General features: G+C 42.1%; 1 protein-coding gene across 1 annotated transcript in view; it reads left to right on the forward strand.

Annotated features, from left to right (window-relative positions):
• Positions 1 to 1,004, forward strand: part of LOC311327922 (uncharacterized protein) — a 3,642-nt gene extending 2,638 nt beyond the window's left edge. Inside the window, exons 9-12 of the mRNA XM_084461032.1 lie at positions 1 to 208; positions 301 to 460; positions 549 to 643; positions 746 to 1,004. The exon at positions 1 to 208 is cut by the window's left edge and continues 19 nt beyond it. Of these exons, the coding sequence (XP_084317158.1) occupies positions 1 to 208; positions 301 to 460; positions 549 to 643; positions 746 to 871 (589 nt within the window). The 3' untranslated portion in view covers positions 872 to 1,004. The remainder of the gene's footprint in view (positions 209 to 300; positions 461 to 548; positions 644 to 745) is intronic.
• The last annotated feature ends 71,085 nt before the right edge of the window (positions 1,005 to 72,089 follow it).

Raw genomic sequence — 72,089 nt, forward strand, 5'->3', positions numbered from 1 at the left:
TCAGCAGTTCTCCAGCATCATGCAGAGTCTGAGGGAGATGGCACAGACAATGATGAGGCTGGAGCAGAGACTGGAGCAGAGACTGTCCGGCGAGTCTGCAGACAGCTATCGGGGAGCAGTACTGGATGACCTGCACCCTGCTAAAACGGAGGAGGAGCTGCTGGTCTTGGAGGAGCAGCTGAAGGACAAGGATCATCAAAGGAAGATGGTGAGTAACTTCAAGGCAGAACTTTGTTCCTTATTTTTGCAGAGAAGTGTTAAGGAAATGTAAAAGTAAAGGATTGTCTTTATGTTTTACAGACACGATATCTGAGTTCCATTGGCGGCAAAGATCTGCCAGATGTGGTCTGGCGGGTGCTGTCAGCCATTGCCATACACAGAGTGTGGTGTGTCTACAGCGTCCATGGGAAGAGGGGGAAGAAGCCTCTGAAGAATATGACCCTCTACAATGTCATATTACGTAAGGGATTGTTCATATTTTCGCAAAATAATACATTGTCTTTGCTTCATGCCATGTGCATTGAAACCATTCCCTTTTTGGTTAAAAGGTGCAGTTATGGCCTGTAAGCCAAGCACCACTGTGACGGAGGTGTCTGCCCAGCTGCAGGAGATGCTGAAACATGCCCCTGCTCGATGCAAAAAGGTATGTGATGTCAGGCAGTTAATTTTCTCGTATCCAGTGACATGGCACGCTTCCAATGAACGTATGCGACTTGCTTTTACAGCCATTTCATTATGTCCTTAGGCATCTGCTCCAGCCCAGCTGACCTCCCCAGCCCAGCCCCTGACCGCAGCTCCAGCCCTGACCACAGTGGAGTATTCAGATGAGGATGACCTCTTCTGCCCAGACCCTCGATTCAGATGTGGGTGACCCCCAGCCCGTCTCCCTAAACCTGCCTTTCCAGCCTGCCAGGATGGATGCCTTTTTTGTAAATAGTTTTTGTAAATTTTAACCTTTTTTGTGTGGGATACAACGGTCTGTTCCCGGTCTGCCTGCCACAGAATGCGCACTGTTTCATTTTTGTTTTTAGAACTTTTGCAATTGTCAGATAATGGGTTGCTAGCCAGAGCTTGTACATGCTTTTTTTTGCTTTTCTGGCTATGCGTAATGTGACAGACCGTAAACCTCATCCTTGTAAATATGTATAGACTACTTATAATTTGTAATGTACTTTGTGTAATAAAATGTTCTAAACTGTTCAGTCTTATATTGGTTTGTATCATAATGCTTGCTGCTATATCCCCATATAGCATTAATTCGTTTTTGTACTGGTAAATGCTAAATATAGCCAGTGGTACTGCAAGTGCTAATATAGCCAGTGGTCAGGGTTTAGTAAGTAAGTGACCATATTTGCACCGTGCGAAAAAGACGTGCAGACCAAGTCATATAAATACCTGTAAATCTAGTGTCAGCCAGGTGAGTTTATGACGGAGGTTCCTGCCCACGTTTTTTGCACGCGGCCGCACCGTATTTGCACCGTGCGAAAAAGACGTGCAGGTCAAGTCATATAAATACCTGTAAATCTAGTGTCAGCCAAGTGAGTTTATGACGGAGGTTCCTGCCCACGTGATCACGTGCGTTCTTTGCACGCGGCCGCAACTTCGGAATGACGTGTCGTTCTTACGTAGCGTCTACTAAACGGCAGATCTCGCGTTTCCGTAAATGGCCGCGTAATTTCCGCACGCGGCGCAGACGAATCGTCACCTATAGCGGCCGTATGTCGAACGTTTGCGCAACCTGCGTGTGTTAGTAGGGATATTACTGAACCTACAATGGTCCATAAAGGCATGGTTGGGTGAGGTTGGTGTGGAAGAACTTGACTGGCCCGCACAGAGCCCTGACCTCAACCCCAGCGAAGCGTACACTTTTGGGATGAACTACATGAAGAACGGAGATTGTCAGCTAGGCCCTCTAGTCCAACAGCAGTGTGACCTCACAAATGCTCTTCTGGATGAATGGGCAAAAATTCCCACAGACACACTCCAACATCTTATAGAAAGGCCTCCTAGAAGAGTGGGAGCTGTTATAGCTGCAAACGGGGACCAACTCCATATTAATGCCTATGAATTTAGAATGGGATGTCATAAAACCTCCTGTAGGTGTAATGTCCCAATTCTTTTGTCCATACAGTGTATATACAATACTGTACAGTGAAATTAAAAATGATAGGCTACCCACTCTAACATTGTTTGCATTAAAGTAAAATTAAACATTTCTAATAGTTGTGACATCCCTAGTGGGAGTGTAGTCCAGCTAGGACCTTAGCTTGGCAGCAGCACATAGAGACCAGGAGATGGTTTTCACTTTGGGGATTTTATTAAGGATAAATATATAAAGGATTTGAAAAAAAACAAAACAACAACATTCAAACAAAACAAGTCCCGCTTAAATTAGCTTTTTTGGGGGGGGGGGGGGGGGGTGACTTCCCCCCAATGATTTGACATTGATTGGGACAGCTACGTCCAACATGGAGAGGAGAGAGACCAGAACACCACGGGGTGGTAAGGCTGGGGAGGAAGAGTGGAGGGGGAGGAGGGACGGGAGGAAGAGTGGAAGGGGAGGAGGGAAGGGGGCCAAGGGAGGAGAAGTTAATGAGGGAAAGGAAAGAGGAAGAACAGTAAAATGAGTGAACAGTGTGATGACCATATACATTTGAAAATGACAACAGGAAGTGTATCATCACATAAAGAATAACGCTCTGGTTTGTTAATGACAGTTTTCTGCAGGAAAAATATATTTGAAGTTACAATCCAGAGTTGGAGAAGGCCATACTTGGACTGAACACTGCAATCACCATCACAAGTTGGCAGCTTCACCCACTCTGGATTGTAGCTTCAAGGGACTGCGAGATGCTATTTAAAAAAATGTCATTTCCCAAAGTGGTGAAATGAACTCCATCCGTCAGAAATAAACCAGGGCAGTTAAACCGTATGCGAGGATGCCCAACACTGTTGCCACCCAAACGCCGAACAAATGTGGTCATCACACTGTTCACCCATTTTCTGGCTCTGTTAATGCCCCCCGGATTTGCAGCCCTCCACTGGCGTCTCTCAGTGATGCAGGAGAAGATTATCTTCATCCTGGGGAAGCGGCGGTGGAGGTGCTGCAGGTCCTGCTTCATCGCGGCGACAAGGTCCACTCCCGTGATGTTGCCGAGGTCATTGCCGCCACAGTTGATGAGCAGGACATCCGGGGCTGTTCTTCCTCTCAGGGACTGGTGGAAGAAAGGGACAAGGTTCCTCCATCTCAGGCCACCCCAGCCAAACCACCAGACCCGCGCATCGAGTCCGAGGTTCCCTCTCCGTTCGTGCCTGGCTCTCTCCTCAGCACGTCGGACGTAGCTGTCCCCAATGATCCACACTGTTTTGCCTAAGGGTTCAAATAAATAAAATACATTCTATGTAATACACAGTGTGAGTAGAACTTTATTTGTGTTGTTCTACAGACATATTGACTTATACAGGTTCTTATCACCACTTCAACTCACCACAGTCACTATCCTAAAGACAACATTCTATAGAAGTGATATTGACATTCATTTCTGCTAGTTTTGATGGCAATAATTAGAAAACTAAAGATACATATCACATTGCTACTTCATGAATAGTATGTGTAGGCCTATTCTCTTTGATATGAAGGGGCACATAAACAATACAATACAATTATTTACTTTGGACATATTGTGATTAATTCAGTTCGACCATGGAGGTATTATATACTGTACACTACACTCACTCTGTCCAGGTACTGCTGCCAGCCCGGCCATAGTCCTCGCTGCAATCTCACTGTAAAATATGATTAAAAAGAAATGAAGACAATGGGAGTGGACAATACTGTTTTCCTTTCTACCATATTCTAATCAACAATGCTAGCTACAGCAATACTTCTTTGCAGTCTAGAATTAGTCAAATATTCTATTGACTATATGTATTGTTCGCAGATAATTATTCCACATAGGCAGCACGTGTAATAAGTAAAAGGGTCTTTGAGACATTTTGACTAGCACGGTTATCTATAATCATAGAACATTAAAAAGTAAAAATCAAGTAAACTAGCTAGCTAGCTAACATTAGCATGGTCAGCATCCACGACACCGGCATGACATTAAATCAATAGTACCATAATTTAGCTCTCAATCAAAAGCTTTTACGTGTGCATGTCTATTAATAAAGGAAAGTAAACTATGTTATAGAGTGATTACTTTGAACTTTACCTTTTAAGCGCCCAAACTGTAGATATTGGTCGAGCAGCAGGTGATGGCCAGATGTGAACGTGGAAGACGCACGTGGTGGGGGATGGGCGAAACACCGTTATAAATTCAAGATTGATCCCAGTCGCCCGTCTCAGCAACAAGAACACCGATAGTTTTGCAAGTCTTATGTGATAGAAAACATTGAGAAAATGCCTTCTTGTGTTGCCTACAACTGCGTGAACCGATCAGGATCAGATGTACCTATGTACTGGTATGTGAACGATTATAGCCAAAGTTGAATAAAGTCTGTCAATTTTAAATGATGTTACCTAGCTGGTTAGCTAGTTACCTAGCTAGTTAGCTACCATTTAAACTTAAGGATAGCTAACTGTAACACGATTATGCTGTTCTTAGGTAAGTTACATTTATCTTAACCAATCTATTATTGTAGTCTACAGTCCATATCTATCTAATTTGTGTAGAAGTCATCCAAACAAATGAATAACTAACTGGTGTAATTCAGAAAAGTCATAGGCCTAATTAACATCAGTCTGTGGTGAGCAAAATGTAGCTCGAGTTGATAAGGAATAATATGCAATGTGGCATTCCATCAAAAAGTTCTATGACGATTAAGTAAATACTTTATGTATGTGGTTTGGTAAGGGCAGATATTGGGGGGGGGGGGGGGGGGGGGCTTAGGTTTAAGAAAGGAAGGGAAACAATACTTTTGGTTGGGAAGAAAGAGTAGCCTACATTAACACATGCCACACACTGTTTGTTCTCTGCATGATAGTGTGCCATTATAACTCAACACAACTTCTCCACAGCTTTCCATCCAATGACCGGGCACGGCTGTGTCAGTGGGTCCATAATGTAAGACGCAAGAATTGGATGCCAAACAGAAATTCCCGGATATGTGCCCAACATTTTGCAGAGGAGTGCTTCGACAACAGCAGTGGGAGAAAAAAAACTAATTTCAACAGCTGTCCCCACAATTTTCAACTTCTCTGTAGACACCACAGCATCCCCGGAACCTAAGGTAAGTGCAGAGGTAAGTGTCACTGTACAAAATGACCACAGTTACTGCACTGTGTTTGTTAGTGCTAACGAGGACGCAAATGTCACAGAAAAATTGGATTGTAGTGACATCCTTGTGATGGAGGAACTGCATGATGACACAGTGTCAATTGTAGTCCCACAGCACAATGATACAGCTGTGGAATTGGAAGTTGAGGAATTACAGGTACAGGACTGTGCGGTACATGATCACGTGTCTGAAGCCACAAAATCAAACAGTGATGACCACAACTATGCAGTGATGGAATCTCCCAGATCCTTGAAGCGTCAAGCCGAGGACATACTGGAAACCTCTAGAAAAAAACTGAAATTGGAGCAGCAGAAGACTAGAAGACTGCAGAAAAGAGTGTCCAGTTTATCTGAGGTCATCAATGAGCTCAAGCAGAAAATGCTGATTTCTACAGGCTGTGCAGAGATGCTGGAGAACTCCTTCAGTGGAGTGTCAAAGGAGCTACTCACCAGAGTGGCGGAAGGAAAAAAGTCAAAAGTGTCAGAGGAATTGCGTTCATTTGCGATGACTCTGCACTTCTATTCCGCCAAGGCTTATGCTTTTGTGCGTGAAAGTTTTGACCTTTTTTTGCCCCATCCCGACACCATCCGGACCTGGTACAGCAACATCTCAGCAGACCCTGGATTCACAAAACCTGCCTTTTCTGCTATTGAGACACATGTGAAGGACAGGAAGAAGGATGGAAAAGAGACCCTGTGTGCCCTCATGATGGATGAAGTTGCCATACGGAAGCACGTGGAATATGCTGCTGGAAAATTCCATGGATATGTGGACCTTGGCTGTGGCACTGTTGATGATAGCCTACCACCAGCCAAAGATGCCCTGGTCCTCATGGTTGTTGCAATCGACGAATCCTGGAAAATCCCAGTAGCCTATTTCCTTATTGATGGACTGACTGGAGTAGAGCGTTCAAATATCATCAACGAATGCCTTCAGCGACTCCATGGCATCGGAGTTCGTACAGTCTCCTTGACGTGCGATGGACCATCATGCCACTTCGCCATGTTGAGAGCCCTCGGAGCCGACTTGGATGTCCATAACATGAGATCATCTTTCCCACATCCTGCAGATCCATCACAAGTGGTTAATGTGGTACTGGATGTGTGCCACATGCTGAAGCTACTGAGAAACGCGTTGGCTGAAGGAGGTACACTGCAAACTCCAAGAGGAAAAATTAGCTGGCAGTACATACAGGAGCTAAACAAACTTCAAGAGAAAGAGGGACTGCGACTTGGAAACAAGTTAAAAATGGCTCATATACGGTGGGAGAAACAGAAGATGAAGGTCAAGCTTGCAGCTCAGGTTTTCAGCAGCAGTGTGGCAGATGCTCTGGAATATTGCAATACACAGCTGCATCTGCCACAGTTCAGAGGGTGTGAGGAGACAGTGGAGTTCCTGAGAACCATTGATGCTGCCTTCGATGTCCTCAACAGCAGGAACCCTTTAGGAAAAGGATACAAAGCACCCATGAGGACATCTAACAAAGACCGGGTCCAACAAATCCTGCAGAAGGCCCAAAGGTCTCTCTTGGAACTGAAGAATGACAAAGGCATCCCAATGCATTCTGGCAGAAGAAAAACATGTATAGTTGGCTTCATTGCCAGTTGTGCAAGTGTGTGGAATATTTTCCAAGAGGTAGTCTGTCAGCCAGATGCCCAATGCCGTTACCTCCTCACTTACAAGCTGAGCCAAGATCACCTGGAACTGTTCTTCTCCTCTATCAGAGCTCGTGGTGGATTCAACAACAATCCCACAGCAAGACAGTTCACAACTGCCTACAAGCGTCTTCTGGTGAAGTTGCAAGTTAAGACAGGAACAGGCAATTGCATACTCCGTGACGATACCAGCATCATGGAGGCCACACCTGCGTCAGCAAACACCGCGCGTAGGTTTGACCTGAAGCCTGTGGAGCATGCAGAGGTCGACCATGATTACCAGCTCTGCCCAGATGTTGATGCAGTGTCCGAATACAAGGATGCTGCTATCAACTACATCGCTGGCTTCGTGGTGAAGAAGATCAAAGAAAAACACAACTGCATGCCTTGCGCTGAAGCTCTCACTTGTGAGTCCATTGAGCATCCCTTCATCCTCTTGAAGAATCGTGGAGGTTTGCAAAAACCATCTCCAGGGATAGTTGCCGTGTGCACAGAGTCAGAGCGTTGCTTTCAAAGGATTTTGAGAACAACCTCCGGCAAGCTCCCCCAGGGACGTGGCTTAGCATCAGCCATCGTCGCTCAAGTCCTGGATTACAGTGCTGAGAAGACATTGTTCCCAGAGCTGCACAACCACATGTTTGAAACCACGGTTGAAGACAATCATGTACATCTCCTGGTGAAAATGGCATCCTCCATATACTGCACAATAAGGATGCACCATTTGGCGAGACGAGAAACGGAGAGGATGACAAAGGACATTGTGAGGAATAAATTAACAAAGCTGGTCCATTTTCATCACCAGCAGTGTACATCACTGAGAGGGTTGTTTCTAGTCATGCGTCCCATTTTAAGTGTGTGTTTGTGTGTATTTCCTTGTGCGTCTTGTATTGTTTATGTTTCTTTTGTCGATATATATTTGTGTGTCTTTATTTAAATGTGTCTTTTATTTGTGTGATGCCATGACTGTAGTTTACACTTGAGCAACCATAATCTTCAACTGTGGAAAACTGTTAATGAACATGGAGAGCAACATCCCAAACCACCTTCCAGCCAATATACTCAGTATCTGTACCTGAATGAAGTTGTTGGAGTTTGCATAACGGAACCCAACTTTTTTGGAAGAACAGAAAAACAGTGTTCATTGTAATACTTGGAGCTCGCATTACGGAGCACAAGTTTTTACACAGCACTTGCAACTGCAAAAAATCTCAACAAGAGACTGTTAATTTGTAGTCTTGGAGCTCGCATAACGGAGCACAAGGCTTAGTTGAACATGAATCTCCTTAGGAATATCCAAACAGCGTATCCGACCCGTGACCTCTGCAAGAACGGTCCCTTTAATAGAGTGCCCTTATGTTGCTGTTTAAAATTGTTTATGTATATGTTTAATGAAATGCCAACAATTAAAAACATAAAACCCCAAAAAAAATATTCTTTAATTATATATATGTTTAACAAAATACTAAAAAAAAAAAAAAAATGCTTGTGGTTTGTTATTGCCCCAAAGTTCTATTTCTATATGCATATCTATTTCTATATGTATAGTCTATATGTTTTTACGTGTTTCTTTACATGTCTTTACATGTGTATTTGTCAGGGTTTGTCTGTTAGTGATTGTCGTGTCCCCACTCTTGGCCTGCACCTTGACGTGGTGAGTGGGCTTTAAACCAAGCCAGGCCTTTTATAGTTGTGTTTTGTGTTTTTCTGTTTGCTTAAGTGTCTAATATTGAAGGTACAAAACCTTTAAAAAAGAAAAAGAAAAAAGAAGCCCCTTCCTTCCCATAAAATTCCTGCGATTGTAACAGGTGTATTGATTCCACCACACTTGCCCACACTGGGTTCAAACCCGGGTCCTCTGACTTAGGAACGCACATGACCACCTTTCTAGAACACTGCCACCAGCTATCCCAATGAAAAGCTAGCGAATCAATTGTGCACATGGGCAGCACTAATACTGAGGACAGAGTTTAAACCAGTTCAACCAGATATTCACTGAGCCTGATGGGCACCTGCCAGCTAAAAAACCTAGTACTGTCACCCTCCACTTCTGCTGCGCCTGTATCCAGCCATAGGGGCTGATTATTTATAATGATGTTGGTGAAGTTTAAAACCTTATTTACACATAGTGTTTGCTGTTTTAAAAGATAAATGCAGTGATATGAGGCGCCACCTATTGGTGAGGACAAAATCATTTTTTGACTGACTAGATGAGATAATGAATTCCTGATGTGCATAATGATGTCACTAAATCCCACTGTGATTGCTTTTTCAGTCAGTGAACAGGAAGCAGAGCAACCCCTCTGTGTTCGATCACCTGATAGAAGAACCTCCTAGGTGAGACCACACTACAGTACGTTGCTCCAGTAAACATATGAAGACCCAGCCGTATTTAAGCTGTCTTGTCTAATTTGAGCTGTCTTGTGAAGTCCCTGTTTTTCACATACTCCCCCCAACCCCCCCCCACCTACAGATGTGTAGTGCTCTGATCTACAGTCCCCCAAGTACAGGCAAGACCCCAGTGGCGCGGGTGCAGACTAACGAGTGTAGGCAGGGAAACACAAAGGTGTCTATAAGGAAAGGAGCTGACTGCCTTAGCAAGTGGGTTGGTGAATCAGAACACATAATCAGCTCTGCCTTCTCTTTGACCAGGTTAGCCAATGGGGCAACTGTGGCGGTTGGGGGAGGGGGGTATAATTATTGGACAGGACACCTGACCATCATCCTCAGTGTTGACTGAGAGCTTGTTATGGCTGTTTGTTGGTCTCTCCACAGGTCAACCTAATGAGACCCTCCTTCATCTTCTTCCACAAGATAGACCGGCTGGCCCCAGTATGCTCCAGCAGACAGGACCAGATACACAGGTGAGGCCTGTCTGTCACGGAGCCACCGCCTCGCTCCGCCTCTGATGTAACTCGGTTCTTCAGCTTGGCTGCGTACTTGATTGATGTTGCACATGGGCGATTGGAACTAAACTAACCTTGCGTTGCATTTGTCTCTCTCTCTCTGGCTCTATCGTGTCCACTCTGCTGGCGCTGATGGATGGGTTGGACAGTCAAGGGGAGCCAGTGGTCCAGTTCCTGTTCATGCTTGGTTGTTGCCTACTCACCTTCCCATCTCCTGCATCACCTGCCACCTGTCTCCACTCTGCCCAGCTGCACCTCATCCCTCATTACTCTTAGCATTAATACCAGTCAATTTCCCTTGGTTCTCTGTAAGATCATCCAGTCATCTACCAAGTCTGCTCAGCTCTTCTGTCTGCCATATTTTGAAGTTGTTAATTGAAATTGAGTTAAAGTAGTTTGTATGGGTCAAGCATCCTCCAGTTTGTATGACTCAAGATCTGTTTACTGCCATGTATATGGTTCACACATACTAGAAATTTGACTAGGGTTAAGGCATACACTGGTGACATGTTTTTAATTGTTTTGTGATCACTGTCTTTGTGATATTTTCTGATGACCAAGCCTTTGATCTAAGCAGAGCCTTAGCACATTATGGAGGAACCATGTCCCTTTCTTTTACCGATCCCTGAGAGCAAGACCTGTGAATGTCCTGAACAGTGTGGTGGCCACATTTGTTGGGAATTTGGGTGGAAACAGTGTGGAACATCATTGCATAGTTTGACTGCCATTTCATACCAACATTAAGAGAAAGTGGAGAAGTAGGCTATACCTAGAAAATACTATAGGTGTGCAATTCGTTTGTACAGTCTGGTAGTTAAATGGTTAAAAATGGGCAAGCAATAACATTGGAGGGAAATGTATACTGACACTGATGATTGTTTCAGAAATGGTCTGAGACAAAATAATGAAATGTTATACATCAGTATTGTGAAACACTGAACATATTTTAATGACTGACAAGGAGAGAGGAAACAGTCCAAGTTAATCAATAATAACTAGGCTCACTATGAACAGTGTGTATTATTGGCTCTGTTCTGACATCAGTGCACAGTTCATTCCACCACTGTGAGGCCAGGACAGAAAAAAGCCATGGCCAGGCCAATCTGCCGTAGGGGGGCTTGGAGCAACTGGGGAACCAATCACCTCAAGGCAGCAGAGCTTGACCACAGCCTGGAGGTCGGAGGGAGCTGTTCATTTGCCCTGTAGGCTTGCATCACAGTCCTAAACTGGATGGGACAGCGCAGGGAGCCAGTGCAGAGAACGGAGTAGGGAAGTTGTGTGGAAGAGCATGGGGCCGTTGAACACGGGATTAGCAGCAGCTTTCTCCAGGAGTCTGATGGCCAACGCTGCAGGATGGCAGCAAGTAGGGAGTTGCAGGAGTCCAGGCGGGAGATGACAACAGCCTGGATGAGCACTAGTGACGAATCACAGCCAGATTTATTTCCTAGCACAAAGTTTGATAAAAGAGATGAGTATTAGCAAAGGCAAGGAGAATGATTATATCAGTGTACAATGAGCTATGATGGGGAATAATTACACTATTAATTTGATTTCCAGGCATGGCATATACATGGCATGCTTACTTGCAATGGTAATAATGCCTTCAGGTAATAACACTTACTATGCTTGATTAATTTGATGTATAATGTGGCAAATGCTATAGTAGCAGCAGCAAGCATCAGCCCACTATAGCTAAATAATGCCAGACAAGATTACAGACTGTAATCAATGTATGAACAATGTCACATTGATCATGCTCAACATTGTTAAAATTGAAATACATCTGAGACCTCCGAACGTAACGTTAGCATTAACTAACGTTAACCCTAAGCCGTTAGCATTAGCTACCGTTAGCATAGCTCCCTAGCCTATCAATATAGTTGATGTTAATATAAAGAAATGTAACATTAGATAATGTTAGCTAAGTTATTCAACATTGACCCACTTACCCTCTAGATCTTTTCCAACGATGTCCTAAAGTAACCACATGTCATGATCATTTGCATCATAGACATACGTTCATATCTATGATTAGCATGATCATAAGCTTCATTGCTAAAGCATAGCAAATGTTAGCCGACGTCATTACATGACTTCCTATCCAATCAGAGGCAGAGTAGGGCGGGTCTTCCTATGGTGACGTGTTTTCCGCCGAGTTCGCAGGACTCACGAACGCGCGACCAGCGCGTCCCCGAGGCTCGTGCACAGCACATGTTTAAATGGCTCGATACAGGTATTGGTGGCTTCAAAAACCCCAAAACCCCATTGAATTAAAAGTTTATATTGATAAGATTGGTCTCTGATGCTGAATGATACCCAGAAACATTTTGTTTTCCTTTTCTAGCCCTATCTATCATCATCCACTAACATGGGAAATAAGGTTCTTGGGCCGCATGCCGTGACGTGACTTGCAATACCGGGCTTGGCCTGAAAGCCCATGGTGGCTTCAATGCGCCAAGCTGATCCTGGGGGCTTGGTGTGGGCGAGCGAGGGAGAGAGGACGTGAAGACAGCAAAAAAAAAAAAAGTTCTCTCGTCGTGACTCGTGAGCATGGCTGTATTAATAGAATGAGTGAGCTGAGCTTGCTTCCTTGTCAACACAATTATTCCCCAAATGACCAGAAAAAGTAGCTAGATTGGTCAAAATTTAAAACTTGAACAAAGTCGCGGGCCAACATTGAACAAATGAAAATTTTAATATGGACCCAAACAAGTTTTGCTTTAACATTGAATATGCACTTATCACTTTCGCTTTTGGTGCGCATCAATGGTGTGCACTAACATATGTGAATATGCTACCCTCCGGCCCCCACCAGTGAAGATCATGTGTCTCTATTCCACTTTGGCTGAGTTCTGTGCTACTGCATTAGTAATAATAGGGTGCCTGTACCTATAAGAGAGGCTGCACATGCACACACATTCAAAAAAAGCAACAGCTGCCAACACTCTAATCCCCACTGACACTCTGATCCTAAACATGGTCCGCTCTATCGCGAAAACTATAAATGTTACAACTTATATATTGATACCATAGGAATCCATTTCTATGTATAATATGTCCGTATAACACTGTAGGCATGGCGACAAGTTAGAAAAAGGGTAAAAATGCAAAATTAGCAGCTCAAAAGTTAGTGCGGCACCATATTTTTAAATGGGGAGCGCAGTTGCCGAACAAATCGTCATACCTCAAAAACGGTAAGTCACACAGCTTAGATACTTACATTGTACAAATCAGCACAGCTGTGTGAACATTTTGATGTATAATATGTGTATGAGCTGTTAAAACTGTAGGCATGGCGACAAGTGTGAATGTGAAATAGCAGCCACGAACTCAGCGGGTTATCCGAGATGCGGCAGCGGCGGCCAAAGCTCCTGCTGGCGGGGAGTGAAGCTTTTCAACTCGCCTGTCACTGGCTCCCTGGAGGAATTTAGCCTGGCTGCAATAACGTTATGGCGAATGGAATGAATACCTTCTACTAGCAAACAAAACATGTTCAGATATAATTAACCTGTTAAAACTAAGATGCCTGGATAAAAAATAATGTCTCCAATGGATATTTTTGACAAAAACAGGTTAATATGCAAGCCGGTTTTCATTTCATTGCATTTCACAGAACTTGTTCGTGGACGCGCGTAGGACAGAAAATCACAACTGCGCAAGTACAAAAGTCACCGGAAATAGCCAAATGACTACAAATTTAGCCAAGATGGCGCGGTTCAATAGGGCTTCACTTTAGATTTCGAATCCTGGGGGCTTGGTCTGAAGAGAACTATACGATCACACAAGCCGTTGGCCCTTCGGATATGACAGTGACGGGTAATGGCTGGAGCTGAGTTGTCTGAGGATTGTGAGCCAACCGCAAAACTGTTTGCATTGTTTTGCCTCAGATATCTAAAATAAAGTCGGCGGCCTGTGAACCTGGAGCTTGTTGTCTGCGTGGTCTGCCGAATAAGAGGGGTTACACTAACAAACAGGACAGTCACATACAAAGTCTGAATACTCAGTGTGGTCTGCGGAGAGAGAGATCATCTGACCTACAGCAATATCAGTAAGTATTTCGTTTATAAGATTACCGAGCACAGTTGAGTGTTACACATATGTACAGTTGTTGTGTTTTGAAGTTTGTTTTCAAGCTAGAAACAGTTTTCTTTACTTAGATATCATAGCTAAAGTAGCTAAATGAGCACATCTGCTGGCTAAAATAGCTAACTGAGCACAGGAACCAACTGCCTTTCTGAAGGTTCCCCATTCCGATGATTGACCTCCATTCATCGGAATGGCGGCCCCTTCTCTTTTTTGGAAAGGGTCTGCTACTCCGAAAAAGAGACCTCAATTCATCGGAATGGCAGCCCTTTCTCTTTATCGGAAAGGGCCCACTATTCTGAAAATTAAAATAGGTCTGCCACTCCGAAAACTGAGGGGGGGGGGGGTTATATTTACAAACTTGTTTTTTTGTTGTTGCTGTATAACATTAGCTTTTATTCTTTCTTTTTTTTTTACAGTGCAACCCTAGTAGCCTACATCAGCCATGTGATGATGATGGGCATGGAACAACCAATCAAACTATAGACTTATTTACAAACTTGGTTTTTTGTTGCTGTACATTAGCTTTTTTCTTTTAAACAACGTTGGTCTGTAAACCTTAAGAATAACGGAAAAAATATAGCCTACATGGCTTAATTAAAACTTAACCTAACGTCACCAGTATCTAGGTAAACTAGCCGTTTCTGACAACATGATTGGTTGTTGCGAGAGGGATCCCAGCGCGTGTGGTGTGTGTGTGGGCGAGCGAGGGAGAGAGGACGTGAAGACAGCAAAAAAAAAAAAAGGTTCTCGTCGTGACTCGTGAGCATGGATGTATTAATAGAATGAGTGAGCTGAGCTTGCTTCCTTGTCAACACAATTATTCCCCAAATGACCAGAAAAAGTAGCTAGATTTGTCGCTAGTCGCTTTTCATGAAATAAGTCGCCAGGGGGGTCTGGAAAGTTGCTAAATCTAGCGACAAAGTCGCTAAGTTGGCATCACTGTGCAGACTGCTTACTATGCTCAAATATGGAGTGTAATGTCCCGCCCCAAATCATGTAGACATATACAGTAATTGGTATAGCTGACATATGGCCTTGAAAATCATAATTTCGGAATGGCAGAGCTTAAGTAATTTTTCGGAGTGTTGGACCCATGGATGTATTAATAGAACTGGATACAGTCACTCCATTCACTGACCGCTATCAACAATGAAGCCCTATTGAACCGCGCCATCTTGGCAAATTTGTAGTCATTTGACTATTTCCGGTGACTTTTGTACTTGCGCAGTTGTGCTTTTCTGGTCTTCCGGTGACTTTTGTACTTGCGCAGTTGAGCTTTTCTGTCCGACGCGCGTCCACGAAAAAGTTCACTTTTATGTGAAATGTAGACGCACGTTCCCGGCTCTCTCCGCTTTGATTTAGCAATGAAAACCGGCTTGCATATTAACCTGTTTTTGTCAAATATATCCATTGGAGAAATTATTTTTTCATCCAGGCATCTTAGTTTTAACAGGTTAAATATAACTGAACATGTTTTGTTTGCTAGTAGATGGTATTCATTCCGTTCGCGACAACGTTATTGCAGCCAGGCTAAATTCCTCCAGGGAGCCAGTGACAGGCGAGTTGAAGAGCTTCACTCCCCGCCAGCAGGAGCTTTGGCCGCTGCTACCGCATCTCGGATAACCCGCTGAGTTCGTGGCTGCTATTTCACATTCGCCCTTGATCAATCCCAATACCGATCCATGGTAATGTGCACTTTTATGATCATTTTTATTTGTATTTTATTCATCACATGTAGAGTTACTTTAATACAACTTTAACTTAAATGGTCTATAAGACACAACATCAAATGTTCACGTAGCAGGCTCCTCTCGCCCCCCAAGCTCTCCTGGTTTGTGGGTAGTTGAGTCTTTCGGCAGGCCTGACTGGTGACTCGGTTCAGGTGTGCCTGATCAGCTCATCAGATCACTCAGCTCCCAATCCCCCAGCGTGAGGGGTTATGGGATCTGTAGTTCTAGTCAGGGCCGTTGCTAGGAATTCTGGGCCCCCTTAAAGAATATTGGTGTGGGCCCCTACCCCTCCAACTTTTCGTCACCACTTTTTTCAACCCCTTTTTATTTTTTTTATTTTATTTTAATTATGTATCATTTTGTATTTATTTTTCTGTTTCTCTGTTCTTTTTCAAATTAACCTCTCCATAGATACTGGGTATAATTATATACATAAATTATGCATTGTGTATTATCTGTGCTTGGACTGTCCCTGTCATGCAGTTTCATGACTGGAACTCTGAGCCTCTTCACTCCCTTCACTCTCTGTTTCTGACTGGCTAGGACCTGGCTCTGTAGACAGTAAGAACAGAACAGTGTCTTCTTGAGACTTGGGAATAAATCTATGTAGCACTAGATAGAGTTTTCAGGAAGCTGGCTAGGCGGCTGTTGATTGGCTAATAAACGCCTCTCTTATTTAAAGATCAAATACCCTCTCTAAAATAAAATAAAAAATAAACTGAACAAATCAGCACTTAAACTGAAATCAATTCTATGAATTTCTATGAATTAACACCACTATTTATTTTGTTATTAACCATTAATTTCTTTATGTAATGTAACTGTTTCATATGTAGGCTATCTTAACCTGGATTACATCTACATGTTGCTATTCAGTACATTAGTTCAGTAATAAGTTTAACTAGCCAACCAGTGTCTACCTCACTCACTCACCGTCTAAAGCAGGGGTGTCAAACTCAAATACACAGTGGGCCAAAATTTAAAACTTGAACAAAGTCGCGGGCCAACATTGAACAAATGAAAATTTTAATATGGACCCAAACAAGTTTTGCTTTAACATTGAATATGCACTTATCACTTTCGCTTTTGGTGCGCATCAATGGTGTGCACTAACATATGTGAATACGCCCTCAGACACAAGTGATGGTGCTCCATCTGCTCAGTAGAGAAGCTTGTAAAATCCTGACTGTCCTACAGCCAGGCAGACAGACAGACAGCCGGCATGCAGGCAGACAGACAGCCAGGCAGACAGGCAGGCAGGCAGACAGGCCGGCAAGAAGGCAGACAGGATTGAATGAACAGGAACAGAGCAAACACAGCGGCCGGCTAGGTCAACACAGGTGTCTCTATCACAGTGAGACGTAACATAACGTAAAGTTTCTGTTTTCTGCCTTTCTTTTCGCCATTTTTAAGAAGGGGTAACACGGTTACAGTTGTAGTATGTGACTACTGTCACAGAAGAGAGGGCGTTTCTGGGTCCTGTCTTGATTGACGCGCCAAAACATCAGCAGAGCATTATGGGATTTGTAGTATTAGCGGTGAATGCGCTGTATAATACTGGCGGGCCAGCTCTAGTAGTCATTTGGTATTGCCTCGCGGGCCAAATATAATTACACTGCGGGCCAAATTTGGCCCGCGGGCCAGAGTTTGACACCCCTGGTCTAAAGCATCTTCTGGGGGCTGGGGGTGGGTGTCTAGGTCAGACGAGGCCACAGCTGATTCTGTGAGTAGCAGGACATAAAGGTTTCACAAAGAAATCAACTCTATTTGAATTTCTATTAATTAACTTAACACTTTATTTATTTATTGGCCATGAATTTCTTTATGCAATGTAACTGTTTCATATGTAGGCTATCTTAACCTGGATTAACTTACATCTACATTTTGCTATTCATAGCACTACAGTAGTTTAGTAATAAGTTTAATAGCCAACCAGTGTCTACCAGTCACTAACTCACCATCTAAAGCATCTTCTGGGGGCTGGAGGTGGGTGTCTAGATCAGAGGGGGCCACAGCTGATTCTGTGCACATAAAGGTTTTAAGAAGACATGTCAACAGGACCGGCTATATCTAGCATAGCACATTATAATATAAGCATTCATAAGAATGGAAACATGTGTCCTGGCTGCTGCTACTGGATTTGTATTAGATTTAATATTAGAACTGTAGTAGCTGTCTAGTTAATGGTAGCTAACATTATCTAGCAGCTAGCTTACCAGAACAGTAGTTGGCTGGCTGCTAGCACTGTAGCTAGCTGTCTAGATAATGGTAGCTAACGTTAGCTAGCAGCTAGCTAACCAGATCGAGTTGTTACCAGAATGTAAGCTTACTAGTGTTAGCTACCTAGCTCAGCACTTTCTTCACACACTAGGCTAACGGCTCTCGTTGTCTTGGTTAATGTGAGACCGCGGGCAACTGACCGACCGTCTCAGCTAGCAACATAGCTACTCTCACCTTTCTTGTGGAAAAAATTGCTTAAAATTGCCCGGATTTATGTATGGGCATGATGTTTATGATTTAACGTTAGGCTATTAGTGCTAGTATTTGACAGCCAGCCGGTATAGTGACGTTAATGTCAAAAGAGGTGAGACTTGCCAGCGTGAACCATGGCATGGACCAAACCATTTAAGAAGGGGGATATTGCTCAGGAAATTAAACGTTTTTTCATCTGTATTGCATTATTTGTGGCTTAATTTGAATTCTGGTGCAGCATTAGTGACTGATCTACATGCAGAATAATTTCATCATAGAAAGAGGGACCTCTTGTTTTTTTTGTGGGCCCTGCTTGCTTGTGGGCCCTTATAATCATCATCACCTTTCACCGCTAAACAACGGCCCTGGTTCTAGTGCTCAGGCATCCATTTTCTGTCTCTGCTCCTGCTGATGTCACACAGGGAAAAGGGGAGCTCAGGCTGACGGCCTGGGGCGGAGCAGTTCCCCTCAGGGGGTCGTCCTGGGGGTTGGCCAGGGGCGGAGCAGTTCCCCTCAGGGGGTCGTCCTTGGACTGGCTTCTGAAATGGTTTGAAAGACTGTTGTCCAAAACTCAGATAACTAGGGACATGAAGGAGTGAGGCAGGTGCACTTTTATGATCATTTTTATTTGTATTTTATTCATCACATGTAGAGTTACTTTAATAAAACTTTAACTTAAATGGTCTACAACACACAACATCAAATGTTCACATAGCAGGCTCCTCTCGCCCCCCAAGCTCTCCTGGGCTGCGTTCCGAATCGCATACTTCTACTTCTTACTACCAGTACCTACTACAGCTGCCCTTAGAAAGTACGTACTTTGCAAGCAGTAGGCATCCAATTGGGACATACTACCTTGTCATAACATTGCGCCTTGAAATTAGCCCACATCCGTCGCTGTCCATAACGCGACATTCGTCTACAGCTGTCAACTCGCGCATGTGACGCACAATCCGCTGCGCAAAGGATTGTGGGTCAGAATAGCCAGAAAAGCCTGCTGGCGTGCATACTGCAAAATACGACCGGATGTAGTAGGTCATCCTGGTACTTTTGCCATACTGCATGTGGCATACTATGTATTGGGACATACTACATTCTGTTTTGGCATACTATATAGTAGGGTAGTAGGCGATTCGGAACGCAGCCCTGGTTTGTGGGTAGTTGAGTCTTTCGGCAGGCCTGACTGGTGACTCGGTTCAGGTGTGCCTGATCAGCTCATCAGATCACTCAGCTCCCAATCCCCCAGCGTGAGGGGTAATGGGATCTGTAGTTCTAGTCAGGGCCGTTGCTAGGAATTCTGGGCCCCCTTAAAGAATATTGGTGTGGGCCCCCACCCCTCCAACTTTTCGTCACCACTTTTTTCAACCCCTTTTTATTTTATTTTTTTATTATGTATCATTTTGTATTTATTTTTCTGTTTCTCTATGTTCTTTTTCAAATTAACCTCTCCATAGATACTGGGTATAATTATATACATAAATTATGCATTGTGTATTATCTGTGCTTGGACTGTCCCTGTCATGCAGTTTCATGACTGGAACTCTGAGCCTCTTCACTCCCTTCACTCTCTGTTTCTGACTGGCTAGGACCTGGCTCTGTAGACAGTAAGAACAGAACAGTGTCTTCTTGAGACTTGGGAATAAATCTATGTAGCACTAGATAGAGTTTTCAGGAAGCTGGCTAGGCGGCTGTTGATTGGCTAATAAACGCCTCTCTTATTTAAAGATCAAATACCCTCTCTAAAATAAAATAAAAAATAAACTGAACAAATCAGCACTTAAACTGAAATCAATTCTATGAATTTCTATGAATTAACACCACTATTTATTTTGTTATTAACCATTAATTTCTTTATGTAATGTAACTGTTTCATATGTAGGCTATCTTAACCTGGATTACATCTACATGTTGCTATTCAGTACATTAGTTCAGTAATAAGTTTAACTAGCCAACCAGTGTCTACCTCACTCACTCACCGTCTAAGCATCTTCTGGGGGCTGGGGGTGGGTGTCTAGGTCAGACGAGGCCACAGCTGATTCTGTGAGTAGCAGGACATAAAGGTTTTACAAAGAAATCAACTCTATATGAATTTATATTAATTAACTTAACACTAATTATTTATTTATTGGCCATGAATTTCTTTATGCAATGTAACTGTTTCATATGTAGGCTATCTTAACCTGGATTAACTTACATCTACATTTTGCTATTCATAGCAGTACAGTAGTTTAGTAATAAGTTTAATAGCCAACCAGTGTCTACCAGTCACTAACTCACCATCTAAAGCATCTTCTGGGGGCTGGAGGTGGGTGTCTAGATCAGAGGGGGCCACAGCTGATTCTGTGCACATAAAGGTTTTAAGAAGACATGTCAACAGGACCGGCTAGCTAGCATAGCACATTATAATATAAGCATTCATAAGAATGGAAACATGTGTCCTGGCTGCTGTTACTGGATTTGTATAAGATTTAATATTAGAACTGTAGTAGCTGTCTAGTTAATGGTAGCTAACGTTATCTAGCAGCTACCCTACTAACACACGCAGGTTGCGCAAACGTTCTACATACGTCCGCTATAGGTGACGATTCATCTGCGCCACGTGCGGAAATTACGCGGCCATTTACGGAAACGCTCCTTTATACTCCTCCCTCTGTCTCGCGCACTGCTCTCTCCATTCCGCCGCCTTTTGTCTGAACAGCTTTAGCTGGCGCTCCGCCTCTTTTTGCTTCTCCATTTCTCTTTGCCTCTCCTCTTCTCTTTGTCTTTCTTGCTCTCTGGCTATCTCTTTCTCTATCTCCTCTTCTCTTTGTCTTTCTTGCTCTCTGGCTATCTCTTTCTCCCTCTCCCTCTTCACTTTCAGACCCTCCAACCACTTCCTGTTTTCCTCCTCATGTTGTGCCTGTCTTGATTTATTTTCTTCCCTCATCCGGGCCTCCTCCTCCCATCTCTTCTCACACTCTCTCATTTTTTCCTCCTCTCTCCTAATTCTCTCACCATCTTTGATATTTTCCCTCTGCCTTTCTAAGTCCATTGCAAGAAAGACCAGATTTTGAGCTGTGGCCTCCTTTATCATCTCATTAACCTGGGCCACCTGCTTCTTCTTTGCCTCTGACAGTATTTGTCGCTTCTCGTCCTCCTTCCTCTCTTTTTCTTTCTGTTCCTTCTCATGTTGTTGTCTCAACAACCTCTCCTTTCTTTTCTCCACCCTCTTTCTCTCCATCTCATTCAATCTCTCCATCTCCTTTTGTCTTGTGTCCATGACTGTGTAATTAAACATTCTCATTCTCTGTCTCTCTATTCTATGTCTGCCTTCTCTCAGTCTCTCCTCCCTCTCTCCCTCATCTGCTTCTTGTCTTTCCTCCCCATCTCTCTCTCTTTTTAGCTCTTCCTCATGCCCACTTCCCATCTCTCTTTCCATTTCATTCTGTCTCTCCTGTCCCTCTTTTTCTTCCATCTTATGCTCAATGGCTCTCTTTCTCTCACTCTCTTTCAGTTGCTCACTTTCCAACCTATTTTTCTCCTCTTGTCTCTCTACCTCCCTTTGTCTTTGCTCTTCCCTTCTTTCTTTCTCTATCTGAGTCTCATACTCTTTTTGACTTTCCACTTCCTCCATCTCTCTTTCCATTTCATTCTGTCTCTCTTTCTCTTCCATTTCATGCTCAATGGCTCTTTTTCTCTCAGTCTCTTTCAGTTGCTCACTTTTCAACCTCTTTTTCTCCTCTTGTCTCTCTACCTCCCTTTGTCTTTGCTTTTCCCTTCTTTCTTTCTCTATCTGAGTCTCATACTCTTTTTGACTTTCCACTTCCTCCATCTCTCTTTCCATTTCATTCTGTCTCTCTTTCTCTTCCATTTCATGCTCAATGGCATGCACTTACTTTAATGCATGAATTAAATTAAATTAATTTAATTCCTGAAACTCTACAGGCATATTTATTCACCGTCCTATACTATTGGATAGCAATTGCGATGAATCCGGTGTGCAGCACACCTGATCAATCACTTCCATCCAGTAGTATAGGCCAGGTTGATTAGGCAGTTTGACAGGTCATTCCAATCATTTCACTTGGTCAGAAGTGTGATTGGTTGTTCTGTTTTTATCTGTATTGAGCATTCATGTGTCAAATCTCTTATTTCATTGATTACATTCCGGGGTGATGGCACCTTTAAACACATGATTTCCACCATGGGTCGCAGTGATAGAGAATCCTGCCTACTTTTTTTTTTAATTAATGAAAAAGCATTCAATTTATAACAAACAGGGAAATATACAATCAATAACATTTCTAAGATGCGTTATTAACCTCAACATACAGTACAATATGAAGGATATAAGCGAAAATTTAAAAAAAGAAAAAAAGACAGGAGCAGTTTGGCAAAGAATCCTGCCTACTTCAACTGTGAACCAAGCAAGCAGTGACGTCACGGGATAGCCCGATTGCAATCCTAATGCTAGCCTAATAGGACTTTAATCCAACGTCACTGCAACATTATTTAATGATTATTTCAAGTCCTAGGTCCTCCGGGGCAACCTTAAAGCAAACATATCTTGGTAATGCCACTTGACAAATACTGTTACTCTATTAACACAATAACACAAGAAAAAAATCACAATTTAACATGGTATTTAAACACTGGAATACCTTAGGTGGTACAAACTTGCTCAATCCTGTGAGCGCATCTGCTAGATGGGTGATTAGCTGCTCATCCACTTCAGCAAAAGATGCTGTTCCATCATTAATTTCAATGGCCGAGTTGAACCCCAAGGGGCAAAAATTTGCCAGACTTACTACTGCATTACCGTAAAAAGACCACTGATATCACTTTTTGCAACACAATATCGAAATGAAGAGGTTCAATGACCAGGATTGAGTTGAGGATAGTTTTGCTATGAGTAAGCCTGAAAAGTTCTTCACAGAGACATAGTTTTACTCTGTACAGTAGATTACCCATTCAACATTTTAAAAGAACTCAGGTCGATTGACAACAGCATTTTATAAAAACAAATATGATAGAAAATGAAGGTGTTTGGTGTGAAGAGTCACAGCAATGGAGGAGTCGGATGGACAGTTCAAGCCCGGAGGGGCGATTTAATAGAACCAAGGAGGGGAGCCACAAAAGGTTTCCACAAAAATAAGGGGATAAACAATAGTTGTTACAAACACTGCCAGTAAATAAAAAATAAAAAATTGGGCTGGAGAGAGCTGTACAGATGGTTGGAGGTGGAGGGGTGCAGGCTGTAGACAACTAGTCCAAACAAAAGGCTGGAGGAGTACAGCTGGGGGCCTTGGACTGGAGGCTGGAGAAAAAGGATATAGGATTTTATTAGGATCCCCATTCGCTCATGCAACGCATCAGCTACTCTTCCTGGGTCCACACAAAACATAAAACATGACAACACTTACAGAGAAAATAGCCATATGAAGATTAAAATAAAGTTGTATGTCACACAATAGTCTTTCTCAAAAGTATTGCATATTCATTGATATTCCTATACCATTATACTGGTACAACGACAAATAATTTTTTGTTCAATTCATAGGATTTTTAGCTCAATACATAGGATGTACAAAATGTGCTTACTGACGTAGGGCTATTAGGTTATGCATAAGATTGACATGACAATATCATGATGCTGTCATAACAATGACATGACACATGAAGAATCTTTTTGGATCTTGTCATTAAGTGTCATTCGGCTTTTTAATGCAAAGTTGACATTATTTGAGATGTCTTTGTTATGACATCTTGACATTAACAAGACAACATACAGTAACCGATCATAAACGTGACCTAGCAGGCCTAATTATCAAAATGTGGTGTGCATAAGGCCGTGTTCACACTGGACTTCTTCTTTTTTTAACACCGCCTGGTGAGTTGAATTTTGTTTACCTTTTCAGAAAAGCGCTGTGTGATGTTAAGCGCCTTTCTGACAGCTGACCAATCAGGACGAGGAGAATTGTTACAAGTGTACCATCCCTAACTTAGTTACCAGTGCCCCCAAAACACTTCAAGATGGATAAAGTAGCCTACCGGTTGAGCCACTTGTTATTGCCGTTTCAAAATACATGGAGTTTTGACGATACATTTATAAAAGGTTGTGATATGCCGTACTGCTGTCGGCTACGGATGATATCATGTAGGCTACGGCTACCCAAAAAACGGTGCCTTGGCTGGTCAGGTACACCCTCCTCCTCCCCCTCAAATGTGAAAGCCAATGCGAGTACTAATTCATTTGCCATAATTTTAGCTGATAGCTATTAATTTATAGTAGGCTAGGATAACAAAATATTGCCATACAGTACAACGCCTGTACTGTATTTTATATTAAAATACAATAATCTTGTTTTGTTGATTTGGAGAGAAAAACAATTCTCAAAGGATGAAGTGAAAGATACTTTCATAGATGTTCGCATTTTTTTCAGTGTAAGGCAGAACGTTTTTATTAAAAAAAAACTTCAGCAGCAAATGTTGAGTTATACTTAGACACATCACAAATTTGGTATTCAAAATAATGTAATCTTTCTGGGTGGTTATATTTCTGCCAGTCAATGCATGGATATATAAACTTGTAATTATGAAAAATTGACATAAAATTAAAAAAAATTGAAAAAGAAAAACTGAATGACATTTTACTGTAATACTGTAATAATTTTAGGGAAGTGTAATTTCAGTTTAAATTTTTTGCTACTTTGAAAACCTTATACGGCATTGACCCCAAGCTGTCGTTATAAAGACATCTCAAAAAATGTCGGCTTTGCATTAAAAATGGACCGAATGACACTTAATGATAACAGTCATATACATTCATAAAGATACTTCATATGTTATGACTGTCATGACAGCATCATGTCAGTCTTATGCACACCCCTTCGAATAAAGAGTTATCAAAACATTCAACATACTGTAGCCCATTCTAAAAGAGACAGGGGGTCACCTTTGGGTCCTGATACAGCTGTCCATCAGCCCCCAGCTCCTCCTCTCTCTCGGTGGTCTCACCGCTGCTTTCCTCTCAACTTCTGAAACCAGCTCATCAAACCCTTTTTTTGTGTGTTTTCTTTATCCCTTTTTGGTGTGTTCTCTTGACCTTTGCTGTTGGTGTTTTCTTGGCGCCTCAAAGAAGCAGTTAGAACTTCTTTATACTCCTCCCTCTGTCTCGCGCACTGCTCTCTCCATTCCGCCGCCTTTTGTCTGAACAGCTTTAGCTGGCGCTCCGCCTCTTTTTGCTTCTCCATTTTTCTTTGCCTCTCCTCTTCTCTTTGTCTTTCTTGCTCTCTGGCTATCTCTTTCTCTATCTCCTCTTCTCTTTGTCTTTCTTGCTCTCTGGCTATCTCTCCCTCTCCCTCTTCACTTTCAGACCCTCCAACCACTTCCTGTTTTCCTCCTCATGTTGTGCCTGTCTTGATTTATTTTCTTCCCTCATCCGGGCCTCCTCCTCCCATCTCTTCTCACACTCTCTCATTTTTTCCTCCTCTCTCCTAATTCTCTCACCATCTTTGATATTTGCCCTCTGCCTTTCTAAGTCCATTGCAAGAAAGACCAGATTTTGAGCTGTGGCCTCCTTTATCATCTCATTAACCTGGGCCACCTGCTTCTTCTTTGCCTCTGACAGTATTTGTCGCTTCTCGTCCTCCTTCCTCTCTTTTTCTTTCTGTTCCTTCTCATGTTGTTGTCTCAACAACCTCTCCTTTCTTTTCTCCACCCTCTTTCTCTCCATCTCATTCAATCTCTCCATCTCCTTTTGTCTTGCGTCCATGACTGTGTAATTAAACATTCTCATTCTGTCTCTCTATTCTATGTCTGCCTTCTCTCAGTCTCTCCTCCCTCTCTCCCTCATCTGCTTCTTGTCTTTCCTCCCCATCTCTCTCTCTTTTTAGCTCTTCCTCATGCCCACTTCCCATCTCTCTTTCCATTTCATTCTGTCTCTCCTGTCCCTCTTTTTCTTCCATCTTATGCTCAATGGCTCTCTTTCTTTCACTCTCTTTCAACCTTAAAGCAAACATATCTTGGTAATGCCACTTGACAAATATTGTTACTCTATTAACACAATAACACAAGAAAAAAATCACAATTTAACATGGTATTTAAACACTGGAATACCTTAGGTGGTACAAACTTGCTCAATCCTGTGAGCGCATCTGCTAGATGGGTGATTAGCTGCTCATCCACTTCAGCAAAAGATGCTGTTCCATCATTAATTTCAATGGCCGAGTTGAACCCCAAGGGGCAAAAATTTGCCAGACTTACTACTGCATTACCGTAAAAAGACCACTGATATCACTTTTTGCAACACAATATCGAAATAAAGAGGTTCAATGACCAGGATTGAGTTGAGGATAGTTTTGCTATGAGTAAGCCTGAAAAGTTCTTCACAGAGACATAGTTTTACTCTGTACAGTAGATTACCCATTCAACATTTTAAAAGAACTCAGGTCGATTGACAACAGCATTTTATAAAAACAAATATGATAGAAAATGAAGGTGTTAGGTGTGAAGAGTCACAGCAATGGAGGAGTCGGATGGACAGTTCAAGCCCGGAGGGGCGATTTAATAGAACCAAGGAGGGGAGCCACAAAAGGTTTCCACAAAAATAAGGGGATAAACAATAGTTGTTACAAACACTGCCAGTAAATTAAAATTAAAAATTGGGCTGTACAGATGGTTGGAGGTGGAGGGTTGCAGGCTGTAGACAACTAGTCCAAACAAAAGGCTGGAGGAGAACAGCTGGGGGCCTTGGACTGGAGGCTGGAGAAAAAGGATATAGGATTTTATTAGGATCCCCATTCGCTCATGCAACGCATCAGCTACTCTTCCTGGGTCCACACAAAACATAAAACATGACAACACTTACAGAGAAAATAGCCATATGAAGATTAAAAAAAAATTGTATGTCACACAATAGTCTTTCTCAAAAGTATTGCATATTCATTGATATTCCTATACCATTATACTGGTACAACGACAAATAATTTTTTGTTCAATTCATAGGATTTTTAGCTCAATACATAGGATGTACAAAATGTGCTTACTGACGTAGGGCTATTAGGTTATGCATAAGATTGACATGACAATATCATGATGCTGTCATAACAATGACATGACACATGAAGAATCTTTTTGGATCTTGTCATTAAGTGTCATTCGGCTTTTTAATGCAAAGTTGACATTATTTGAGATGTCTTTGTTATGACATCTTGACATTAACAAGACAACATACAGTAACCGATCATAAACGTGACCTAGCAGGCCTAATTATCAAAACGTGGTGTGCATAAGGCCGTGTTCACACTGGACTTCTTCTTTTTTTAACACCGCCTGGTGAGTTGAATTTTGTTTACCTTTTCAGAAAAGCGCTGTGTGATGTTAAGCGCCTTTCTGACAGCTGACCAATCAGGACGAGGAGAATTGTTACAAGTGTACCATCCCTAACTTAGTTACCAGTGCCCTCAAAACACTTCAAGATGGATAAAGTAGCCTACCGGTTGAGCCACTTGTTATTGCCGTTTCAAAATATATGGAGTTTTGACGATACATTTATAAAAGGTTGTGATATGCCGTACTGCTGTCGGCTACGGATGATATCATGTAGGCTACGGCTACCCAAAAAACGGTGCCTTGGCTGGTCAGGTACACCCTCCTCCTCCCCCTCAAATGTGAAAGCCAATGCGAGTACTAATTCATTTGCCATAATTTTAGCTGATAGCTATTAATTTATAGTAGGCTAGGATAACAAAATATTGCCATACAGTACAATGCCTGTACTGTATTTTATATTAAAATACAATAATCTTGTTTTGTTGATTTGGAGAGAAAAACAATTCTCAAAGGATGAAGTGAAAGATACTTTCATAGATGTTCGCATTTTTTTCAGTGTAAGGCAGAACGTTTTTATAAAAAAAAAACTTCAGCAGCAAATGTTGAGTTATACTTAGACACATCACAAATTTGGTATTCAAAATAATGTAATCTTTCTGGGTGGTTATATTTCTGCCAGTCTATGCATGGATATATAAACTTGTGATTATGAAAAATTGACAAAAAATAAAAATTGAAAAAGAAAAACTGAATGACATTTTACTGTAATACTGTAATAATTTTAGGGAAGTGTAATTTCAGTTTAAATTTTTTGCTACTTTGAAAACCTTATTGACCCCAAGCTGTCGTTATAAAGACATCTAAAAAAATGTCGGCTTTGCATTAAAAATGGACCGAATGACACTTAATGATAACAGTCATATACATTCATAAAGATACTTCATATGTTATGACTGTCATGACAGCATCATGTCAGTCTTATGCACACCCCTTCGAATAAAGAGTTATCAAAACATTCAACATACTGTAGCCCATTCTAAAAGAGACAGGGGGTCACCTTTGGGTCCTGATACAGCTGTCCATCAGCCCCCAGCTCCTCCTCTCTCTCGGTGGTCTCACCGCTGCTTTCCTCTCAACTTCTGAAACCAGCTCATCAAACCCTTTTTTTGTGTGTTTTCTTTATCCCTTTTTGGTGTGTTCTCTTGTCCTTTGCTGTTGGTGTTTTCTTGGCGCCTCAAAGAAGCAGTTCCCTACTAACACAATCAGGTTGCAGCAATGTTGCAGAAACGTGCAATTTAGACTTTGGTATGGTCCACTCAACGTCAAGTTAAACGTGCATGCAACGCAAACGCGGTATCTGCACACAAGTTGCTGCAACGTGCAGGTCCAACGTGTCTGCAACGTGCCTGCAATGTGTACACAACGTTGTGATTTCCGTGATGATTTCGATGTATATTGCTGCAACGTTGTATACACGTTTATATATTATAACTATTATAACTTTGTTACGTTGCTGCAACGTGGTCTACACTTCCGTTGGCTACATATATAATTTGCATTACAAAACAAATCAGCTCCTTGCACAAGCGCCACTACTTCCTGAAACTCTACAGGCATATTTCTTTACCGTCCTATACTATTGGATAGCAATAGCGATGAATCCGGTGTGCAGCACACCTGATCAATCACTTCCATCCACTAGTATAGGACAGGAAAGAAATACGCCTGTAGAGTGTCAGGAAGTAGTGGAGCTTGTGCAAAGAGCAGTCAATGCAGCAAGCAAAATTATGGTACAAAAGTTATGACACAACACCATTCAGTCAAGAACAATTTATTTTATTAAAAAAAGTACACAATATCTAGCCTACAAATGATAAACAATTTTAAAAACAAAAAGTATTTAAAAAACAAAAAAAAAAAAAACAGTTATTTACAAAAAAGTATTTACAAAAAATGGCAGGCTGTGCTCAGATAGGCTGGGGGGGGGGTGGGTTGCTGTGCTCAGATGGGCTGCGGGTGGGTGTCAGATGGGTTGGGGGGCAGCTAGGAAGGGAAGTCTTCCTCATCAGTATGCTGGGGAGTGCTCAGATGGACTGTTCTTGGATGGGCTGTGCTCAGGCGGACTTCTGCAGATACCTAAAGACACAATGAAATGGCCGTAAATACACAACGCACATACATGCACAAAAAAGTGGTACACAATCTTTGGAACCATGCAGTCACACTGGGTAGGAGAAACCAAAAAAAAAGACATCACTTACCCTTCTGCATTTAGCAGGGGCATGTTTCAATGTCTCCTGCAGCTGGGCGGCCACCTCCGCCATCGTAGCCTTCGGCATGGAGACCATCACTGCACCTTTAAGTTATCAAGAAAGGTAATGGTTTCAATTCACATCGGTCATGGAACAAAGACAATGTATTAAAAAATATTCAAAATATGAACCATTTCTTACGTGTTAGAACATTGAAGAGTGTCATACTCTTCAGTGGCTTCTTCCCCTTCTTCCCGTGCACACTGTAGGCGCTCCACACCGCATGTGTGGCTACAGCTGACAGCACCCGCCGGACTGTGTCCGCCAAGTCTCTGCCACCAATGGCACCTAGGTATTGTGTCTGCAAAACAAAGACAGTCATTTACTGTACCCTTCCCTGCACTGCAAAAATAAGACAAAGTTCTGCCCTGCAGACACTCACCATCTTCCTCTGATGTTCCCGGTCCTTCAACCTGGCCTCACAGACCTGCAGCTCCTCGTCCGTTTGGGCAGGGTTCAGTACATCCAGCACTTCTCCCTGGGCTCCAGACTCCACAGGCCGCATGCTCTGGGCCAGTTCCCTCACAGTCCGTGCAAGCTCACGGAGTTGCTCCCGCATCTCTGAGAACTGCTGATGTACAGACCTCTGGAAATCTAGATAAACACAGATGTGGCTATAAGTACATTGACATAAAACTAAATGAAACTCAAAATATATCCCTGCATGCAACATGAAGTAGTCCCATACCAGCATCTGCAGAGCAGCATCGATTAGGTAGAGGGGTACACGGAGTCAATGGTGCTGGAGCCGTTTTATTGGGCGACGGCATCACAGACCTAACTGAAAAACAAAAGGGATAAAGGAAAGGGATTAGCAGGAAACTGTATGGTGTTGGCAGCATGCCTTGGCTTCTGGCATTTGAAGGAAAATAAATTAAGACATTAACAGGTAGACATCACAACACCACAGCAGTACATGCCACTCTTACCTGGTCTGGCTGGGGTGCTATACATGAGGCCTGGGCTCATATGGTTTTCGCTCACAGGGGATGAGCTCGGAAAATCTGCAAGATGAGTAAATGGTATTCAATCTAAAAAAGCCAATCACAGAGCTAACTGAAATCCTAAGGGATTAGCAGGAAACTTTATGGTGTTGGCTTTGGCTTCTGGCATTTGGAGGGAAACTAAATAAAGACAAGACAGGTAGACACCACAGCAGTACATGCCACTCTTACCTGGTCTGGCTGGGGTGCTGTATGATCTGGCTGGGGTGCTATACCTGGGGCCTGGGCCCCGCTCGCCCACATGGGACAAGCTTGGAAAATCTGCAAGATGAGTAAAATGGTATTCAAAATAAATAAAAAATAGTCCAACTATCAGTGTGCAGTAGGCATAGACATTTCATTTCAACACAAACATGCATACCTGGATTGTACAGCACACGTGGATTGTACTGGACCGCTGGCAGAGGCCTTTCAACTCCGGCACCTGGTCTTTGGCCTGCATAGTGGGGACCAATGGCTGCCCGGGGCTTGGAATATCTAGTGGAATATCAGTAAATTAGCTCAGATTACTCGATTTCAAAAGTACTACTCTTTTGGGACTGTTGAATGCACTTTAGTATATTACCTTAGTCACTGGAGTGATAGCGCGTGTTGCGCCGTCTCTTTCTAACGTCCTGGCACTCGTCCATCGACGACTGCTGCTCAAAGACTTTTGCCATGAGCCTGGCACCTTCGTAATGATCTGTGTGCATAAAGTACCATAATCAATACATTTCAGCCATCCTTTTTCCTCAGAATAATGAGTCATGATCTTTTTCCCCCCCGTCAGTATTTTTTAACAGCTTAAAATGCAAACAGTACCAGTTGTGGACTTGGGGAAAACCCGGACTCTGTGGAGCGCCCAGCCAGGGTTAGGTTCCACGCAGCTCTTTATCCGTTGGCTGACTTTGTTCATCGGCCAGGAACACATCTGCAACTGTGAGTGAAACCATGTTAGTACCCGCTTCCCTGTACTATTGAAAAGGCAATCAGAAACATTGTTCACACAAACATGTTCTTACCCCATCCTTTTTGGAGAGCCAGGATACTGGGACAACCGACACAGTGTCCTCACCCAGAAACTCCACACTGCAATACAGTCTGCCCAATAAACAAAAAAAAAAAAGGTTATAAACACATAAGTACCCTATGGGAAAGTAGGCAGAGGGGAAGAAGCGACGAAAACAACAATTCAACAAGTCTACAGCCGATAAGTAATTAGTGACACGCCACTATTCTATCCTTTTTTTTATTTTTTTATTCTTTGCCGGCATCTGCCCAGGACAGATGCGGTCAATGGCGGCTAATCATCAGTGTGGGAAACAACAAGCTAGTTTAGGCACCGCGATTCCCTCGTGGGTGGCAGTCTCCCACTTTACAGACAAATGGCAAATATATAAAGCATTATCTTGGCTTCGCCTTCACTGTTGCCTATGTAAAATTAGCCTAAGATTCGTGATGGCCTTAGAAAGCCTGACACGAGCGAGCTCCCAACGTGAGTCTCAAATTCAGCAGTCGAACAAACAAACAAACAATTCACATTTCCCTCAGTCCAGCGGCCATTTTAGAGTTAACTAACAAACCACCAGCTACGTTAGCTAACGTGGATTTTAACGCAGGCCTGCGCTGGTAATGTACAAATGTAACTTAGTGCGCTCTTACCTTGAAGTCATCGAAGAAACGGTAAAAGTAATTAGTCGTCTTTGTCTTCGTCTTCGTGTTCGTCTTTCTCTTCGTGTTTGCGTCTTCTCTCTTCGTGTTTGCGTCTTCTCTCTTCTTCGTCTGCGTCTCTCTGTATTTTTCTTCGTCGTCTGGGGGTTTAAATGCCCCACCTGAATCCTCAGTCGCCGAGCCATTGGCCAGTTATTTGTTAAAACGTGACCAATGACAGTACAACTACAGTACACGTTAGCCAATAGGATCCCACCAGACCGATGCAAGCGGATGTCCGGCGCTTTAAAATTCGTCTTCTTCTCGCCTACATCTGAAACAGCGCCTCGCTCGCTACCATACAGAGAAGAAGAGGAACAACAACAACAACAACAACAACTACTACTATTGAATTCAGGTCAGTACAGTGTGCATTAACCAGCTACAGTATAGCTGGTTAGCCGGCTAGCAATATTTTAACCTGCAGTAACCTGCTAACGTTATACGTTTTCTGTTATCCGGGCGGGCAAACAACAGACAGGCTGGCATTGAAGCTTACGTTAGCACCCCTGTGTTTTTAACTATTGTTGCCCACTGCATTAACAGATGTAATGTTTTTCATACACACGGTAGTAACGCCTTCGAATTCGTATCACTGGCAAGCCTTTTAAAGCTAGCCAGCCTAAAATTGGCTGGTCAAACCATGCAGTTCATGTATACGCCGCCATCATGGCTTTGTGTTGGAGTTCAGTTCAGTAAGATTGTGTACTTTTGGCCACCTCCGACAGAAACTGTTTGTTTTTTTTGGATTTAATTACACTTTTCCTCATATTTGCATTGTCCCTGTTGACGTATTCCATAGTTATCGCCATCAACCAACTGTGTAATATACAAAAGTCACTCGCCTTGAAAATATTGCTAGCCGCCTATCAAAAGCTAACAATAGCGTCGTTGTGTCTGTGGGTATGGCGCGTCACTGCTACGCGACGTGTTGTTGGCCATATAAGCTATAACTAGCCGGCTAGCAATATATTTACAAGGATTGACTTTTGAATAGTATGCACTGGGTTGATATTTGTCCACAGGGACACTCTAAATATGCGTAGAGGTTTGTTTATGTATTAAAAAGCAAGCATGTCGTAGGTGGCTGAACGTACAGAAACACCGTTCATAACAGTGCGTTGTCCCCCCACTTCCGGAACTACCGTGTATACTAAAATCAATTATCGCAACACTCAACACCCACATCTAAACAATCACTATTGTCTGTCAGTTATGTTGAGATTTCTAAAAGGGCTCTTCTGTTTTTTTGTGTTTTTTATAGGATGGACTTGGAAGAAAGGAGACAGAGAAGGAATCGGTATAGAAGGCATTGGAGAGCTCGACACAAAATGTTCAAGGAACTTAGGGAGTTTCAACGGCCCCTCCACAATGCTGAACACAGCCACATGCAATCCATAGATGGCACTGCGGAGAGCTATAATAATCATGAAGAGATTGCAAGAGTTGATGTCCCTGACTTGGATGAAGACGCCCTTACAGGCAGCAGAGAGGAGGATGATGAGATGGTGAGAATTGATGTCCCTGGCTTGGATGAAGACGCCCTTCCAGGCAGCAGAGAGGATGACGCGGATCATCTGCGAGAGGATGACTCGGATCATCACCGCGAAGATGACTCAGAACATTCCCAAGAGGATACAGACTCTGATCATTCGGCCTCTCTGCGTGAGGAATTGCGGGACTGGACAAATGCATACCAAGTCAAGCTCAATGCCCTGGATGCATTGCTCAAGATCTTGCAAAAACATGGCCACCAAGAACTGCCTTCCTCCAGCCGTACAGTAATGCAAACACCCAGAGACATTATTGTTGAGAAGAGGTCAGAGATGGAGTACATACATCTTTCACTTGAAAAGCAGTTACGTGATACACTTGAGCAATACCCACATGGAGATTTTGAAAACATCACAGAGGTTGAATTGTCCATTAATGTGGATGGCCTACCACTGTTCAAAAGTTCAGGCCAAAGTATGTGGCCTGTTCTCTGCGCTGTCCAGCTTCATCCTGTCAAGATCTTCCCTATAGTTCTCACTGCTGGGGACAGCAAACCCAAAGACTTGGACTTTTTGAAGGAGGTGGTTGCCGACCTGAATGCTGCGATGAGTAATGGCCTTCTGTTCAGGGGCAAGAGGCTCCAGGTTAAAGTCCGATGCATTGTCTGTGATGCTCCTGCCCGCGCACTTGTGAGGAACACGAAATACTGCACTGGGTATTATGGATGTGACAAGTGTGAGCAGGAGGGTGCTTATGTGACTGGTCGAGTCACATTCCCAAAAGTAGATGGCCTGATTCTGAGGGACAATCACTCCTTTAGAAACAAAACGCAAGAGCTACACCATCGAGGTGACACCCCACTATCCGATTTGCCGATTGACATGGTTGCAGCATTCCCCATTGATTACATGCACCAGAGTTGCCTTGGGGTTATGAAGAAACTGCTCCTCACCTGGACCAGAAAAGGAAAGCGAAGTGTCAGAATGTCTGCCCAGCAATGTGGATTACTTGGCAACAGAATGCGTGAGCTCAAGAACAGCATCCCATCAGACTTTGCAAGGTCGCCTCGATCGATTGAGCATGTGGAGAGATGGAAAGCAACAGAATTCCGCCAGTTCATGCTCTACACTGGAAAACTTGTGCTGAAAGGTCTTCTGGATGATAGACTATACAAACACTTCATGGTGTTCAGTGTCGCTATGGGCATTCTGGCGTGTCCAAAACTCCTGAAAGTCTACAGTACCTACGCCCACGAGCTTCTGAAGTACTTTGTTGCGCAAGCTAGACTCCTCTACGGCGATGACTTCATGGTGTACAATCTGCACAGTTTGGTTCACATTACTGCTGAGGCAGAGAAATATGGCGGACTGGACAACTGCAGTGCATTCCAGTTTGAAAACTACCTTCATGGCGTCAAGCGGCTGGTGCGGTCTGGAAACAATCCCATCAAGCAGGTGGCTAAAAGACTGCAGGAAAGGAATTTCAACATGCATGTCAAACCACACAACGTGAAAAGGTCAAGCCAGGAGAAGGACCGTGCATTCATCACAGAGGATGAACAGTGTGTGGAAGTTGTTGGAATCCCTGCAGACGACGACAACATGGCTCTTTGCCTTGTCTACGCAAATCCTGCCCCTCTCTTCAATCACCCATGCACATCCTTCATGATTCATGCCTTCCGGTTTCAGAAGAGAGATGCAGACAGGAAATTCATACCAAAATCACAGCTGACAAGAAGAGCGATCAAGATTGAGCAGCCACAAGGCACAGTGTTTTTGGGACCTCTGCACAGTTTTTGATAAGACACTGCAAATCCTAACATTTGCACATTTGCCCAACGAGAGACAGTAGATAACAGCTGCCCACAATCAGGAACCAAAATCAATCAATCAATCAATCAAAGCTTTATTTGTATAGCGCATTTCATACCCAGAGGCAACACAATGCGCTTTACAGAGAACAAAATCTGCTCTCCAGACCCAGAACAAACCCAAGAGAAGATGCTCTCTTCTGAGACACTGCCACGCTCAGCCCCCTCATGGTCAGGTAAAGCACACATAGACATACATGCACGCACGCACACACACACTACTGGGAGGTTATGCTGTATTCACTCTCCTCACACTAATCTAACACACAGTCAGTGTCATGCACATGCAACCACCTCTAGATGATGAACAAATGTCACTGATGGCTGATCATTATTACAGATTTGGAATCTTGCCCCTGGAGCCAAGTCCAGAGGACCCCTCGTATCTGCAGAACTACCGTCATAGTAGTTCAGGGATGGAGCACCACCACAACAGGTAACACCTCGCCCCCGCACACACACAGGGTCCAATTTGGTGAAAATGCATACAAACTGGATTTGTGGAGTTGTGTCTTTCATAAGACTAACTTTGTGTGTCTGTGATGTTTCAGGTACTGAGTTAGAAGGCCTTTGGACAAGCCAGAGCTCCATTCAATCATCCTCTGTCTGCACATGACAAATATATTTCTCACATACTGAAAGTGCAACGAGCAGTGAAATGTTTTGCTATGAGCCTCTAGACAAGCTGCAACTGTGATTCATGTAGTCCCAGTGGAGTTGATTGTGTGGTAGCGAGCTGTCCATTGAGGGGGACGACGCACAATTGTTGGCTCAATGGACAAGATTGCCCACACAACGACCATGAATGTAAATTAAATAATCAATCACCTGTTTGAATAGCGAGGGGGCGGGGTGGTCTCATTCATATATGGGTACCTGGGAGAAGGTTTTTTTTTCTGGGTCTATCTGGGAGACTATAATGGAAATTTGTGATTTCATTCATGTCATTTGAGTGAACAGTGAGGTTAGCCTGTTTGCTCGGTTCCTTTGTGGTACAGTTCTTTTAATGCATTGTTTAATTAGGTAATGTATTGTTTTAATGTAGTACTAAACACTCCCTAGTAGTGACGCAGGCTGTAGAATCTACATGGGGTCTATAAACAGAAAAGCCATCCTCTTGTGTCTTGTTTAATGATGGGGCAGAATGTCTTCTATTGTTTATTGCAGATGTTGACTAATCAGATTTGTGCACAACATTGTAAATAAAGCTTCAGTTGAGGATAGCCTGTAGTATTGTAGTCTTGTACCTGTTCACATAAAAAATGATGGATTTCTGTGGTTGTACACGATTGATTAGATGCCCAATTGTAAATAAAGCTTGGGGTTAACCTTGTGTATTCTCATTGTAATCTCTTGTACCTGTGCACGGCATATCTGCAATAATTAGCTGTGACTATGAAAATGTAAAACTAAAGTCCAGTTGCTCATGAGGGTGTCATTTAAAGGTGCTCTCCCTCCAGCTCTGTTTTCAGCAAGGGGGCATAAACCGTTAGTAGATTAGAAAAGAAACATCAAATTGTGTGCAGGTTGATTAGGCAGTTTGACAGGTCATTCCAATCATTTCACTTGGTCAGAAGTGTGATTGGTTGTTCTGTTTTTATCTGTATTGAGCATTCATGTGTCAAATCTCTTATTTCATTGATTACATTCCGGAGGAGATGGCACCTTTAAACACATGATTTCCACCATGGGTCGCAGTGATAGAGAATCCTGCCTACTTTTTTTTTTAATGAATGAAAAAGCATTCAATTTATAACAAACAGGGAAATATACAATCAATAACATTTCTAAGATGCGTTATTAACCTCAACATACAATACAATATGAAGGATATAAGCGAAAATTTAAAAAAAGAAAAACTGACAGGAGCAGTTTGGCAAAGAATCCTGCCTACTTCAACTGTGAACCAAGCAAGCAGTGACGTCACGGGATAGCCCGATTGCAATCCTAATGCTAGCCTAATAGGACTTTAATCCAACGTCACTGCAACGTTATTTAATGTTGCAGGGACCCATATTGCCAATGTTTCTGCAACGTTGCAGAAAAGTCTAATTAGACTTAGGAGGGTAAAGTTATTTTCGACCTTAGATGGACGTTGTCACAACATCGCCTGATGGTAACGTTGCAACTTACCTAAGTACAACGTATGTGCAACGTACGATCCGGGCATCTGTCGCGTTTTGAGAACTTCACTGGAGAGTGCAGCTGATCAGAGCACTATGTTGGTGTGCTTCGTAAACATGAGTCAATTGCTCTTGAATTATCTGTATGCCGAGATGAATCCAGTGATGTCCACCTCTTGAAATTTGGTCGAATTTACTTCGCGCTCAAAGAACGCTACCCAAATCTACCGATCGGGGAGGAGAGAGGGAGAGGGAGCCGTCCCGGCGGGGACTGCGGTCAAGCCAGCCTTCAATTCGGAAATACAAGTCATGTGGGCCACAGCCAATTCCCCTTTGCGCAAACATTAGCGTCATTACGGTAAATCGTTTTTTCTCTTGGAAGGACTTACCACCGTCGCATTCACCGACAAGTAGTGAAGTCAAATAACGATGGTTTGATTAAAGAAGTGAAAGGCGGTTGTGGTGTGGAATTTCAAAATAAAGGACCTCTAAATTGTCATAACTATATTTCCTTAATATTCAGATTAGAAATAAAAGGAAATCGCCCATAATACCGCACCTACTCCAATCCAGAGAGCTAGCAGACCACCCATGGCTCTGGGTATATCCCAGTGATTTTCAGGACATTCTGATGTGGCATTTCAAAATGAAGGCCCTCTAAACTGTCCTATACGACCTACTGTTTCCTGCAATTTCAGATTAGGATTAAAAAAAGACTGCCCATAATGCATCAACACTTCCACTTCAGAGTACTAGTAGACCACCTCAGGGTGTCACCCAGTGATGTTCAGGACATTCTGATGTGGCATTTCAAAATAAAGGCCCTCTAAACTGTCCTATACGACCTACTGTTTCCTGCAATTTGAGATTAAGATTAAAAGGAGACCGCCCATAATGCATCAACACTTCCACGTCAGAGTACTAGTAGACCACCTCAGGGTGTCACCCTGTGATTTTCAGGACATTCTGATGTGGCATTTCAAAATAAAGGCCCTCTTAACTGTCCTATACGACCTACTGTTTCCTGCAATTTCAGATTAGGATTAAAAGGAGACCGCCCATAATGCATCAACACTTCCACTTCACAGTACTAGTAGACCATCTCAGGGTGTCACCCAGTGATCTTCAGGACATTCTGATGTGGCATTTCAAAATAAAGGCTCTCTAAACTGTGCTATACAACCTACTGTTTCCTGCAATTTCAGATTAGCATTAAAAGGAGACCGCCCATAATGCATCAAAACTTCCACTTCAGAGTACTAGTAGACCACCTCAGGGTGTCACCCTGTGATTTATATGACATTCTGATGTGGCATTTAAAAATAAAGGCCCTCTAAACCAAGGGCGTAGGTTTGGTTTCAACATTGGTAGGGACCATATAACAGTGTAGCCTGCATACACAATTTTTGCTGGGGACGAGAGGTTAAACCTCTTAAATATTCTTATATTTATGAAATTGAATAATACCAATACAATGTTCTTAGTGTATCACATCCTGCCTGCAGCTGCGTCCCTCCACTCTCTCTCGACTTCTGCTGCTGCTGCGTCCCTCCACACTCTCTCTCTCTCTCTCTTTTGGTTGCTGCTGCGTCCCTCCACTCTCTCTCGGCTGCTGCTGTGTATCTCCGCTCTCTCTCTCTCTCTACTGCTGTGTTTCATGCAAAAAAATGATTTTATTAAAATTGAGATTTTCATAGGATTTTTAAACTGACATTCAACTCATACATTGATATATCTGTCCATTAGGGGAGTCACAAAATACCAGACAGTAGGCAATACCTATTGTGAAATTCCACAATCCTGGATGCCTAGTTCGATACCATAGTTGGGGGAAAAAAAATACTTCAAAATACTTTGTTTAAAACACCCTCCAGCCAATATAGTAAGAGGAAAATTATGAGATTCCAGTTGGCAAGTATACGTTAGCTAATAACTGTAGGAAACCAGGCTACACAGGGACAGGCTTGTATAAAGAACTACAGACCCCGGAGCCCTCATAAAACTAACGTTAAGAGCTCTCACGGGCTGGCTAACCTCTAGATAACGTACGAGTATTCAGTTTCCCCTATAATTGTAACAAGAACCCCTGTCAGGCTAAAACAATGTATTTATTTTTATATCAAAACTTACGACTTTATCACTGACATTTTTTAGCATAAGTTAATGGAAGTTTAATATGGTGAAAATTAGCATCACGTCTAGCTGGCTTTGACAAAGCTATAGCTAGCTAATAGCCTATCGGCTAGTATTCATTGCTGACACTAACAGTCGTTAGTTAAGGACGCCGTGATGTCCCATTCAATTAAATCTCTGATGGGCAGCTAATGTATGATAATGTAATGGCTGCTGCTATTATAATGTTACAGTATGATAGAAGCCATCTTAACAGTTCGCTAGCTAGACAGCATCAGCAGTTGATAATTTGCCACAATGGAAAGACAAGTGATGGTAGTTTAGGTAACGTTATCTAGCACCAACCTAGCTGGTTTTCATGTGGTTACTGCCTAACGTTAGCTACTTAGTTTACCAGTAGCTAGCTAACATAGCTAACGCTAACGTTACTTACAGTTGCGGAGAAAAAGCTCCTGATATCCCTCATCCTCTTCGGAGGGGGAGGCGACATTGTGGTGGATGTACCTGAACGGCTGTCAGAATCACAACTGTGGCTTGCTGTCAGCGTCTGGCTGTTGGTCTTCAGATCCAGCAAAATGTAAAAAAATGCAATGATCTATCTTAGCCAAATGAGCCAATCAAAGTGAGTTTAAAAAATATCAAAATAATACTGGGATGGCACATTCACGGTGGAGGAAAGGGGTAAGCTAACGGTCTAATATGTAACTCCGGACAATGCAAACTAACTCACTCAAAATGGTACGGCCAATTCTGTCTTTCCAAACTATTGGAAGGTCATCTAAATTATCTAATATAACTGCACTCCAAAGATAATGCGAACAAGGTTGCTTAAAAGTTGGTAGGGACAATTTGGGCCTCCCAAAATGTTGGTAGGGACATGTCCCGACCGTCCATACGCAAACCTACGCCCTTGCTCTAAACTGTCCTATATGACCTACTGTTTCCTGCAAATTCAGATTAGGATTAAAGGGAGACCGCCCATAATGCATCAAAACTTTCACTTCACAGTACTAGTAGACCATCTCAGGGTGTCACCCAGTGATTTATATGACATTCTGATGTGGCATTTCAAAATAAAGGCTCTCTAAACTGTCCTATACAACCTACTGTTTCCTGCAATTTCAGATTAGGATTAAAAGGAGACCGCCCATAATGCATCAACACTTCCACTTCACAGTACTAGTAGACCACCTGAGGATGTCACCCAGTGATTTTCAGGACATTCTGATGTGGCATTTCAAAATAAAGGCCCTCTAAACTGTCCTATACGACCTACTGTTTCATGCAATTTCAGATTAGGATTGAAAGGAGACCGTCCACAATGCATCAACACTTCCACTTCACAGTACTAGTAGACCATCTCAGGGTGTCACCCTGTGATTTATATGACATTCTGATGTGGCATTTCAAAATAAAGGCTCTCTAAACTGTCCTATACAACCTACTGTTTCCTGCAATTTCAGATTAGGATTAAAAGGAGACCGCCCATAATGCATCAACACTTCCACTTCACAGTACTAGTAGACCACCTCAGGGTGTCACGCAGTGATCTTCAGGACATTCTGATGTGGCATTTCAAAATGAAGGCCCTCTAAACTGTCCTATACGAGCAACTGTTTTACTGCAATTTCAGATTAGGATTAAAAGGAGACCGCCCATAATGCATCAACACTTCCACTTCAGAGTACTAGTAGACCACCTCAGGGTGTCACCCAGTGATTTTCAGGACATTCTGATGTGGCATTTCAAAATGAAGGCCCTCTAAACTGTCCTATACGAGCAACTGTTTTACTGCAATTTCAGATTAGGATTAAAAGGAGACCGCCCATAATGCATCAACACTTCCACTTCACAGTACTAGTAGACCACCTCAGGGTGTCACCCTGTGATTTATATGACATTCTGATGTGGCATTTCAAAATAAAGGCCCTCTAAACTGTCCTATATGACCTACTGTTTCCTGCAAATTCAGATTAGGATTAAAGGGAGACCGCGCATAATGCATCAAAACCTCCACTTCACAGTACTAGTAGACCACCTCAGGGTGTCACCCTGTGAGTTATATGACATTCTGATGTGGCATTTCAAAATAAAGGCTCTCTTAACTGTCCTATATGACCTACTGTTTCCTGCAATTTAAGATTAGGATTAAAAGGAGACCGCCCATAATGCATCAACACTTCCACTTCAGAGTACTAGTAGACCACCTCAGGGTGTCACCCAGTGATCTTCAGGACATTCTGATGTGGCATTTCAAAATAAAGGCCCTCTAAACTGTCCTATACGACCTACTGTTTCCTGCAATTTTAGATTAGGATTAAAAGGAGACCGCCCATAATGCATCAACACTTCCACTTCAGAGTACTAGTAGACCACCTCAGGGTGTCACCCATTGATTTTCAGCACATGCTGATTTGTCATTTCAAAGTGTTCTAAATTATAATTTGTTCACAATTGACTTACCTGGTTAAATAAAGGTTAAAATAAATAAATAAAGGCCTTCTAATATGTCCTATATGACTTACTACTTTTTACATGAGGATTAAAAGGAGACCACCGGTAATGCCACAACAATTCCACTTCAGTGTGCTAGCAGACCACATCAGGATGACATCATGATTCTCAGAACATCCTGATATGGCATTTCAGAATAAAGGCCGTCTTAAATGTCCTATAACCTAGTACTGTCAACCAATTTTAGATAAAATCTTCAGGAATTGTGAAGGAATTCAACTGACAAAGACAAATGTAATTTAAGAGGTTTATTATCAATAATTTCTTCTCAGATATTATGCAAAGTAATTCTATAAATATATGCCTATTATATACATTACAGAAATTAAAAAAATACTCATACTATACATTTCAAAAATGTCAAATAGAAAAAGTAACAAGAAATAAATAACAATAAGAGAAGTCATAATATAATATAGTAATCTATAATTATATACTACTATACTTCTTAAATACTACTACTTAAATACTACTAGTATATTTAAGTGGCCCAGGCAAAAATGAGACTCAAAAATCAAATCAAATCGAATAAAAAAAATAAAAAAGTCAGAACAATAACAATAATAAATAAAAAATAAATAAAGATAATAAAATAATACTAAAATATGAATCAAATTTAAGGTGCCCAAGCACTAAGACAAAATACCAATAAATAAAAATAACAATACTAATTACTAATAAATAATTTAGAAAAGAAAATAATACAAAAATAATCATCACATTTCAGTGACCCAAGCACAAAAGATTTATTTGCACAAATCACAGAGCCAGGTCCCCTTTGTTGCCTTTTGAAGTCGAACTTCATCCATTCCCAGGCATTGGACATGGAACCAACGATCGCATCGATCACATTGAATCAAAAAATTCAAGAGGTGGAAGTCTCAAAGATGATTCTTAGGGTACTCTAACACATTTTACACTATTTTTGTACTCAGGCATTGTTTATTGCCAATAATTAGCTAATTGCTTCTGTCACAAAGTCAGTATTTCTCAAATCCGCCTAGATTGCCATAATAATTATAATCTGAAATATTGAGTTTTCCACCGCCAATATTGGCCAATTACAGGCAATAAAGGTTAGCCCCCTCTCCCCCTCCCCCAAACAATAAAAATAATGAGATAAAATAACCCCCAAAACTCACCCAACTTGTCTGTGGAGGCCCTGCTCCTGGTGGCTTTGCCAGGGAGCACATTGAACAGTTGTTTGCCGTATCAAACACTACAATATGAATAAAAATTGCTGCTTTAGAAGATGAATCAGTTAAATGTAATGAAGGAATTATACTACAGTTGTTTAAACTTAAACACCTGTCTGCTGCTTTTTGTTTGTGTCCTAACAAAGCTGCATTTTTGTTAGTATTCTTATACACCAAAGACAAACACAATCCTTACAAACCTGATGCTTTCAGTGTCTGCAGTGCCATTTTGTTCCTCTCTTTTGACATTGCTGCTGTGGATGTCCCAAAGGTGATTATGGGGACAGCCGGAAAGGCCTTCATCACGGCCCTGGCCATCTAAACAAACAAATATATTCTAAACATATGTCCCTGACTCTTGCACAGTGCAGGTGTTAAAGGCATAACTACACCAAAATAGCTCTTACTCAATCATTTTATACTGTTATTGTATCTGATTACTATACAGTGCAATATAATTTCAAAGATCAAATTATTTAATGAAGACCTAATTTTCAAAAGACAAACACTCTTGAGAAAGACATTATGCTTGTAAGTATTACATTTAGTTTAGAAGCGCTTACCATGATGACAATCACCCCACAGCTGTTGCCATCCTGCTGTGTCGTATGGGCCAGTAGTCCCCCTTTCCATTTAATGTCCAGCCAATCTGTTTTTGCATGACATGTTCTGCGCATTTTCAGGTACTCGCTGTATGTGATTTAAGATGGAAGTTATTTGGCAATATTTTTTACACACAGTACACCACATAGTCACAGAAGTATGTAATGCTGACTGATGAACTGAATAAACACCTGAATCTTTTGGCTGCGTTGTTGGATTCAGTCTCCTCTGTGGAACTTTTGGCAGGATCAACCAGGAAAATTGTATTGTTCACTGCATTTATGTAATGAAATAAATAAATACATTTATACAGACATAAATTAATAAATAAACATTAGAAAGAAAAACATGTTGTGTATATTGAAATAAATAACATACTCACCAAAAGTTTCCAGTGGCTTTGGTTCACGTTCACAAAGGATACAATGCCCTGATAATGGTCAAAGTTCACCTTTGAAATAATGTAAATAATAATGATATTAGTACTGTGAACCATGGTTAAATAGTATTACATTTAATTCCTCTTGTAATAAAAGCAATATAATGGTGAAACATGTACAAATTAAGATAGATTCCAAATCCATTTCACAGGTAAGACATGTAATACTGCCCCCCCTCCCCCCACTCACAAAATTGTATCTTCACAGTTATGTGAAGTAAATAGTTATGTTGCTCGGTTTACCTTGCTCAAACTATGCATTGAGATTTGCTGTCTTGCTCCAAAAAGAATGACACCGGCAGTGTAGTGATCCATAATAAATATTATTTTATCCATCTGTAGCTGACTTGCCGTGATGTGAAACAGGCCTTGAATGATCTATATCAGGCAACATTGTGGCAAAAACACCAACACATACTGTAGTTACAAGCATACAGAGTTAACAAAATAAAGACCCCAATCACATTTGGAAAATTAGACAATTCAGATTCAAGGCCTGGAACTAGGCAACTTTTACTAGTTTTAAGAAAATAAAATGCAAACTATACCTCGCCTGTTAGCCAATTGTGTGGTTGCAGTGATTTCAGCTCACTGTGGTGGATTATGAGGGTTGACTTGTTCTGAGAGGGGATTACCGAAACCACTATCTCCGTGTCTTTTGTTTTCCACAGGCTGGTTAGCTGCAGATCAAAATTTACAATAAATATGTTATCTTACTTATACATATAAATATATTCCTTCTTGTGCCTCTTTATTGGTATAAGTATCAGTTTCAAAAGTTTCCAAAAATCATTTGGGAATTAGATAGTTCTAAATGACAGTTTATCAAACCTGTTCTTTTGGAGTCTGAATTGATCCTCCTGACCTGTCTTCCACTTGTTCTGTGCTTCTCTCTGGTACTCCAGCCTGTGATTCCTGAATATTGTCATACATATTGTTTCATTTACATACTTTTCACAGTTTTCCTTTATTTATTTAATAAATTGCTTCCTTCTTGTGCTTCTTACTCCCAATAATTGACTTATTGGAAATTATTATCATCATTTTACAATCTTTCCTAAAATGATTTGGGAATAACATCGTTGTTAATGACAGTTTATCTCTTCCTCTGGACTTGGAAGTGATGATCTTCCTGACCTGTCTTCAACTTTGTCTCTGATTGGCACCTGTACTCCAGCCTGTGATTCAAGAATGTTGTCATGCTCCCCCTGGAGGGAGGACCTTGACTCTTGGTTGTCGTGTGTTTCCAGAGAACCCTTAGTCACTGAGGAACCAACCTATTTGTAGGTACAAACATAACATTTTCATTAAGTAGCAACATTTAAGATGAAATGGTTGGGGGTGGGGCTTTGTTTGGGTTAGCCATTACATTTAACACTCTAAGGCACAACATCATTATATTTATGGTATACCTTCTTGGTCGGACGTTTGAAGGGGAACTTCTTCTGGATTGCAGTGACGTATCTCCCCCTCTTTTTCTGCTGGCGTTCCTTCCACTTTTCTGTGATCACTCTGAATGTCTGCATAAAGTAGTATGAAGTATAGATGGAAGCTGTCACTGAGAATTGAAATTTCTTTGCAAACCAATTATAGACCAAGAGAGAGACATTATCTTTCATTGGACAATACACATATTTATAAGCCAATTGCTTTTAAGGATTGAGTAATTTTTGCAGAAGTCATAACACTATCCAGGCGGTGTTGAGTGGGCAGTTCTTAAGCCCCCTTTTCTAGGCCCTTCCCCAATTGGAGTGAGCAGTGCGGTCTCTAAACAGGGCTGCTCAAACACACAGTGGTCTACCGAGGATTCCTGCCACTTAGTCCCAGTAATTAGTGACCTATACCCTGTGCTGCTGCCATGCAGGGTTCCAGCTAGGAGCTCCCAGTCCATTCACACCTGCTCCTGTCACCAGAAACCCCATCGCCGCCAGAATTCAACCAGTTGTAAGGTCCAGGTACTCTTCACCATGGTCATAGGTGGATACCGGCGCAATGATGTTTTTAGAGTGCCATAGCACTATCCCCAGTAGCACTATCTTCAACACACAGAGGCATGTCATGGGGAGTCCCATGAACATCAGTACCACAGCTTGGCTGCAGGAGGTCTTGGTCTCTTAAGGCCCGCCTTTTGCGCACCACCAGCGCATTGCTTCCTCCTTTGTGACCATTGTGGAGCTACATTAGCCGCCATCATCCGGCCACCAAGATTGATCCTACCAGGAGCTGACGCTCCAGACGGCATTGCTCTCAGGTTCATTGGGACAAACAAGGTTCTCCACCACGTCAAGGTGGCGTTCCAGGGAGAACATGGTGTACTGTATATATGTAGTCTCAGACCACTTTTGTCTGGAAAACATGCATTTTGTACATCCAAAGATAGCAGAGGGTTTTTAGCTGTACTATCTATGTCTGTATTTCATCCTTCATTACATTGTACTGAGGACCATACAGGTACATGGACTTGTTTGTCCACTTCATGGGGGCATTCAGTGATGTAGTGTAGGGAATACAGAGTACATTGTATCCATAGACTACAGTATACCCACTTCTTTAAATACCACTGACCTTTCTTCGAAAACATCTTTGGGAGTCTTCATACTCTTTCAGCACAGCAGTGTGGTTTTTTTGATATTGGACCACAAAATCATCCAGTCTGGTGAGCCTGCTTGACCTGAAACTAATATGTTTCAGGTCCCATTGGCTCTTCTCCATGATGCCCTGTGTTTTGTTGTCCACCGTTATGTTCTGAGAAAGCAATTACTCAATCAGATTTATTATTAACCTAAAGAAGCATCAAAATCCAGAGCATTTATATGACAAAATAAATGACTCCATGTTAATTACCTGTCTTTCAGTACTTTTCAGGACATTGTAGCGCTTTGAATACTCTGCATATATTTGTGCAGGGCCATGTCGTCCAAGGTCACCTTTAGAGTGAAAGAAATGCTATATTATTTACATGAAATAAATGGCAGCTCATATTTGAAAATTCTAAAAGAGATACCGTAAGTGGATTCAATATTACTAACCCAGCATTATCCCAGTCCACAGTCCAGCATAGGGCAGAAGGCACGTGGACATGTGAGCCATAAGGCCTTCGCAGTAATAAAGGTTTAGTTCACCATCCTGGTCCAGTGGAGCTTTGGAAATCACTTTCCTAAAATGTTTCCCGAAGTTGTTGTTTCCTAGAATGCCCTAAAGTTAAATTTAAGATTAGTGGTTTTTCTCTTCTACTCTATTAGAGCAGATACTGTACCTTGACAATGCTGATAAACTACTTGAGAAATATAAATGTTCTGACATGACCAGAATTTACATATACCTTTAAGTCCTCTGCGACACTTTGGGACTTTGCAGTCTCATCCAACTGCAATCCTTTTTTTGTCAGCCACAACTGCAGATTGTTGAAATGATTTTCAACATTGTCCCCATTGGATGGACTTGAAAACACAACAGCAGCACTTTGTACCATATCATCTAGGTCTTCCAAAGTACTTGCTGTTGTGAACAGACCAAAAATGTGCATGGCCAGATTGTAGTGTTTTGGTGCACTGTTGGAAAAAAAAAAAAACAGTTTCAAAATAGTAACTAGGGCTGCGAGCAGCAGTGAGCGGGCCCTCGCACCCCACGCATGTCGGGGTGTGGCGCCGTTAAAGGGTGTGCTATTTCGGTGTCCAGTACTGAGAGAAACTTCCTGTCACCAGTAGGTGGCGCTCTAAGCGTGACTCAATACCGATGCATAGATGTGTTCAGGACACGACCTTCATCAAGCATGAGCAATTTGGAGTAAATCGGATAACATATGTAGGAGTTATGAGTACTTCCTGTTTCACCAGTAGGTGGCGCTGTAAATGTGACTCAATACCGACGCATAGATGTCTTCAAAATGTCACCTTCATGAAGCGTCAGCAATTTGCTGCAAATTGGATAATGTATGCAGGAGTAATGAGGACTTCCTGTTTCACCAATAGGTGGCGCTATAAGTATGACGCAATACTGACACATAGATGTGTTCAGGACAGAACCGTAATGAAGCGTGAGATATATCGGACAAATCGGATAATGTATGGAGGAGTTTTGAGGACATCGTGTTTTATGGCGAAATGTCAAACTTTTGGCGGGGCGCCACGGCAAGGGTGTTTGGTGAAAACTCAATTTTTTTGATAACTTTTGATCACAAAGGTCTTAAGATGAAGCTGACCCAATATGAAGTTTGTTAAAGTACGAGGCATGGAAATGGTCAAAACAAGGACAAAATGGGACATTAAGAGCAAAATGGCTGACTTCCTGTTGGATGTTGGGTATAGGTCCAAGAGACATTTTAGTGTGTCTCGATGAACTACATATGCCCACCGAATTTCGTTTGCCTACATCAAACTTAAAGGTGGGGCTCGCCATTTTAAATTTTCCAGGGTTTTGCCACGCCCATTTCCGTCACCCATGAATTATCAAATTTTTCACCGGGACTGACGTATCTGCAAAGTTTAATCCGTTTTCATCGATGTTTAGGCCGCCAAAAAGGCATTTGTTTGGGGAGAAGAAGAAGAAGGTAGAAGGTAGGAGAATAATAATCCTTCGAGTTTCTATAGGGCCTCGCACCACCAGTGCTCGGGCCCTAATGAAGTACTGTGAGAAAATATGTCTTATCCAACTGGAGCGCATTAAAATATATTATATTATAGGTGTATGTGAGTAATCACAACCATATTTGCCTTCTATGTAATACTTCAGTCTAGTGGAAATGTACAGAGTACACTATACATTCTTGCATTTTACTTGCAGAGCTGGGGTAGTCCTAGGCCACTCTGCTCAGAGCATATATGTGTGTATTAAGAAGACCAAGAAAACGTTATGCTTACTACTTTTTACACATGTCCTTAGCATTCTTCATGACATGGCTCAAGCAGCGATGGAGAATCGGCACCTTAAAATCTGCCTTTGTTGCTGTTCCGTTGGCAATGTTGTAGTAGTGGTTGATGGTGTCATGCAGATTTTTCTTGGCAAATGACAAACATATTGCCTGCATTAAAACCATCGATCCATCACACATCAACATGATTGGTGACCGCATTCTTTTCCGGCCGTAGCTCCTTGCAACATCTGTCTGAAACACCTCAAGGAAATAGGTCACCGAGGCTGTGGTGTGGTCACAGGTGAGGTAAGTAGCCACTGCTAATGGAGAGGATTTTTTTTGAGGATTCCTGACCACAAGCTCGTACACATAGAAGGGGGGAGAGTCCTTCTCTTTTTTCATAATGCTGCCTGTGGCATCGAGGTAGACGATGTCCTCCCGGCACCGATCCTGATATATATCTATACCCCTTTTTGACCATAGCAGAACACCTTTGGGGTGCAAAAAGACCTTTTGAAGGACCTCATCAGGTGCCTTTTGTTTTTTTTTAATCATCATCTGGAGACTGATGACTTCATTGTTGTGCTGCCGACTTTTCTTGCGTGCATCATATGACACATTTTTTAGGACCTTTGGAGTTGGAGCCTGATCTCTGCACCCAGATTGCATGACATCTTCCTCTATGTTTGCAAGGTTCTCGAGATATAATGCTCTGGGCAATTTCATTTGAAGTTCCTCGCCAATGATGTTTCTGTCCTTAGCCCTAAAAGGTCGTCTCCTGAGTTCAGTCCTGTTATGTATGGCCATCCCCCCTTGAAAGTCTACCTTTGCCTTCAAGTCCTCCTCACTGTATATGGTCACAGTGACAGTGATTGGGCAGTCCTCAAACTGGCAGTAGCCAATACATTTGAAAAAATGAGCCGCTTGTGAACCTACTGCCCTCAGCTGATGCCTCTTGAAGGCAATCGAGCAGTATGGATGGATGGTCCTCAAACCTTTAGAAATTATGTTTGTCCACTGCAGTCCTTTGAATCCTCTGTCTCCTCTGTTATGTTTTATTTCATTCCATTCATTACGGTTGATAAAAAAAAAAGATGATTTGTTGGGGACTCTGATTTTAATGAATCCTTCATCATCTGGTGTGCCCTAATGAGATATGCACAATGGTGATGGTGTTGCTCAGCCATAGAATGTATGTCAGATAGTTCTCATTGACTACTCTGACTATATCATATTAACTATGACATAATGCAAACAATTAAATGCCTGGCAGATTATTTGAAAGCTTAACATTTGCATTATCATAATAATAATATACAGAGAAATGATCTTGCTACTTTGGAATCGATTAAACACTGAATAAGTTAATTACATACAATCAAATATAAACCCAATTGAACTACACTGTCAACAACATTCAGATAATTTAAATGACAATATTCAATAATAGGATAGAAACAAATTTGTTATAATTTAGATGTGTACAATTGAGAACATCATACTATAAATTACATAGTTTGAAGGGTATAGAAGATTTAGGAACTTGAAAATATTACATTTAAGGCAAAGCGCACACAACTTACCTCCTCAGGTGATTCCTGTCCATGTCCTCTGTCACTGTCCAGGGGCTGCAGTGGAGATGTGGACCTGGACTGTTCTGACTGGTGCTTGGAAAGACAACACAACACACATGACCATTTATACACTATTGAAAAATTAATGTCATAAATTCATAAACATCATTCTGATCCAAATACCAACCTGCTGTGGTGACTGTTGACCATTGTCAGGCTTAACACATTCCTATATATTTAGGAAAATTGTAATCACAAAACAGTAATTAAAGTTCATTAGTTGAAAGTTCACATCAACTTTAAACTATTGAAGCAAGAAACCAAGCTATGAATGTCAGATTGATAAGTACACACCTTATGAAAAGCATAGGCATGATGAAGTCTTTTCCTATTGCTTTTCTGGTTGGGAAGCTGTAGTTCTTGGCATAAGACAGCCCATAAGCCTTTATTGTCAGTGTAGTTGTCTTCCCCCAAACCTTGTTTTTTGAGATCTGCAACTTTGGTCAGAATCACTTCAATTGTGATTCTTTTTATTTGGTTCTATTAAAAAAGAGGTTGCATACAGTACAGTAAGTTATTATCAAGAGCATACTTGAACATGCGTTGTTTCAGTAGGCTGCATGTGCCGTAAATGATGGAATTATTAACTTACCCCAAATAACCGGAATAAGTATACTCTGTATCAAAAGAAAGAGGGTAGAGATATTAGATGACAACACAGCTTTGCTATCTATGCGCAGATTAAAGAACGTTTAAATCATTATCCTTAACAATATAACATGAGCTATTTGAGGGTCAAAATGCATCCCTTGTTATGGTCCACTGTAATGTTGCTTATTTAACATAACAATAAAGGCCTTTGGGTTACACGGAAACCTTTCATCAGCGTTGCCATACATGATCAGGATTACACTACTGTTTTATGCTGGCTTTACACAGTGAAACTTTCACAAAACTAGTTGCAGGTTGCAAATTGCATGCAACTTAATTTCCATGCAACTCAACGAGGCTGAAGTTAGAATCTATTTCTCTGAATCCGTTTGGAATTATCCAGTCCACCTTAAATAAAGGTTCAAATCTGGATTAAATCAGGATTAAAAGAAAGAACACGTGGGATTATGGGTAGTTATGATACAGAGTGGTAGTATATGCCCTCCCTGTCTGACTCATGGAGTTTCACGAGATTCGGATGTGCCATTTCAAAGTAAAAGCCTAAGGTCTAAAGTCTCAAAAACTGCCATTTCATATTAAAAGTCTTTAAAATTAGCAAAAACAGGTTTAATCAGGATTAAATCAGGATTAAAAGAAAACTACCTATAATTCCATGGGTTCTATAACTTCTATACTACACAGTGGTAGTACAACCCCTCTCATTCTGACTCCTGTAGTTTCACAGGATTATGATGTGCCATTTCAAAATAAAAGCCTAAGGTCTAAAGTCTCAAAAACTGCTTAAATCATGATTAAATCATGATTAAAATAAAAATACCAATAATGCCACAGGTTCTATGCTACACAGTGGTAGTACACGCCCGCCCTGTCTAACCCGTGGAGTATTACGAGATTCTGATGTGCCATTTCAAAATAAAAGTCTTCTAAAGTAAAAAAAAAAGAAAAGAAGCTTTAATCAAGATTAAATCAGGATAATTTTTTTTGAGAATTTAGAAGGCTTTTATTTTAAAATGGCACATCAGAATCTCGTGACACTTCATGAGTCAGACCAAGAGGGGGCCTACTAACACTGTGTAGTATAGAACCCATTGCTTTATGGGTAGTTTTCTTTTAGTCCTGATTTAATCCTGATTTAAGCAGTTTTTTACACTATAAAAGTCTTTTATTTTGACATGGCACATCAGAATCTCCTGAAACTTCATGAGTCAGACTGTGAAGGTGTATACTACCACTGTGTAGTATAGAACCCGTTGCATAATGGGTATTTTTTTTTTAAATCAAGATTTAAGCTGTTTTTTTAAACTTTAGAAGGCTTTTATTTTGTAATGGCACATCAGAATCTCGTGAAACGTCATGAGTCAGACCGAGACGGGGCCTACTACCACTGTGTAGTATAGAACCCATTGCGTTATGGGTAGTTTTCTTTTAATCCTGATTAAATCTTGATTTAAGCAGTTTTTAGACTTTAGAAGGCTTTTATTTTGACATGGCACATCAGAATCACGTGAAACTTCATGAGTCAGACCAAGAGGAGGCCTACTACCACTGTGTAGTATAGAACCCATTGCATTAGGGGTAGTTTTATTTTAATCCTGATTTAATCCTGATTTAAGCATATTGTGACACTTTAAAAGGCTTTTATTTGGAAATGGCACATCAGAATCTCGTGAAACTTAATGAGTCAGAGCGAGAAGGTATATACTACCACTGTGTAGTATAGAACCCATTGACCCATTGCATTATGGGTAGTTTTCCTTAATCCTGATTTAAGACGTTTTTTATACTTTAAAAGGCTTTTATTTTAAAATGACACCTTAGGATCTCGTGAAACTTCATGAGTCAGACCGAGAGGGGGGCTACTTCCACTGTGTAGTATAGAACCCATGGCATTATGGGTAGTTTTATTTTAATCCAGATTTAAGCAGTTTTTGAGACTTTAGAAGGCTTTTATTTTGAAATGGCACAAAAGAGTTTAAGACTCGTTAAACTCCACGAGTCAGACCGGCTCGACCCGCCCCCACCTCCAGCACCTATCTCACATTTAATTTCAAAGGTGTATTGGCATCGCAAACATACAGGCTACATTGTCAAATCAAGTGTAACTTTTAAACAACAAACACGTAGGTTAGTCTACAATTACCGATATAGGCCTACGGAAATGAAAGCAAAGCAAATCTTGTGTTGAAAGCCTGTAAATTGTTCCCTGCTTGGGAAATTACAAATATATGTTTGTCTACATTAGGCCTATATACAAACTGGACACCCAATTCTATTTGGAAATAGGCTTTATTAGGGGGGGACGCCCTTTTCCCATGTCCGACTCTTGCCAATTTGCTTGTATTCTCTCGGCTCGCGCAGAAATAGACCAGATGCGAAACTACGCTGCAGCGGGCGAGCGCGCAACATGAAGCTGCCTGTGTGAACAGTCGCGTTGGTTAACATGGGCGCTAAGAGCCGGCGCTTTTGGCTCCAAAAATGTCATTTAAAGAGCCGACATTCGCGATCAACAAATCACCAACGCGCCCAACTCAGAATCGGCTATGTCGAGTCGGCCTCTTGAGCGGCAATGGCTTGTTCTACAAATAATGTAAAATTATAGGTTGCCTAATAGATACAACCCATTAAGATTGCCATTGTTTGTACAAACATAGGACATCCTCACTAGACACTGACCCAAAGTTAAATGAAGCACAAAAATGCCAGTTATTGCCGTTTATGAGTAGATGCGTTTGACACAGTTCTTAGGGATATGCTAGTACTGGGATTTTAGCTAGACTTACGTCCAACGCTACAGCTAAGCATAGCCATGTAATTAATTACCAGTAGGCCTATATAACATCTTAAAATTTAATATTTTTCTCTACACAAAAGCTGTCCAATCATCTAGAGATGTGGCCTGTTATCTGACTAGGCTACTTATAGCAACATTGATATGTCTCGAATGCCATAACATAGCCTAACCATCAAAGAACGAAGGTGAACGCTGACAGCGATAGCACTACTAAATGTGTAAAACCAATTTTAAAAAGTATACAGCTGGCGACTCAAATACTCACCCTCAGTTGGACATCTTGTCATAATCCGTCGTTGTCAGTAGCCTAGGCTATAACGTACAATTCTACATTTCGCCATCAGATTCGTACCAGTAGGCCTCCATAAACTAAACTGAACACTATAAATTTCGTCTCCCGAAAGCTGACACCAAGAACCAAATAAACAAACACGTGGTCAACCAATGTATAGGGTCTTACCCTATACATACCCTATGCATAGTTACCGCCATTTGTTGACCACGTGTTTGTTTGTTGTAGTAATAATAATAGTATTATGTATTATTATTTCAGATAAATGATTATTATGGCCTATGTAATATTCATGACAATGTATGATTGTGATAGTTAAAAATAAATAAGCATCCAATTTAATTAGGAAACGTAATAATAATAATAATAATAATAATAATTACAATATTGTTCCTCAGACAGCATCAAAAAAGAAAAACATCAATATAGTATATAAAAAAGTATTTAAAGGCGTAGAGACACAATAAGTAGGCTATCCCTGTGCTGTGTGCACAACACTGATCTCTGTACACAGACTATAGCCTACATAACAACAAAATAGGTACCCTTTAAATAAGTTTATACCATTTTAAAATGACTTAGTCATCTATTTCACTCACTCAGTTAGTCTATATTTATATTTTAACAAGTCCATTCCACATCCTTTTTATTGTTTTTGGTTAGCGTTACTCATCTAAAAAGGCTGGGTTGAAAATAAGCCAATTTGGATTGTTTCAAACCACACTTATAGGTAAATATAGGACAGAAGACACGCTGGGTTAACCTAACCCAGCAGGATGGATTGTTCATTGAACCCAACTAGATTATTGGTTCATATTGACTAGAATGCTGGATAAATTTTACCCCATAAAAGGATTTGTAGTATTTTCATGTTTCCTTACAGTGAAATCTGTAAAAATGCTATTTAATTAGACCGTACATAAGTGGGATATACTACTACTATTTAACTTTGATAAATTGAACGGTAATACTGTCTGCTGCGTGTGTTTTCCCGTTCGTTGAACCCATGTTAAGAGATCGCCCAATGCGGGACGCGAACATGCAACCTTGCGCTTTCCTAATGCGGGACGCGAACCTACAACCTTAAGCACGCGAGTGGGAAAGCTATTCACCACGCCAACAAAGATATCCCTATCGCTAAATCGTTAGCACATCCTTTATACCAGGGGAGTTAGTTTAACCAACCCCTAACTGCCACCATACCTGGGACTCGAGGACATTAGAGTAAATACATTTTTACTCGATGAAATTTTAACATAGAGCAGATCATAAATAGGCCGACTTGCAATATTACAAACATTTATTGCAATAAGATAATATACGTTTTATAAAGACATTTTATTACAAAAATGCTAATACAATAGTAGCCTGCCAGAAACAATTGATCATTTAAAATCGCACTGAAATGAAAAATGCATTATGTTTTATTTTGGGTCACATCATTGGACATAGTGAGCACCTATTCAAAGATGTATGGCAAAAAAATTAAAAAATTGTACATTTGTTGTAATCTTATAGAATATGTTTTTTTTACTTCATGGAAAACGTAAAGTCACATGCCATTATGTCAAGAGTAACATTTGGCTATAGGCTAATAATCTCACAACATATACCCTGTCAATCAAAATAAATTCCTCTAAAAGTTATGTCCCACCCAAGAGTCGAATATCCTGCACGCTTGACAACGTTCAAATGAAATTTGTCTAAACATATGTCCTGCCCTTGCAGCCTGTTTCAGGCGGGAATACGTCAAACTACGGAAGCGCATCTATAACATCCATTTCAGCATCCAAAGAAGTATAGGAAACAGTAGGTCGTATAGGACAGTTTAGAGGGCCTTTATTTTGAAATGCCACATCAGAATGTCCTGAAAATCACTGGGTGACATCCTCAGGTGGTCTACTAGTACTGTGAAGTGGAAGTGTTGATGCATTATGGGCGGTCTCCTTTTAATCCTAACCTGAAATTGCAGGAAACAGTAGGTCGTATAGGACAGTTTAGAGAGCCTTTATTCTGAAATGCCACATCAGAATGTCCTGAAAATCACTGGGATATACCCAGAGCCATGGGTGGTCTGCTAGCTCTCTGGATTGGAGTAGGTGCGGCATTATGGGCGATTTCCTTTTATTTCCAATCTGAATATTAAGGAAATATAGTTATGACAATTTAGAGGTCCTTTATTTTGAAATGCCACACCACAACCGCCTTTCACTTCTTTAATCAAACCATAGTTATTTGACTTCACTACTTGTCGGTGAATGCGACGGTGGTAAGTCCTTACAAGAGAAAAAAACGATTTACCGTAATGACGCTAATGTTTGCGCAAAGGGGAATTGGCTGTGGCCCACATGACTTGTATTTCCAAATTGAAGGCTGGCTTGACCGCAGTCGGCGACGGGAGAGGGGGGTTGGTGCTTGTGACTACACTTAGTGAACGCTTTGCTTAGCAACCACTCGCAGCAACCTCGCCTTTTTATTAATTACACCCGTGTTTACCTAATGTAGATATCCTATTTCAAAAATGCACTCATCAGTCCGACTCCAACACTTCCACACCCCTATCAAAACCACTAGAGGGCGCCTCGCCACGTTACATCTCCCATTGCTTTTATGATGTCATAGTAGACGTTGCTGACGCAGACACTTAAACAGTCAGTGATCCATTCCACCTCATCAGAGTACCTAGTGACTTCTGGATCTGACACACTGACTTAGAGAAAACAAGTAAGTCCATAATGGGGATAAACTTTAGAGTAAGAATTTTCTACAATTATTCTGTATTAATTCTTTGACAAAAACACCCCCAATTGAAGACAGAATAGAGTACATATTGCTCTCTGAGCTTTGTTTCACCAAGTTGTCATATAAATGATGTGTTGATACTGGTTGATTAGAGGACTAGCAGTGATGGCTCTGGGTAATATGAGTTCCTGGGTGAACCTCCTCTTCATCAGTGATCTGGTGAATAACCAGTTGCTTTATAGGACTTCAGTCAGACTGGGGCAGATAAATATAATAATAATAATAATACTTGATTCTTTTGGTTTCTGTTTGGTAAAGTGTTATCCAGCTAGGCCTACCGTTTTAGTTATTTTACAGAGAGAACTACAACGATCCTCCCTCTATTGTATTTTAGATTGCAATTCTTGCACTTTGCCTTCAGCACTAGATTATGATCTTAGTCACTTGTTTTAGAAAGGAGATGCACTTGTAAGTTCTGGCAAGTAGCCTAGTAGGCTTGTAGCCTACATTGGCCTTTCCTAGTTAAATGCAATTATTGTTAGTTGCTTTGGATAAAAGCGTCTGCTAAAATACTGTAATACAATGAGATCTAGGCTACTGATCCGGGCATCTGTCGCGTTTTGAGAACTTCACTGGAGAGTGCAGCTGATCAGAGCACTATGCTGGTGCGCTTCGTAAACATGAGTCAATCTTGAATTATCTGTATGCCGAGATGAATCCATTGATGTCCACCTCTTGAAATTTGGTCGGATTTACTGACCGGTAGATCAGTGAAACCCGGGGCTGCCAAGTCTCAGACACACTGTTGAGGAATTTACATCCAAACACCTTAAACCTTTGTCCTCTCACTTCTCTTGTAATTCATCCCCTCCCCCCAAATATTCACACAGCTGTGCTAACATTCAAAATGGCTTCCAGAAGGCCATCTGTCTACAATAGAATAGCCATCCTTTGTTCATTTGCCGCCCTTTTTCTCATGTCACATGCCTGTACTCTTGGCCACGCCTGCCATTTCACATGACGTACAATGGAGTAGCCAATCACATCCTGGAAGCACCGTACCTTTGTTTTGATTGCATATAAGCCATAGCAAAACCCATAAACGGGACTTCGCTGACGAAACCACCCTTGTTGCGTTTTCAGGAAGTCCTTGCGCTCGTATTGTTTTTCACAATAAACCAGACTTAACCTTTTGAACGTATCTTGGTAAATCTTTTGACTAGATCAGTTTAAAATACCATCACAGTTGGCGAACGGGGATGAAAGGGAGGACTGCCTGCGTGTTGCTTCGGGATTCCAGTGGATGAACTGGTGACAGACGTGTCGGTCCATTATAGTGGGCGTTGGAAAATCAATCTTCTCTCTTGCGCCAGAGCGCACGCCGAGATTATTTCCTCAGTTCTTTCACTGGATTCTTGAAGCTCACAGGTACGTTTAAACGAACCCTCTTATGGTTCTGAGTTGTATTTGCCTTGATTTGGTTCAGTTTGTGTTGGTCTGGATTGTTGAAAACAGAAACCCCAGCGTGGGTATTTAGTACGTATTTAGTAAGTAACTATCTAAGGATTTTGTGAACAGCAATAGATATTTATATCGTATTGTCCTTTGACTTCGTCCTTGTTTCGTTACGAGGGTAAAACAGTTCAGAAGAAGTGTGAGTTTTGGTCTAATACGCCAAAGAGTTGGCACAGAACGTGTTTCCCTTTGGCCGGTCGCGGGTGAAATTAAAACCGCAGAGATGTTTCCTACCGAGGGTAGGGCGCGCATTGTTGAAGTTCGCAGATAGTGCGATTCCCACAGGGTTGAAGTTCGCAGATAGTGCGATTCCCACAGGGTTGAAGTTCGCAGTGAGTGCGATTTCCAAATGGGTTGAAGTTCGCAGTGAGTGCGATTACCAGCTAATCTCCGGAGTGTCTGTTTTTGTCCCCGAACGGGGTTGTGTTGTCTTTGTTTGTCTAGCGCTATTTTCGCCGGCTCAGTGGGATTTTCTGAGTGCATTTTTGAGCTTCGGCTCTTGCTTTGTATTGTAAGTATTTTGTATACTTTTCCAGTAGGCTAGCTGGTTGTCTGGGAGACGCAGGAAAACAACTGTCCCAGTGATCCGCCATTGAGCCAGAGAACAAAGGACTTCCTGACTGGGTGAGTACTAAGCGGTTTAATGTGTCTGTTTCTTTCGAAATTGTATTCTTTCCCGCCGTGAGTTAACTATAAGGTTTCCTTTCATTGCTGTTTTGGGGTTTTAGGCTGCGTCGTGTTTATTAGGGATTTGTTTCAGTATAGCTTTATTAAACTGAATTTGCCCGCGCACGCTCAAAGACAACATCCGGGTCTTACATGCAACATTTTGGGAGCACCACTAGGTGTCCCTGTAACACCGGCTACTAACATGATGCCTAGATGTAACAGGTAAATAAACAGGTTAAGGGAAAAGCCTGTAAATTCTATAGACTGGTCTACTTTTAAGATTTGGGAGAGTAGCACGAGAGAGGTTTTTAGATCAGGAAGGAAAGATATGGAGGTTCAGCAGACTGTCTCTCCGCCATTTCCCCAGCAGAATAACTCTGATTTAAAATTATATTTTCCCCCCTCGACTCGTTGCGCCGTGATCACACCCCCTAACAATGCCCCCGCCATTAGCCACGCCCCTTCTCTCTACGAGTTAAGCGCGCCCCTTTCTACGAGGTATTCGTCCGAACAGGTCAGGAAGGAAGAGCCTCCGATTTGGGGTCGAGCGCCACCTGCTGGAGTTCCCTTGAACAACCCATAAGGGAGATTTAAACTAGCCAAGATAAAGAGATTTTTTTTAAGGTAAATAAACAAGAGAAGACAGATGTAGCTGAGGACGTAAGGTTTGTGCATGATGGTGGGAGGATGAAATAGATGTAGAGCCTTTGAGTCTTAAGTTATTAAGAATGTTTTCTGAGCGGATCTTTTAGGTATTGGTGCGAACTCAAAAGTCTGACAGGGTTTTGAATAGGTTTTGATTTTAGGTTATGGTTTTCGCTTTGATTCAGGAGTTTATGTTTCAATAGTCAATGAATGGCCATAAGCTGTTCGTTTATGCATTCTACTGTATGAATTTCATTCACATAATGATGATGTGTTTGTGAGGAGTTGGCTTTAGGCCTTCCCCTCTGCTATATTGACCCCAGTCTGTTGAGTGTTATTTTTCAGATGCTATGGACCCTGGGCGGCAGGTCTTTGAGGAGCCTGGATCGTGCCTTCCTGGGGACTGCCTGGAACCTGTTGTTTGTCTGTTAACTGTTTGTCTTGTCTATCTCTTTCTGATATATGTAGGAACATGAGGTTACTGGATGTTTAGCATTATATGTCATTTCTGGTTAAGGGGTCTGTTTCGATAAAGCTTGAGGATGTCGCCTACATTTCACCTGTGTTTTTGATTCAGGTGTGTGTACACGTCTCCTTGGTTAGATTGTTCTGTTTTGTAGTAATTTAGGTTTAGTCTATTTCTATAGAATGTTCTGTTTCTGTGAAGTTCTGTGTTGATGTTTTCAGATTTTCCTGGAGTGCATTGTGTGGGCTACCAAGGAGTGGTTGCCCCTCGCCAGCATGAAGCTATGAACTGTGTGGAGTCACGAATGACTTGAGGGTCATTCTTGGACATTTCTGGAGTGTTCTCCCTGTTTCAGACGGGGTGAGCTTACCATCTTGCTACGGACATTGCTCTCTGGGTGTCAGCGAGGACTGCGACACCGGGGGGGTTTGATGTCTGAAGATTGCTCCAGCATGGAAAGAGGATATGAGACAGCGCTGAGGGCTGTTCTCTTCCGATAGGGCTATCTCTCTGGCCCCCGATTTGCTTTGCTGCTGTGTGATGATTTGGTTATTTGTATGTGTTTAATGTTTTTGTTAAATATCTCATGTTTATAGTTTGAGGCACATTCATCGGGCCTGAGTGTTTTTCTGAGTGTTTTTACAGACAACTGTCGTTCCGGGAGTGATGGGTGAATGCCGAACCAGGAGGCGGGCACAGGACCGGAGGTGCAGATGGAGGTTACCGGCCTGTTTCCCTACAGATGGGCGATCTGGGGTTCGTGAGATGCAAGGCCAACGCCATGTCACCGACTCACTGTGAGCGACAGATAAGTATGAAACAGGGAAGAGACCATTTTGTCCGAAGCGGTGCCCAATACTCTGTCCTCAAATGCAGAAGAGGGAAGTTTTAGATATACAAATTTTAGCTATACAAATGAAGCTTTGATGGATTTTTTTTTTGATTAGTTAATTGTAAATGAAGCCAATTCATTTTAGTGTCATTTTTCTTTGCCCCATCTCTATTTTTTATCCTGACTTCAGGAAATTTTGTTTTCACCCTTAGGGGGTGTTGTTTTGTTGAGACGAGAATGTGGTTATTTTATTTTATTTTCATAAAATCGCGAGAGAATTTCTAGAGCCACATCCAATTGCCTTGATCATGACTGGGAACTGGGCGTGTTAAAGTCATTCTAACACTGCCCCTGATGTCACTGTAGGCTACTGCAGACTGGCTCTAATGACACTTGAACAGACACCCTGTTTAAGTTTTCCTGACTGAATAACAACATTTTTCCCCAAAGCAGGAGCTTGCGCTTAACCATGTTTCTGAGTATCTCCAACAGACTGCGGATAACCGTTCCTGACCAAAGAGGGGAACCGGGAGACCAGACCAGAAGACTCTCCTTTTTTCTCTTCTATTTTGTCTCTGTTGTCTCTCTCATCTGTGGATCCACAGACGGAGCACTTCATCAGCCTGTACTGGGGGAGCGGGAGCGCCGAGGTGGCCCTCCAGCAGCACGACCCGGGCCGGCCCTACGTGGAGCAGTACAGGGATGGACCGGGTTCAGTTCAAGAGCCTGTACGTGCTGCTGGCGCCCTGGCTGTGTGGCGTCCACACGGACACCGTGTCCCACCGCACCTTCACCCTGCTGAACCAGGACAGGGACTCCCTCCTCACCTTCCGAGAGCTCGCTGGCTGACCGCTCTATGTAGACCTGCCCAATGAGGAGACAAGAGACTACCAGGAGCAGATGAGCAGCCTGAGAACAGGCCAGAAAACATGGAAGAGAAGTAGATGTTGCGGGAGGAACCTACCCATCAAAAATGGAACTGTCAGCACATCCTCGGCCAAGTGGGCCATGGGAACATGTAATAATGGATTTTATTGAACTCTCTCCATGCCAGGGATGTCTTCAACAGAGTGAGGACCGCCATTCCTGAGGCTAAGGAGGGGTTCCTGCATCACATCTCTCCTGGGGATTGGGTCCTGGTCCGCGACCACAGACGAAGGAGCTGGAACTCGCCGAGGTGGCTCGGGCCGTACCAGGTTCTACTCACCACGCAGACAGCGATCAAAGTAGCTGAGAGGACTTCGTGGATCCATGCAAGCCATTGCCGACGGGTCCAAGCAGCAGAGGACGGTCCACCAGGGGATCGCCAACACCAGGAGATCAAGGATGCAGCTGAACCAGAGGGCTCAGAGGCCAAAGCCATGGGCTGCCACAACTGTCCTCTCCTCTGACGAGGAATCGGAGGACAAATGACCTTGCTGGTCACCTCCTTCTCATGGTCGTTATGATGGCAACATGGAGAAACTCCACAGCCATGACCTCACAAGATGCACCACACACGCACACACACCTGCACACACTGCAACTAACATTGAACATAACTGATTCAAACAACGCGACATTGAAGTTGCGATCTAGAAGAGAAGACGCCTTGCATTCCCCAATGACATTCTATTGCCCAAAAGAGAAGTGTCACCTAAATGACTGTTGGATATACACTGTGAACAAGAATGACTGGACTCTGTTACACTCTACAGATGTCAAAATCCAAGACGATGAGCAATCGGAGAGTGACCTTGACAGTCACCGCCACACTCTCCTCTCCTCTGATGAGCAATCGGAGACTGACCTTGCCGGTCACCTCCTTCTTGTGGTTGTGGTATGACAACGTGGACAATCTCAACAGCAATGACTGCACCTCTAATCGCACACACTGGAACTTACATTAAACATTCAGAGACGCAAACATGGAAGCTATGATCCATAGGACATTCTTGAAAAAATATCATATTTGTTTACAAGAGTTACAATGGTTGAAACATGAGTTGATAAATAAGTTTGGGTTTTTCCTCTAAATTGACCAAGAAGTTTTTTGCCCTTCTTACACTGGTAACCATTTATCTTTTTTGCCTTGTTAAATCAAGTTTTTTGGTGAATGGTTGTCCACTCTTAGACTATAAATAGTATATAATCATGTCATCTTTTTTACCTTGTTTCCTGTCAAATTATTGAAACAAGGGGTTTTGGTGCGTGATTTTGCACGTGGAAAGAAAATAATAAATAAAATAAATAAAAAAATTTTTGCTCCACCTGGTGGAGAGATTATTTCCTTTCCACATGTATAGCATAGCTGACTGTTTACACTTTGTGTTTGGATTTTATATTTTATTTTTGTTTACCTGTTCAGGCACAAATGGGGGATTGTTGAGGAATTTACATCCAAACACCTTAAACCTTTGTCCTCTCACTTCTCTTGTAATTCATCCCCTCCCCCCAAATATTCACACAGCTGTGCTAACATTCAACATGGCTTCCAGAAGGCCATCTGTCTACAATAGAATAGCCATCCTTTGTTCATTTGCCGCCCTTTTTCTCATGTCACATGCCTGTACTCTTGGCCACGCCTGCCATTTCACATGACGTACAATGGAGTAGCCAATCACATCCTGGAAGCACCGTACCTTTGTTTTGATTGCATATAAGCCACAGCAAAACCCATAAACGGGACTTCGCTGACGAAACCACCCTTGTTGCGTTTTCAGGAAGTCCTTGCGCTCGTATTGTTTTTCACAATAAACCAGACTTAACCTTTTGAACGTATCTTGGTAAATCTTTTGACTAGATCAGTTTAAAATGCCATCACAACACGCATTGCAGCCTATTCTCACGCTCACTCGCCACGCTTCACAATTCTCACTCGGAGAAATGACCAACCTCAAAATAGCCTAGGCTACTACCAATTCAATGGCTATGGGACTCTTTTTTTTAATTATTACTTGAACGAACGCTAATCTCGCCTCTCGGTCGTCCTTCGCGCTCAAAGAACGCTACCCAAATCTACCTATCGGGGAGGAGAGAGGGAGAGGGAGCCGTCCCGGCGGGGGGAGAGGGGGGTTGGTGCTTGTGACTACACTTAGTGAACGCTTTGCTTAGCAACCACTCGCAGCAACCTCGCCTTTTTATTAATTACACCCGTGTTTACCTAATGTAGATATCCTATTTCAAAAATGCACTCATCAGTCCGACTCCAACACTTCCACACCCCTATCAAAACCACTAGAGGGCGCCTCGCTACGTTACATCTCCCATTGCTTTTATGATGTCATAGTAGACGTTGCTGACGCAGACACTTAAACAGTCAGTGATCCATTCCATCTCATCAGAGTAGCTAGTGACTTCTGGATCTGACACACTGACTTAGAGAAAACAAGTAAGTCCATAATGGGGATAAACTTTAGAGTAAGAATTTTCTACAATTATTCTGTATTAATTCTTTGACAAAAACACCCCCAATTGAAGACAGAATAGAGTACATATTGCTCTCTGAGCTTTGTTTAACCAAGTTGTCATATAAATGATGTGTTGATACTGGTTGATTAGAGGACTAGCAGTGATGGCTCTGGGTAATATGAGTTCCTGGGTGAACCTCCTCTTCATCAGTGATCTGGTGAATAACCAGTTGCTTTATAGGACTTCAGTCAGACTGGGGCAGAAAAATATAATAATAATAATAATAATACTTGATTCTTTTGGTTTCTGTTTGGTAAAGTGTTATCCAGCTAGGCCTACCGTCCCTCGTTTTAGTTATTTTACAGAGAGAACTACAACGATCCTCCCTCTATTGTATTTTAGATTGCAATTCTTGCACTTTGCCTTCAGCACTAGATTATGATCTTAGTCACTTGTTTTAGAAAGGAGATGCACTTGTAAGTTCTGGCAAGTAGCCTAGTAGGCTAGTAGCCTACATTGGCCTTTCCTAGTTAAATGCAATTATTGTTAGTTGCTTTGGATAAAAGCGTCTGCTAAAATACTGTAATACAATGAGATCTAGGCTACTGATCCGGGCATCTGTCGCGTTTTGAGAACTTCACTGGAGAGTGCAGCTGATCAGAGCACTATGTTGGTGCGCTTCGTAAACATGAGTCAATCTTGAATTATCTGTATGCTGAGATGAAACCAGTGATGTCCACCTCTTGAAATTTGGTCGGATTTACTGACCGGTAGATCAGTGAAACCCGGGGCTGCCAAGTCTCAGACACACGCATTGCAGCCTATTCTCACGCTCACTCGCCACGCTTCACAATTCTCACTCGGAGAAATGACCAACCTCAAAATAGCCTAGGCTACTACCAATTCAATGGCTATGGGACTCTTTTTTTTTAATTATTACTTGAACGAACCCTAATCTCGCCTCTCGGTCGTCCTTCGCGCTCAAAGAACGCTACCCAAATCTACCTATCGGGGAGGAGAGAGGGAGAGGGAGCCGTCCCGGCGGGGGGAGAGGGGGGTTGGTGCTTGTGACTACACTTAGTCAACGCTTTGCTTAGCAACCACTCGCAGCAACCTCGCCTTTTTATTAATTACACCCGTGTTTACCTAATGTAGATATCCTATTTCAAAAATGCACTCATCAGTCCGACTCCAACACTTCCACACCCCTATCAAAACCACTTGAGGGCGCCTCGCCACGTTACATCTCCCATTGCTTTTATGATGTCATAGTAGACGTTGCTGACGCAGACACTTAAACAGTCAGTGATCCATTCCACCTCATCAGAGTAGCTAGTGACTTCTGGATCTGACACACTGACTTAGAGAAAACAAGTAAGTCCATAATGGGGATAAACTTTAGAGTAAGAATTTTCTACAATTATTCTGTATTAATTCTTTGACAAAAACACCCCCAATTGAAGACAGAATAGAGTACATATTGCTCTCTGAGCTTTGTTTCACCAAGTTGTCATATAAATGATGTGTTGATACTGGTTGATTAGAGGACTAGCAGTGATGGCTCTGGGTAATATGAGTTCCTGGGTGAACCTCCTCTTCATCAGTGATCTGGTGAATAACCAGTTGCTTTATAGGACTTCAGTCAGACTGGGGCAGATAAATATAATAATAATAATAATACTTGATTCTTTTGGTTTCTGTTTGGTAAAGTGTTATCCAGCTAGGCCTACCGTCCCTCGTTTTAGTTATTTTACAGAGAGAACTACAACGATCCTCCCTCTATTGTATTTTAGATTGCAATTCTTGCACTTTGCCTTCAGCACTAGATTATGATCTTAGTCACTTGTTTTAGAAAGGAGATGCACTTGTAAGTTCTGGCAAGTAGCCTAGTAGGCTAGTAGCCTACATTGGCCTTTCCTAGTTAAATGCAATTATTGTTAGTTGCTTTGGATAAAAGCGTCTGCTAAAATACTGTAATACAATGAGATCTAGGCTACTGATCCGGGCATCTGTCGCGTTTTGAGAACTTCACTGGAGAGTGCAGCTGATCAGAGCACTATGTTGGTGCGCTTCGTAAACATGAGTCAATCTTGAATTATCTGTATGCTGAGATGAATCCAGTGATGTCCACCTCTTGAAATTTGGTCGGATTTACTGACCGGTAGATCAGTGAAACCCGGGGCTGCCAAGTCTCAGACACACGCATTGCAGCCTATTCTCACGCTCACTCGCCACGCTTCACAATTCTCACTCGGAGAAATGACCAACCTCAAAATAGCCTAGGCTACTACCAATTCAATGGCTATGGGACTCTTTTTTTTAAATTATTACTTGAACGAACGCTAATCTCGCCTCTCGGTCGTCCTTCGCGCTCAAAGAACGCTACCCAAATCTACCTATCGGGGAGGAGAGAGGGAGAGGGAGCCGTCCCGGCGGGGGGAGAGGGGGGTTGGTGCTTGTGACTACACTTAGTCAACGCTTTGCTTAGCAACCACTCGCAGCAACCTCGCCTTTTTATTAATTACACCCGTGTTTACCTAATGTAGATATCCTATTTCAAAAATGCACTCATCAGTCCGACTCCAACACTTCCACACCCCTATCAAAACCACTAGAGGGCGCCTCGCCACGTTACATCTCCCATTGCTTTTATGATGTCATAGTAGACGTTGCTGACGCAGACACTTAAACAGTCAGTGATCCATTCCACCTCATCAGAGTAGCTAGTGACTTCTGGATCTGACACACTGACTTAGAGAAAACAAGTAAGTCCATAATGGGGATAAACTTTAGAGTAAGAATTTTCTACAATTATTCTGTATTAATTCTTTGACAAAAACACCCCCAATTGAAGACAGAATAGAGTACATATTGCTCTCTGAGCTTTGTTTCACCAAGTTGTCATATAAATGATGTGTTGATACTGGTTGATTAGAGGACTAGCAGTGATGGCTCTGGGTAATATGAGTTCCTGGGTGAACCTCCTCTTCATCAGTGATCTGGTGAATAACCAGTTGCTTTATAGGACTTCAGTCAGACTGGGGCAGATAAATATAATAATAATAATAATACTTGATTCTTTTGGTTTCTGTTTGGTAAAGTGTTATCCAGCTAGGCCTACCGTCCCTCGTTTTAGTTATTTTACAGAGAGAACTACAACGATCCTCCCTCTATTGTATTTTAGATTGCAATTCTTGCACTTTGCCTTCAGCACTAGATTATGATCTTAGTCACTTGTTTTAGAAAGGAGATGCACTTGTAAGTTCTGGCAAGTAGCCTAGTAGGCTAGTAGCCTACATTGGCCTTTCCTAGTTAAATGCAATTATTGTTAGTTGCTTTGGATAAAAGCGTCTGCTAAAATACTGTAATACAATGAGATCTAGGCTACTGATCCGGGCATCTGTCGCGTTTTGAGAACTTCACTGGAGAGTGCAGCTGATCAGAGCACTATGCTGGTGCGCTTCGTAAACATGAGTCAATCTTGAATTATCTGTATGCTGAGATGAATCCAGTGATGTCCACCTCTTGAAATTTGGTCGGATTTACTGACCGGTAGATCAGTGAAACCCGGGGCTGCCAAGTCTCAGACACACGCATTGCAGCCTATTCTCACGCTCACTCGCCACGCTTCACAATTCTCACTCGGAGAAATGACCAACCTCAAAATAGCCTAGGCTACTACCAATTCAATGGCTATGGGACTCTTTTTTTTTTAATTATTACTTGAACGAACGCTAATCTCGCCTCTCGGTCGTCCTTCGCGCTCAAAGAACGCTACCCAAATCTAGCTATCGGGGAGGAGAGAGGGAGAGGGAGCCGTCCCGGCGGGGGGAGAGGGGGGTTGGTGCTTGTGACTACACTTAGTCAACGCTTTGCTTAGCAACCACTCGCAGCAACCTCGCCTTTTTATTAATTACACCCGTGTTTACCTAATGTAGATATCCTATTTCAAAAATGCACTCATCAGTCCGACTCCAACACTTCCACACCCCTATCAAAACCACTAGAGGGCGCCTCGCCACGTTACATCTCCCATTGCTTTTATGATGTCATAGTAGACGTTGCTGACGCAGACACTTAAACAGTCAGTGATCCATTCCACCTCATCAGAGTAGCTAGTGACTTCTGGATCTGACACACTGACTTAGAGAAAACAAGTAAGTCCATAATGGGGATAAACTTTAGAGTAAGAATTTTCTACAATTATTCTGTATTAATTCTTTGACAAAAACACCCCCAATTGAAGACAGAATAGAGTACATATTGCTCTCTGAGCTTTGTTTAACCAAGTTGTCATATACATGATGTGTTGATACTGGTTGATTAGAGGACTAGCAGTGATGGCTCTGGGTAATATGAGTTCCTGGGTGAACCTCCTCTTCATCAGTGATCTGGTGAATAACCAGTTGCTTTATAGGACTTCAGTCAGACTGGGGCAGATAAATATAATAATAATAATAATAATACTTGATTCTTTTGGTTTCTGTTTGGTAAAGTGTTATCCAGCTAGGCCTACCGTCCCTCGTTTTAGTTATTTTACAGAGAGAACTACAACGATCCTCCCTCTATTGTATTTTAGATTGCAATTCTTGCACTTTGCCTTCAGCACTAGATTATGATCTTAGTCACTTGTTTTAGAAAGGAGATGCACTTGTAAGTTCTGGCAAGTAGCCTAGTAGGCTAGTAGCCTACATTGGCCTTTCCTAGTTAAATGCAATTATTGTTAGTTGCTTTGGATAAAAGCGTCTGCTAAAATACTGTAATACAATGAGATCTAGGCTACTGATCCGGGCATCTGTCGCGTTTTGAGAACTTCACTGGAGAGTGCAGCTGATCAGAGCACTATGTTGGTGCGCTTCGTAAACATGAGTCAATCTTGAATTATCTGTATGCTGAGATGAATCCAGTGATGTCCACCTCTTGAAATTTGGTCGGATTTACTGACCGGTAGATCAGTGAAACCCGGGGCTGCCAAGTCTCAGACACACGCATTGCAGCCTATTCTCACGCTCACTCGCCACGCTTCACAATTCTCACTCGGAGAAATGACCAACCTCAAAATAGCCTAGGCTACTACCAATTCAATGGCTATGGGACTCTTTTTTTTTTAATTATTACTTGAACGAACGCTAATCTCGCCTCTCGGTCGTCCTTCGCGCTCAAAGAACGCTACCCAAATCTACCTATCGGGGAGGAGAGAGGGAGAGGGAGCCGTCCCGGCGGGGGGAGAGGGGGGTTGGTGCTTGTGACTACACTTAGTGAACGCTTTGCTTAGCAACCACTCGCAGCAACCTCGCCTTTTTTATTAATTACACCCGTGTTTACCTAATGTAGATATCCTATTTCAAAAATGCACTCATCAGTCCGACTCCAACACTTCCACACCCCTATCAAAACCACTAGAGGGCGCCTCGCCACGTTACATCTCACATTGCTTTTATGATGTCATAGTAGACGTTGCTGACGCAGACACTTAAACAGTCAGTGATCCATTCCACCTCATCAGAGTAGCTAGTGACTTCTGGATCTGACACACTGACTTAGAGAAAACAAGTAAGTCCATAATGGGGATAAACTTTAGAGTAAGAATTTTCTACAATTATTCTGTATTAATTCTTTGACAAAAACACCCCCAATTGAAGACAGAATAGAGTACATATTGCTCTCTGAGCTTTGTTTAACCAAGTTGTCATATAAATGATGTGTTGATACTGGTTGATTAGAGGACTAGCAGTGATGGCTCTGGGTAATATGAGTTCCTGGGTGAACCTCCTCTTCATCAGTGATCTGGTGAATAACCAGTTGCTTTATAGGACTTCAGTCAGACTGGGGCAGATAAATATAATAATAATAATAATACTTGATTCTTTTGGTTTCTGTTTGGTAAAGTGTTATCCAGCTAGGCCTACCGTCCCTCGTTTTAGTTATTTTACAGAGAGAACTACAACGATCCTCCCTCTATTGTATTTTAGATTGCAATTCTTGCACTTTGCCTTCAGCACTAGATTATGATCTTAGTCACTTGTTTTAGAAAGGAGATGCACTTGTAAGTTCTGGCAAGTAGCCTAGTAGGCTAGTAGCCTACATTGGCCTTTCCTAGTTAAATGCAATTATTGTTAGTTGCTTTGGATAAAAGCGTCTGCTAAAATACTGTAATACAATGAGATCTAGGCTACTGATCCGGGCATCTGTCGCGTTTTGAGAACTTCACTGGAGAGTGCAGCTGATCAGAGCACTATGTTGGTGCGCTTCGTAAACATGAGTCAATCTTGAATTATCTGTATGCTGAGATGAATCCAGTGATGTCCACCTCTTGAAATTTGGTCGGATTTACTGACCGGTAGATCAGTGAAACCCGGGGCTGCCAAGTCTCAGACACACGCATTGCAGCCTATTCTCACGCTCACTCGCCACGCTTCACAATTCTCACTCGGAGAAATGACCAACCTCAAAATAGCCTAGGCTACTACCAATTCAATGGCTATGGGACTCTTTTTTTTTAAATTATTACTTGAACGAACGCTAATCTCGCCTCTCGGTCGTCCTTCGCGCTCAAAGAACGCTACCCAAATCTACCTATCGGGGAGGAGAGAGGGAGAGGGAGCCGTCCCGGCGGGGGGAGAGGGGGGTTGGTGCTTGTGACTACACTTAGTGAACGCTTTGCTTAGCAACCACTCGCAGCAACCTCGCCTTTTTTATTAATTACACCCGTGTTTACCTAATGTAGATATCCTATTTCAAAAATGCACTCATCAGTCCGACTCCAACACTTCCACACCCCTATCAAAACCACTAGAGGGCGCCTCGCCACGTTACATCTCCCATTGCTTTTAT

This window comes from Borostomias antarcticus, assembly GCF_949987555.1.
Source record: "Borostomias antarcticus genome assembly, chromosome: 35".
NCBI classification, from domain to species: domain Eukaryota; kingdom Metazoa; phylum Chordata; class Actinopteri; order Stomiiformes; family Stomiidae; genus Borostomias; species Borostomias antarcticus.